The sequence below is a fragment of the Athene noctua genome, chromosome 5, assembly GCF_965140245.1.
Source record: "Athene noctua chromosome 5, bAthNoc1.hap1.1, whole genome shotgun sequence".
Classification (NCBI taxonomy): Eukaryota; Metazoa; Chordata; class Aves; order Strigiformes; family Strigidae; genus Athene; species Athene noctua.
In genome coordinates, this window is record NC_134041.1 from 48,743,890 (window position 1) to 48,815,978 (window position 72,089).

General features: G+C 39.2%; 1 protein-coding gene across 2 annotated transcripts; it reads left to right on the forward strand.

Annotated features, from left to right (window-relative positions):
- The first annotated feature begins 22,650 nt into the window (after nt 1-22,650).
- TNKS2 (tankyrase 2) lies at nt 22,651-54,402 on the forward strand. Of its 2 annotated transcripts, none has more exons than XM_074907435.1 (27): nt 22,651-22,919; nt 28,817-29,041; nt 29,997-30,092; nt 30,415-30,451; nt 30,736-30,811; nt 32,163-32,257; nt 33,457-33,523; nt 35,272-35,458; nt 36,352-36,473; nt 36,987-37,078; nt 37,157-37,235; nt 38,026-38,197; nt 38,902-38,981; nt 39,367-39,512; nt 39,922-40,087; nt 40,377-40,596; nt 41,004-41,113; nt 41,828-42,016; nt 42,778-43,034; nt 43,577-43,661; nt 44,232-44,352; nt 46,704-46,801; nt 47,410-47,484; nt 48,501-48,606; nt 50,164-50,350; nt 51,714-51,870; nt 52,162-54,402. In XM_074907435.1, exons 1-27 carry the CDS (start codon nt 22,718-22,720, stop codon nt 52,222-52,224), a joined length of 3,510 nt encoding a protein of 1,169 aa, XP_074763536.1. In that variant the 5' UTR covers nt 22,651-22,717; the 3' UTR covers nt 52,225-54,402. The 2 variants fall into 2 exon arrangements, with proteins under 2 accessions (XP_074763536.1, XP_074763535.1); XM_074907434.1 differs by having other exon boundaries at nt 42,778-43,030; nt 43,579-43,661.
- Nucleotides 54,403-72,089: the final 17,687 nt, after the last annotated feature.

Here is a 72,089-nt window from a genome sequence, read left to right on the forward strand (position 1 = left end):
CTGGTCCATCTGCTCTTTCCCAAGGGCAACAGGTGACTTACAGTCACACTATAAGATGTGATACAGAGTCTGTGAACTGTAATTTTCTGAGTTAATAGTTTTTATCAGTAGAAGAGACTATGCACTAAGAACAGCAGGAAGTCATGTGCTCTGCATGAAGCAAGGGGACTTAGTGATGAATAGATACATAATTTTTCTGGCTCACGCAAATTGTTTTTCTGTTCTTGGTTTGGGAGCAAAAAAAATGAAAAGCTCCACTGTTACGTGTGAGAGTTTATGAGGAAATAGTGTGTGATTATGTGAGCACGGTGGGTGGCAACAAGGGCACCTCTACTTTGGATTCAAACTACACTGAAACAGAGAAAAAAAACAGTCATGAAAGGGCTGAAGAGGGAAGATTTCTGCTGACTGATGCATGGCCCACGGATCAGTACACTGTCTCTGTATGTATAATGAGAGTATTCATAGGACAGTAAGACTTCAGTTTCTTAGCTCAGACCCTTGGTGACTGAAGTTCCTGCCTTTCGTGCCAGTACATGACACTAAGTGTCACACAGATGAAGCCCGAAGCACTAACTGGCAATGCAGACAAGGTTTTGGAAAGTACTGCTCTGTTCCCTGGTGCCAGTTATTCAGGATGACCTTCCCGGTCTTTCGCTTTTCAAGTCGCATCCTTGACACTCACATCCTCTTCCTCTCTTTTCCCTTCCCAGTCTTTCTTATCTCTTGGTGAGTGCTAGCTCCCTCTCAAAAGTAGATGATACTTTCTCATCGTTTGCCATGGGAAAAGTGCTAAAAAACTGTACCTGTGCTCTGTAAGCCTTGCTAGTTGCAAGGCTCCTCAGGAAGAGCTGGAAATACTTTCAGCCCCAGCAGAAGTAAGCAGGGCCTAACATCCCCCACAGGCATAAGGGAGGATTGGGCACATGGCTGTCACTTACCAAATCTCCTCTGTTTACCCATTATAAAATACGAGTGAATAACTCTGGAGGAGTTTTATGAGCCTGTGCCACTTGAACCTTTGTCCATGCAGCTTCCCCCACAGCACTGCTTAGCTAGGCTGCTGCATTATTGGGGAACACGTGCAGCAGCTGAGGCTGCTGTATTGCACTACCTATGTGGGGGCATTAAATAAGACCTGGGAAATTATTTTATTCCATGCTTGAAGCCTGCACAAAAGGAATCGCCTCAAGGCTTTGCTATGTGTATTTCGGCTACTATGTAGTAACTCATTGCAGTCTTTATTGGTATAAAACATTTTGTTCCCTTTGTGTTAAAATGTTTTGCCTTAGAAAACATGAAAGATTATTTAAGGTGATATGCTTAGAAAGAAACAGCAGTGAGATACAGAGCCTTTCGTGGGCATAGCATTGCCCAAGTCAGTAAATATGGCCTGGATACAGCAGCTTCATGCCTACTTGGTAACGTGGAGCACGTTCATGGCCACAGACTGGTGTTCCAGCTTCCGGTTGCCAATACAAGCAAAGCGTGTTGTGCAGAGCCAGGGTAACTCTTTCCTCATCCAAGGAGAGATGTCCCTACATTGAGGCAAACCAACAGGGTTATCTGAGGTATCACACCAGTTTGCACTGTCAATGACAGTTCCCTAGCTGCACTTTTTATAGAGGACTCAGGTTTCCAGTTATTTTGGTTCAGCAACTCTCCTGTCATCGGCAGCTTAAAATGTAGATCTGTCTGTCTGTCTTACCTTTAAAATAGGGCTGCTAAAATGAGAGCACTGGAGGGAAAAAAATCATTGTCTTACTGTGCATTTGGCAGCACTTTGTGGCATATCAGCTTTCCTGACATTTGTGGGTGCACATAGAAGCAATGGCAGAAATGCGTGCCTGGAAGAAGCAGGGCTCATTACAAAATCAGTCCCCATCAGAGGAGATTGTACCTCCAACTGCTTTTGCAGCAAGGAAACACAAATCGACCACCTAGACTAGTTTAGTTTTTTTGTTTGGTTGTTTGTTGGGGTTTTTTTTCTGAAAACACTGCACTTTAAATGTAAGAAGCTAATTTCAATGTTACCTCTAGTAAATACAGTTTTTGTATAGTCACTATAGTTTAGTGAACTTTAAATGTATGTTTTCAAAAATAGTTTGCAGCCTAGATGATCCAGAGACAATGTAAGGCACAGGCGCACTTTGCAAAGGAGTTCGCTGAGGTTGCTCGGTGACAAGTAGGCAATTGGGTTCACACTGTTCTGTTCAAAGACAAATATATGGTATTAGCTCCACAGTGAATGCTTTTATATGTGGACGGCCCTCGGGGTCTCACTGTTCTTCACCTGTCTGAACTAACCAACACTTCAATCAGCAGCTTTGAGAGCAGATAATGAGTGATTGTGCCTTTCTGTCAGCTATTGGGGAGCTTTGGTCATTTGTTGGCTCTGGTCATTTTATGGCAGAGTAGAATGAAAGAGCTGCTTTTTTTCAGTCTGTGTTTTAAAATTGAGTAATTAAACAAGGTTTTTGTGGGTTACTCTGACTTTATTACTTTCAGGTCGCTGTGCTTCTCTGCTGTCCTCGCCCACAGCTCCAGCAAGGAAGAAAGGAGATGTGTTGCAGTTCAGGATATAGAAAGAGTCGAATGGCCTTTGGCATTTAATTGAAGCCTCTTGAAGCAAAGATAAGCAAGCATTTCCTCAAAGTGAAGTCATGACCACATTTTTAGGGAAAAAAAAATCCAGAGAGAAAAAAATACAAATCTCCCTTTCACTTGCATAGTAATGTATCCCTTGAAAAACTCTGCATGGTGGGAGAGCAATGCTAGCTCAATGCAGTTACAGTATGCAATTTAACAGGAAAGGTTTTTATTGGCTTTTGGGCTTGACACTAAGATCAATTGCTAGGCCAAAGGCAAAACACTGGGGTTACTAGAAAGCAGAAAACATCCACCTTCTTTTGGCTGGCACATATTTGGTTCCTGCAGCATCACTTAACACCTGTGAATGAAGCAGAGCTTTAATGAAGCAGAGCTTTAATGAAAGAATATCTGTGATAATAGCCCATTAAGTCAGCGAACAGTGCTGTCACACAACAGCTTTATTTTTTTTCTTTGAATTGAGCTCTTCTGTTCAATATTTGCTCTCTGCTACTAAGACTTTGTAAACATGTATTATCTATGAAGTTGGGCAGCGGGTTTATATGAATGTGACTGTGATGCAAGTAGTAGAGGTACATAGCAGGGCTAGTGAAGTCCATACTGAGTTGAGCCTGTGAGCCTCTGAAAATTTAAAATCAGTGATTTATCCAATAAAATACAGTGAGCAGAAGTCTTATTTAGTCTTAATAAAAGGTTATTTTCTTTACTTGCTTCTCAGAGCACTTTGGTGAACTTTGAAAATTCCTGATGGTTACAAATATATACCAAGGAAACTTGTCCTGGGAAACTCCGTTGTTGTTTTAGGGATTTCTTCAGCACTGGCATAGTCCATGTGAAGAATATGTAAGTTTTCAATCTTTTTAAAATGTTTATTACTCCATTCCTCATGGTTCAACCAGACCTAACCATGCTCCAGCCTCTGGGATCCCCTCGCCAAGAGGACATCAGTAACTTGTGGCCGCTTGTTAACAGACAAATCACAGGAAGTCTGGAAAGAATTATTCCATTGCCCACAGAACTCCTCTTTATCATGATGATACTAATATGCTTTGGGGGACTTCAAGAGCATTTTCTGTTGGTGTCATTCGGGATGAAGCTGCTGCTAAACCATGTTTGTTTGGAATATGCTGATTTTGGAATAAACTTCAAATTTCGAAAGAAAGAAGGTAAAAAAATAAAACAAACCATTTCAAAAAGACAAAATGACACAAAGTTGGGGATGAGAATAGAGATTTTTCAGAAATGTTTAGCTTTTCTAGATATTACATTAGACAATGTTAGAAAACTCAGACCGACAGGACAGTAAATCTGTTTCCTACCCAGTTGCAGCTTGCTTTCAGAAATCAGGCTTTTTCACAGATCTACCTGGCAGAGTATACCCATCCCCTAGAGAAAGGGGTGAGCAGCATGCAGCCAAACTTACTGAGAAATTATGCGAAGATGGATGGGTTTTATACTCTCTTAGAGCAACTATAAGGATAATTGGTCTCACCAGGACACCATGTAGGCCTAACTCTTTAAGGACTGGCAGGAGGTCTAGGTCTGGTTCTTTTCAAGTCAATAGCAAAAGTTCTTGCCAGTAACTGGCTCTCAGAACTTTGTAAGGTTAAATTCATAAGCATTTAAATTCCTAGAAACTGAAAGCTTTGGACTGAATTAGAAGGTAGAAATTGATTTAAAATGTCTGATCTTATTAAGACTGATTAATGACAGATTACTCAATGGTAGATGAGTCATCACTTTGGAAATGCATTGTACAAGAGAAGTGCATTGTTTTCTGAAACAACTGACAGATAAAGCAAGAAAATATATCTCAGGCTGCTCAAATATTTTGTGTAATGTGATTATTATACAAAATTTCAAGCAAGATTCCCTTAAACAGCTATTATGCAAAATGCAGCCTTTTAAAAGTATAATTGTTTTGGTTGTGTATAGTAAGCAACGGATGAAATAAAGATAATGCCATGTTACATATAAACTGCTGCTACTTAGAGTAAAAAGGGAAAGAAAAACTGAAAGAAGGAAGAACATGAATGCAGGTTTTCATTCTTGGAATAATCTGAACTTCCAATGAAGGATTCACAAGAGTGCAGAAAACAAAACATACATATATTTTATACATGAGTATGAATCTGGTTAATAAATACAGACCAGTTTTTGAAAATACCAAGGCTGTCCTAGATGTCTGAAAGAAATGCAGTGTTTCAGTATTTTTTGAAACTACTTTCTTTTATCTTTATTTTTGTGGGGTTTTTTTTAACCACACACCCAAGAAGGTTGAACCTTGAGATTCTGTGGCCAAACTTTTCATAAATATAAATCATCTTGCTGTGTATAGATAATCAGATAATCAATGTTTATTCTCTCTTCTTTTTCCTAGGGTCAGGTGGAGGAGTTACCACTGCTGATCAGTAGCCTTTCCCAAAGAAAACAGTAAGTGAAATGCTTCTTTGTGCAATTGGGTTTATGTGTAATTCTGTGTGACTAAGCAAATGTTGTTTGAGTAGACACTTTTGTCAGCTACATGGGAAGTATTCTTTGCAGTCTTTCAAGCAAAAACGTGATTTCTTTATCCACATGTGAACAATTCCTTACAGCCTCGCAGGAGCCACATGATTTTTCAATATGATTACCATTCTTATAAGACTTATGTTGAATGAAAACCTTCGTCCTGAATGAGCACTGCTATATCTGACAGCAACTCAGCTAATACCTGCAATATGTTCACCCAGGGTGTTTAGAAGCCTTTGAATGGTCTGAATAATGCTCCTTTTCCTGTTCTGCCACCCAAGAGACATGATCCATTCCCGTATTTTAGATTCTCTTACAAGGTTCTTTTTGTCTTGCGCATTGCAAGGGAAGAACAGGGCTTGGAAATTAGTACAGTGAAATTCTGTGTCGAGTTTTTCTTGGATTTGCTCTGTGGGGGGAAAAAGCTCCCCTATGGCATAGGTCTAAGGGATGAATGAACCCTTTCTCTTTCAAATTTAGTCTAATTTCTAATCACTTCAGCTGTAAAATCAGAGTTTGCTAGGGTCTGACTTAGTTACCATTTTGGATGCACTACATATATATGTGTATTTCCCCAGTTTCACAGGGTCAAATTTCATGCAGAGATTACTTTCATTTTTAGATCTGCTGGAAAGAATAAAGCTCTTAAATCCAAGTTGCTGTAACAGTATCAGTCTTGTTTCATCCTGCAATGGCAGGGAAGTAGTTAGGGCCTCTGAGTGTAGAAAGATATGTGGCCTAAATAACATATTTGCAATAAATTGGTTTTCTCGGGTTATTCTTGGATGCTGCTTCCCAGAACACAGAGACTTTACTGTCAAAATGTGCTTGCTCCATATAAGCAACAATGCTTACAGTAAGTTTTGCAATCTTTAAAATTGATTTAATCAGTGAGAAAAATCTTGTATGCTTCTCTGGAGAATTACAGTCATAGAATAAGAAAGGTTGCAAGGGACCTTTTGAGGTAATCTAATCCAGTCTCCTCAAAACAGGAGTAGCTTCAAAGTTAGATCTGACTCCTCAGGTTGCTTGTTCAGCTGAGCTTTTAATACCTCCAAGGACAGAGAGTCCACAGCTGCTCTAGGCAACCTGTGCAACTCTTGCAGTAGAGTCCTGAATAGGATCCTGCTAATAGACTGTTGCAATCTTTCTTCCAGGCCTTCAGGACTTTTGATTTAACATCTGCCTCCATTTCTAAATGACACCTGTTCACACGTATCTATAAAACTGAAAAAAAGTTTTCCCAAAGATGCTGATACACAAACAATTTGCTTTGCTTGCTTTAATGGAGAGGTCAACTTCAAACCTCTGTGGAGGCTTTTGCTCTGACACTACATCTTACGATCTTCCACATCTCTATTTCCACATAGGTTGCTGCTCCCATCTTCCTATCTCTTCCAATTGATTTTGGTTGCGTGACTTCTCATGCCATTGATTTATATTTCACCTTCTCATCCCTTCTGGCTTCAAATCTACTGAACTGTTTCGCCACACTTCCACTTTATTTCCCTTAATCTATTACCCAAGGTTTATTGCCCTGTTAGCTTTGCAAAAGCCACTAAGATTTTCATTACTACTTTACCTCATCTCACTTAAACATTCAGAATGGCAACCTTTCAGTTTTTATTTCTGAGGCCCCTTAAAAAGGTATCTAATGCAAAAAATCACAGCTGCTCTTTCATTATGCTGTTCCTACACCACACTGAAAAAAATTTGCTTCAAACCACTTAAGGTTGCTCAAATGTGAATCTAACCCACACACATCCTTCCTGGCTAGTTCTTTTTAGCCACTTTGTCTTAACCAGGCAACTGGATGGACTTTGTTCATTAAGCAAAACACAGCTCATGCACTAACTTCATCTAACTTGCACTCTACTGCAAAAGCATAGGTCTCCCATCGGTAACACTGACATACATTTACTAGTCATAATGTACTATTTAAGGGTATGAGTAGTAGGTAGGTAGGTAGAAAGTAGAAAAGTAGGACTTTTTTCTGAAGGAAAAAGCACTAAGTGTGTTGGAGAGGAAAAGGAATTATTTTTTTATTCCCAGACTAGTAAAAAGGAAGAAGCTTCATTTAACTAGGGTAGTAAGAAATTTTTCTTTGTTACAAAATTGGAATGTTTAGAGGAATAATCAGAGTGCTTCTTGGAAACATTTAAAAAAAAAAAATGAATACCACATTTCTATTTGCCTTTAGCAAGGAGTTCTACCAGGGACATTCTCCTTCCCAGAGAATGAGATGGGACACAAAATAACACATGGCATGGGTGGCATGGCATTGATGTCCTTCTCCTGGGTTAGGGAAAAACCATCCTAAAGTTTCTGAACTTTTTTCAGATTCCTGTGTATTTCTCTGCAGTATATTTATGTATGCAAATCTGCGTATCTCTAACAGGAGAGGCTGAGAGAAATGGATTCCAGTAGAGGCAGTTTGCAGCCTACTGATCGGGCAAGAGCAGGCTATCTGCTGAGCCAGCGAGTGCATCGCCATATCCACTGGCTGTTATGGGAGAGGAAGTTGTGATTCTGTCCTTTGGGAGCAATGAACGAAATGGAGGGAAGTTAAATATTTACAAAATAAAGCTTAATGAATCTGTTGCCATCCAACCCAGAATTCTGACTTTTTTAAACTCTCTGTCTCCCAAAGGAAAGGAAAGTTGCTCCATTTGTAGCTTTCTTCTCAGGGTAGTCATAAAGACAGTGAGCATGAGAGAAAACAAATTCTAGCTCTGTATAAAAATGGTAGCATAGAAATGATGTATCCATTTTATTACTGCCATCATGCATTACACATTTGGTTTCTACAGATAATAGCCATATTCAGAATTAATAGAGTCTGTACTTGAATACCGCATGAAGAAGGTATTTAAGGAGAAACCTCTGCTAGTCATAACGCAGCAATGTTGAAAGCAGGATGGGGTGTTGGTCAATGGAATGTCTGTTTTAGAAATGACACCTTATTTATTATCAGGGCTGCTAGCTCCAAAATCAGGTTATGAATGCCCTGAAGGTATAATACCAGAAAATAAAATAGTGTACCTGGCCCTTTTACGTAACATGATGTAAGTACAGATAGAGGAAGAGAAGTGATGATTCATTATCTGTTCATCCAAAACCCAAGATTGCTGATTCATATGCTACATCCTAAAGCTTCACAAGTCTAAACGTATTCCTGACTACTGTCAAATCTCTATAAAAAGATGCTGTGCACAGGAGCGTGCCCATGCTTTCTGTCGTTGATCTTGTTGTAAATCAAAAGGTCTAGTTCAGCCTTAGACTCATTGGTATGTAAAGTCTCTTCTAGAATCCCTTGTTATAAGCTTTACAGGTAATATAGCATTAGTTTTGTCCTCTGTGTTTTTTAAATGGCATATAGAACTTTAAAAATAAATATCATTTATAGCACACTACAGCCTTTATAAATTGCATTCCAGGCTCATGCTTGTGCCCTGTTTTTTTATGATAACCATATAAAAAAATGAAGGCAAATCAATCCCTCTTTCAGGTAAAGGTCATTCTGTCCAAGGCAGGGAACTTTTTTCTATAATTTTTATCAAAATAAGGCATTAATCTCTATTTTATTTAAACTGTCAAACCTACTAGAGTTGGATGCAATGTTGATTAGAAACTACTGTGCCTAATGAAACTGAAGATTTTCTGAAAAACATGAGACTTACTCCAGTGTAAACACATCAGACTAGTGTGAAATGGTGAATAACTTGTTACCATATAAATATAGAAAGTCCTTGTGATAATTCTCCAGCTGACATTTCTAATGATAGGTTCTCAATTAATTCAACAGAGATATTCCTCTTGCTTTTGTGGGTCTTTGAGGTCCTCTGTTCTTAGGATCATTCCCTTTCTTTAATCATATAAATTTGAAAGAGTAATTATACTCCTGAAGTTCTTTCCCTGAACAATGTTACCACACTCAGTGTAACCCTTACAATGCAAGTAATAACAAGGGTGGAAACTCCCACTTGAAACTCCTACTACCAGTCTTTTCTTGATGGGGAAAGGAGATGCTTAGAAAGCCATTCTGTGGGATGTTCTCCAAGTTTTGAGACAATTCTACTTTCACTGTGCATCTTCCCCTCAGCCACAATAGTTTCCACAAATTTAACAGAGCCCAAGGTTCCTTTGGATACATGGGTTTCTGTACTTCAGTGCCAGTGTAATTCAGTCAGCTTGAAGAGCAATAACCAACACAATCTGTTGCAATGCTGAAAAGATACACTGTAAAAAAACTATGATAATTTCAAGAAGTATTGCCTAATATTTATTTCGTCTGTCTGTGGTTTTTATGGAAGAAGAAGTGGTTCAGCAGACCAGCTGAGCAAATCTGCTACTTTCCCTGAAGATTAATATTGGTATAAGTTACACACGAATTATGATGTTTTCATGTCTTACCAAAAGAGCTATATGGTCAAAGATCTGAAACAAGGAACTAGAGCATGACTTTCTAGCAGGAGGGAAAGGAGACTTACACATATATCGTACTATGTACTCTCTAACAACCTATAGCCAAGCTACCATAGAATTCTTTGAGCTACCATTATGTTGCACGATATTTTAACTGTTGAGTCAGCATACTTTTAGCAGGGTAAGACTACTGAAACTTATTATGACTCTATTGCTGATACATAGCATCATATCTAAAACCACTTTTCTTCCTTTTAAGTCTTATGAGTAAATGAGTTCAATTACTCACTGAGACTTCATTCTTGCAGATAATTGACTACTCACCCACCTTAAATTTGGTTTTGGTAGACTGGCTCAGAAGGCAGGTAATGGGATGGCTGATGAAAAAAAAAAAAAAGTGTATGCATGGATTTAGAAGGGGTAAGAGAGATATGAGCATACATTCTGAGAAAATGCTTAGTTTGCCTTTTTTATCTGAAAAATGGGGCACTGGTTTTCTGCCAGGGACACTTTTGAATAGGATCAACATCTGGAATTATCTATTAAACTGAGTCTAAGTTGGAGTAGGAGGCAGAGAGCAGGAGAAACTGGTGATGGAAAAAATGGATGCCAGGCTAGGAAATAAGTTGAGTTAGAGGCTCCATATCTTGAAGGCTTTGTTCTGTCTCTGAGCAGTGTCCCACAATGGGTACTGACACAGCACTTTGCTATGATGTCCTCAAAGGGGAACCAGAAGAGAGCACTGCCAGTTCATGTTAGTCATTTCCTCCCATCACATATGTCATAATTTAAATGTAACATGTGACAAGAAAGAACTAAGCAAAAATATTTTTATTTAGATACATTGTCTAAATATGAAGGGAAATTTTAAGTCTTCATAAATTCTGTATTTTCACTGCAGTTAAGTGTTTTGTAGGCACATTTAATTTTATCTAAACATCAGTACTCTAGCAGAAATTCCCTCTTGGGTTTTATTTTTTAAAAAGACTTTCAGTGTCCTTGAGCAGTGCTAAGCACAAGGGACCTAAGTCAGAGGTGATGCTGGCCATTGCCCTTCCTTCTGTTCTCTTTACCTGTGCCTCAAGTGTTGCAACACAAATGTTAGGAAAAGGTGAGAGCTAAAACAGTGCGTGACATTTTAAGAGGCGCATTTTCCTGCCATCCCATTCCTCCTCCCACTGCTCTTTTTTTGTCCCTGCAGTTACAGGAGCTGTGCCAGTCCCAAGCGTGTCTAGCTGCTGTGTGTGCCAGCCTCGGGGCTGGGCTCACACATCTGCACAACAAGCATTCCCCAGTGGAAAACTCATCACTGAATTGAGGCAAGGCAGGTTGCTGGAGGGAACATAACAGAGGACTCAACCTGCTGTTCTTGCCCTGAGGAGATAAGGGGAAGGGATCAGACCCATCCGTGCCTCCTCTCACCTGTAGCTAACAGAAGACAGCTAAAAAATGATTCAGTGAGTCTTTCCAATTCATTTTGGGTCATGTCAAAGAGGTTTGCTGAAGCCACAGCAGGACTTCAGATTAACGTCTTTGCCCCGAAGAACAACTAACAGCAGTCATGTTCTCAGTTAGCACTGAGAGGCAGCTTAAAAAGTTAGCAGCCTGTCAGCTCCAAAGTGGTGCCTCACTGTAACTGTGCTATTAGACTTACCATATGCTAAGATGTCAGATGCAAAAACAAGGTTTGCATGTCAGTGGGTCTACTGCAAACAAGTACAAATTCAGCAGCTCAAATGCACAACCATGAACATATCTTTAAAGGGAAAGGGTCTAGATCAAATTCAGAAGCAATTTAAAAATAGGAGGGTGTCAGTTTCATATAGATAAATGTGGGAGAGTGATACAAGGTGGTAAAAGGCACATAGCAAAGGAAAAGATCATACAAATAATTCTCGGCAGGTCACTGTGGCCTTGCTTTGAATTCCTTCTGAATTTAGCCTGGAATGTCAATGCCTGTGTCAAGTCATTGTCTGAGCACACCGCAACACAACCTGCCCAAGCTAAACGGCAAACACAAAAACCAGTTCCCCTATCTCTATCATATTTTTCCTTGTTAATCCCTTGATGATTTCAAGCCTTTCGATAGCTGATGGAAAAATTACTACTTAGTAAGCTGTTTAGAGATCTCTATCCTTGAATTGAAAGGCAGAATGTGAAATGAACACCTGTCAACATACCAAGAAACTATGGAAGGCCTTTCTCTTCTCTGTGATCAGTCCCTGGAAAAGATGTACTGTTTGTCTTTTTACATTCATACTTTTTTGTATAAGCAAAGCAATGTAATGTTTCCTATTAAGCCACCACAAAGTGCAGATAATTGTCACACACTGGTGAAAATATTCACCACCACCCCAAAATTCTGAGACATTTTTTAATATTTTCACTGGTTTTAGTTGTTTGGAAGTTTTAAAAAATTTATGCTAATGTTTCCATCCATTAATTTTAAGTGCTCCAGTGTTTTGCAAAAGATTAAAGTACAGAATAGCCTGTGTACAGAATTACAAAGTAATTTCTTAACCATATTTTAAAAGCAGCTGTTACCAAAATGAAAGCAGCGTTTTGGCCTGAAAAATCAAGGTCTTTCACCGAGTGTAAATTTCTGGCTTGAAATATTTTGATACATAATGCACATCATGTTTGTGTTGGTTTCTCTTCACTCAACTTTTTCCCTGAATGGTGGGCAGAAGGCAGGGTTTCCAAATGGCACTGACTGTGTTCCAAGATATATCAGAGTACTTGGCATCAGAAGTTTAAAAGGCAGCAGAATTTGCCAGTACTCACAGTAACCACATATCTAGCTGCTTTACACAACTCCTCCCAATATAGATACAGAGGTGCTATATCAAGCTTTTACACAATATAATTTTGGAAGCTCTGTCTGGGTAGTATGAAGTCAGCTAAGCCTTCACATTTGTGTTGGGATCAACTGGAGCAAAAGCAGGGGTTTAAAAGAGGACACTGGCAGTTTGGCCAAGAAAAAATAACTGCCAATAAATCCTCTGTCTAAAGTATTTGGACAAAGTGTAACTTAGAAATTAAAAAAATCAGCAACTGGGAAATTTCAAAGTGCAAGCATAAACAATCTTGGATTTCTTGTTTCTTTGTAAAGAAAAAAATATATTTCTGAGTAGTTCAGTAACTAAAGGTCACATCTGGTTCCTTAGGCTTCTCTTTCCTAAAGGATGAGTTTCAGTGTCGTCCCCAGATGACTTCTGTCCACACACACAGACCTCTAGTTTGAGTAACAGTATGAGCTTGGCCTGTGTGGGAGCATAGCTTGGAGTTCATGCATTTCTGATGCTCAGAGCAGTAATAATAGCAAAGTTATGACTACTCCATTCTGCCAATGTAACTATTTAGGTGGTTCTAATATCACTTCGTAGCACTTCTGCTTTTACTTAACTCCTCTTTCATTCTTGAGTTAGTTCTTTTACCATATCTACAGTGACCTCTTCTACCATCTCTACAGGTGAATTACCTCCATAAAAAAGACAAACCAGCTCTACATATGCTGTTTTGAAAGAGTCCACGCAGCAGTGCTGTACTCTGTTCAACTTCCATCCATCCTGCTGCCTCAAAAGTTGCTTGCAGCCTGCAGCCTTGATGGCCTCAGGTGCTGGAGTTTCAGCACTGTGAGAGACCAGCTCCCACCATCTCCTAGCCTGCACTTCTAAGTCAGCATCTGACTGACAAGATTGTTGCTTCAGAGAGTGGTCTCAGGGCAGCCGTTAATGCATACTTTATGTTTAACCAATATGGTTTCCCATAGTTTTTTTCAGCAATGTAAGTAGCATGAATACTTGTTTAATTACTTATTATACTGAAGCATAATGTCTCTGATCTCATATAAGAACTGGTTCTTCTCTTCTGGGCTTTATTAAATATTCCTTTTCAGAATGTTATGATCTCAGCATCAAAGCATTATAAATCTGTCCATAGATAAATAAAACAGTACTGAGGAATGGTAGCTAAGAGACTCTATAGTAAGATTTATTTATTTCTCTATCCCTTCTGCCCGTGCAGAACTTCAGGCCTCCCCCAGCAGGAATGCGTGGCCCAGAAGGAAAGCTTTCCATTTCCTTTTCTATACTAAAGGGACTGGTAGTTGACCAGCTTATTTAGCAAAGCATTTAGGTATGTTATGGAACTTCGCATAGGCAGGTGTCTCTATGTAGGTCAACATGACTACTCAAAACATTATAATACTTTGCTAGCCAGAGCTAGGCTACCTGGGGAAAAAAACCCCAACTGATTCAGCTCTTAGGCAAGATGGGCTACATCTACAGGACTCCATGAGATCTGAACTAAAAGCAAGGCAATTCTCCCCCAGAAGCTGGTCTTGCTGTGCTGTTAGATGCAAGGGACAGTTTCTGCTTTGTAGTCTCTGTGAGGTGAATCCAAATTTCCAGAGCTGTCCTCTCGGTGTTACCTGAGCAGATGCCAAATAAGAATAGCTCAGAAAAAGTATGATTTTATTTGGTTCCAAGTTCATTTTGCTAAAAGCTATTTTGGCTAAATTGGAAGATTCCTAAGACCTCGTGATGTTTCCTTACTGTGATTGCTCTGTCTTGGATAAAATGCTAGTAGCACGAGGGCAGGCATGTATCATTTGTTCTAATAAGAAAAGTCTGCACTTTGGTCACCAAGATATTTGCTACAGTGAATGTGCTTCTTTTGGAACACTCGATCTAGATACAGAATGGGAAACTGATATTCCTAATAAAATTATTAGATGATGTTAAAGTGCCTGAATAGAGAAGTCCCTGAGACATTTGCATGCCTGCCTGCATATGCTGTCATAAGATCTACAGTGCTCTGCACCACTCTGAATACATACTAGGGACTTTGCTGGTTGCATCAAACTAACTCAAATGATAAAAATAATTTGTTTGCTTACAATTAAAGGTCCCTAGTAACTAGCATGCATTCCATATGTTTTTTTCAAGGAATATAATTTATTTTGGAGCAAATACAAATGAGGCCAACTTCTGTCCAGTGCTTATCTGTTTCATAGGATTTCTGTTTACAAGCTAAGAGGGTCACAAAGTCAGCTGGGTGCTATGTCCTCATCTACACTGCAGGGGTTATTCTGGTCCACACTGAAGAGTTCCCATTGTCCTGGTTTCAGCTGGGATAGAGTTAATGTTCTTCCTAGTAGCTGGTACAGTGCTGTGTTTTGGATTTAGTATGAGAATAATGTTAATAGCAACAACTAAAACATCAGTGTGTTAAGTAGTGTGTATCCTAAGTCAAGGATTTTTTTCACTTTCCCATGCTCTGCCAGCAAGCAGGTGCATAAGATGCTAGGAGGGATCATAGCCAGGACAGCAGACCCAAACTAGCTGACGGGATATTCCATTCTGTAGGATGTCATGCTCAGTATATAAATTGGGGGGAGTTGGCTGGGAGGGGCTGATTGCAGCTCGGGGACTGGCTGGGCATCGATCAGCAGGTGGTAAGCAATTGCAGTGTGCATCACTTGTCTTTCTTGAGTTTTATTTCTCTCTCTTTTTGTTATCTTCCTTTTCGTTACTTTTATTTTTTTTGTCTCAATTCTTAAACTGTTCTTATTTCAACCTGCAAGTTTTACCTTTTTTTATTTTCCTCCCAGTCCCCTCAGGGCAGAGAGGAGTGAGCAACCAACTGCGTGGTGCTTAGTTGCCGGCTGGGGTTAAACCACGACACTGTACATGGACAGTATCAAGAAAGGCCATAGTCTGCTGCATGAGTGGTCCAGACAACAAAGAAAGGATCGTCAGTGAAATTATTTCTGAAGGAGAACGGTTACTGACCTATTGGGAAAAAGCTATTTCACTGTTACATACCCATGGGGCATTTATTTTGTGTGTATATATATTGTGTGCAGTGATAACATTTCAGATGTCTTTAGAGTTTTAAGATCTCAGCAATGCCCTCTACCTCCCCACCAATCTAACCTTTGATTCAGCTCTTCTGTTACCAGTTTGGAAATTGTTCAGGTTAGGAGGTAGGTCTTCAAAGTGAGATAGGCTCCCACTGGGCATGTACTGTTGAAGAGAGCTAGGAAAGTCCTTCAGCTAAGTACTTTGAGATCCCAGCTTGAAGACCAAAGGGCCTGACCAGATGAGGCAAAGAGGTGGAGAGGGAGAATGATGACTACTCACTCTCCTGGAGGGACTCCAGAGTGATAGAACTTGAGATATATTTAGTTTTAACCCCAAGTAACCTTGCTGTTTAAATGACATCCTGTGTAACTTCATCTTAACAGTAATTGTTAGCAGTTTTATAACTCTGTAAAGTAAAAATGGCCTATTTTTTAATTTTATAGAAATGTATTCAGTCACCTCTAAAATACAAAAAGGATAACTTTTACGTATATTTCCCAGATAGATAAAAGAAACCCCATTACCCTATGCACTCAGAAAAGTTGCCATCTAAAAAGGAATTTATCAGGTGTTAGGCACTGGCTGTACTGGCCAAGAACAGAGCGGGTACATGCTATGCAAAATAATCACAGTCACAGGTGAAATACAAGCACTCCTATTCGCTATTTTTACGCAGCTGGATTATATCCCTGTGTAACCATGATCTGCAGAGTGACCATAAGGCAGCATTTCAACAATCAACGTATGTTCAATACAAGAAGGAAAACAGTAATTTCCTGGAATGAATGAGAAAATTATTTTCCATGGATCCATAAAGACATAACTTACTGTTATACGGCTTTCCATACCATATGCAGAAGAAACATCTCAATTGCTTATAAAAAATTACAAAAAGAAGTGGATCACAGAAATAATCCTAAACTGCTTGGATAAAGCACTTAAAATTTTCCTTCTCTCACTAGAAAATGCAAAATCTAGAAAATGGTTTTGTATATACATAAATGAATGGTATATTTGTTTACATCACTCAACTGTGACAGGAAGCAGTACTCAATTTGCTAATATTTTCCCATCCTTTAAATAGTATTAAATAGTATTGGCAACAAACAAAGCCTACCAATATACTAACTCTTCTTTCAATTAAGAAATCAATTCAAAAATTGCTTTACACATGATTTTTGTGTGTGTGGCACTGATGGCCAAGACATTTTACTTTAAAAATTGTCTTTAATGGATCACAAAGCTTTTTTTCTCCAAGAATATCCCTCGTAAAATGTGCTCTACTCTTCTTGAGACATTATTACTCGTTACAGTGAATTACAAGTTGTTTGAGAAATCATCCCAAAGAAGTTTTTAGTTGTCATGTGCTAGTTTAGCTCCATGGTAACTTATGCTTAGCAGGATGTATACATAACTGTGTTCACTTCTCAAAATCCTCATTTTTTAAAAAAAAATACTACTTATTTTCATTGTTTTTTTACCAACAATCTGTGACCATTAGAGTGTGATTCCAATAACCTTGTTTCTTACTTTCTGTCACTCAGTTAAAAATCTGCATAAGTACATTCTTCATGGTAAGTCTCAGGATTTTAAAGGTTTCATATCTGATTTTAATACCACTGTAATGACATTCCTTCTTTTCATCACAATTCCTCTTCTGAATCAGTGCCATGGACTCCTTTTCAGCAGGAGCCTTCCATTAGAAATATTGAAAGTAATTGGATTTGATCATTATTACTTCATGGTGAAACTGTAATTACTTCTTGAACCAAGTAACTGTGTTGCTTATGGTTAAGTCAAGAATAGCCTCTCCTCCTTTTTTTTTTTTTTTTTTCCTCCCAGACTGTGGAACTGCCAGTTCCAAGAAGCCATCACTGGAATTGTTGAGAAATTGCCTCTCAAAGATCTGTCCTGAAATAACATCTTGCCAATCTATGTGTAAGTAGTTGGAGTAGTACACTACCACTTGTTAAAAAACCATTACATTTAGTTGCTTCTTTGCCTTCCATCACACTGCATACTCCGTATGGTACTTACATTACATACTATAGGCAACCAATGTAGGTATCCAAATTAAAAGTATAGGCTTTTTATTCCATCAACGGAAAGAGGTAAAGTTCTTCAGAGAGCAATTAAGATTGTATCAATGAGAAACCTGCCTGCTTTGTTAATTACTTGGTGGACCTGGCTGTTTCTATTAAATATGCCCAGGATAGATTGTGAAGATGCCTGAACCTCCCCAAAGCCTTTTTTTTTTTTAATTGGGACAGGAAACTAGTATTGAAATTTATTAAAATAATGTCACTTGAACTACAATTGAAATGCATTGAGAGTCTCTCACTAGTTCGTGCTCCTCTGAAATTTTCTCCAAGAGAATTACTATTTCCTATCTCAGTCAGTTCTAGACAGATTATAACCTAAGTAGGCCACTATTTTTTTCTTTCAGTCAGCTTCAGAAAAGTTGAATATGTCATGGTTGGACAGGCATTCTAGCTTGCCATTATTTGCTTTTAGCTTTTTCATATTATTGTACCTATTTGAGATACAAATGAATCTGTTCTGCTGGTATCCGTAGTCAATGCCAATCTTTGGCCCTACTGTTCCTGTGCTGCTCGTGGCTTTCCTCCTGATAAGAAATAACAATTTCCCAGGTCTCTGCCATGTTCCCATGCTGGCAGCCCATGTAATTCTGCTTTGCATGTGTGGAGTCTATGCTTTTAAAAAAGCTCCCTGTCCTCCCGACATGTTCCAGGCACTACAGAAAAACAAACAAAAGCTTCTTTTAAGCTCTCTAGACTTGCTTCTGTCTAGCAGTCACTGACAGCAGAACTGGAACAATTTTAAAGAGATCACAAGAGTCCTGGACTGAAGGCTTTTTTTCTGTGTAATCTAGTTTCCATGAACTCTCATATACTTATCTGTGCTTCTGGTGTCAGGATCACAAGCTTGTACCTACCACTAAAAAGAATCTTCTCTGAATGTGTCATGTGAATTGCCATCTCCACAGCTGGTCACCAAGCTGCTGAACAGTTATCTTGGTTGCTGCATACAAGGATGCGGTATTTTGATAAATAAATTGTCTACCATTACAGCTTGTCAACAACTCACAGTGTATCCCCATCTTCTAGAGGGACCACTTGGCTTTGTGTTTGCTCCTCTCTGCAATACTCAGTCTCTCAGTGTTTCACTATCTCCAAGTCTCTTTTTTTTTTTTTTTTTTAAATCCCTTTATTATTCCAGAAAAACATTTTATATTTACTCCACTTTACCTCCATCTGCTGGTAAAACAAAGCTGGCACATATGCCACTAACTACAGATTAGTGACTGGCAGGGAAAAGGAACTAGTTCCTGCTTGTTTAAGATAAGTAGCCAAAGTACTTGATAGATGGCATGAGAAGGGGAAGGGGAGAGAGTAAGTTCCTTTAAAGATCCAGTTGTACACATATTCACTGTTGTACAACCTGTACTGCTTTGATTTTGCAGTGAGCTCTTATTTCTTAAATTGATCAATCTCTCTTTTCATTTAGAAAAAGTAGCTTGCATTGAGAAAGTTTCTATTTATGGTTTTAAAAATTTAGTAACTAAACAATAGACCATTTCTGTTTGTCTCCAACATTAACTCTTTTCTTTATAGGCATGTTTTATTATTTCCTGATGTACAGCATTAATTATTGCTGGTTGGGGTTTTTTTTCCAAGTCTTATCTGGAAATACTTCAAATAGAATAAATTTTAAATCATTCTCCTTCTGGAAGAAGCTACATTTCTGAACACTTGAAATGTCCTATTAATTCTAGCATTTTACTTTGCTTCCAAGAGCAAGACCAACCACTGCAGGGACCAACTAGAAAGAGCTCAGAAACCTTCACAAAATGAACAGCTAACAGCTGAAAATCCTAAATCTGATAGACTGCCTTGTAGATTGGCATGGACGATGTCTCTACCCACAAGCAAACTTTAATCTCCATAACAGAAAGGAAAAGCATTTATTTTTAAGGCTGTCTTAGTCTGTCCATACCCAACAGTACTACTTTTTACCTTTTTTTTCTTTTTTTCTGCCCTCTAGCGACCAACCAAGTATGTTTCTAAATAAACTGTTTAAACGCACTTCAAATATACTTTCGTGTATCTATCTCATGCCACTGACATAAATGTGCTGCAAAGGTAGAGGGCTATATCACAAATTACACTAAAAAAAAATAGCAGTCAAATGTTTCCGAGCTGTTTATGACTGAGCCTCTTGGGTGGTGCTAGTAACAGGCGGGTTATAACCCCCCCTGCTAACTCTAGAAAAATCCCTACCGCATATTGGGTGGGATTTGGCATGTATTTCAGCTGTGGTTTTCTAACCATACTATTGTACAGAAGACTGAAGGAAAACACTGAATTTTACCGATTATTTTCTCATGAGAGAAATAAATGTATAAATAAAATTAAAAGTAGATATATTTTATGTGATGTGAATCTCAGAAGTCAGTGTCAAGGCTGTTTATACACCAATCCCAATCCCAAAATATGCTGAGAGTCTTTGACTCACTGAATTCAAGGCTAGTTGAATCCTGCTCTTATAGTACAGTATTTTTAAAAATTGTGTTCCGTTCACAAAGACCTTCCATAATTTTAGACTCAAGCTACAAGGAAGCCATACTGGAAAAGGAAGTCAGGCTATAGGTAATTTAGAATAGTCTTATGGTTTTGGTGTAATGAGGTGGAAAGAATGGGGAGGTTTTTTATATTAGATCATCTTTATAATCCTGCTCTTTTTCTAACTCAACATTAATTTTTGTTCCCATTAGCATCTGATAATTGCTTTTTCCAAGGAAAGAAACATAGAGTTTACAGTGAATTAGTGAAAAATTGTTCTAAACTTCTTTAGAATACCAGGGGAGCAGGATGTGTTTGTACTTACACAGGTATTTATTTGACAGACTTTTAGATACACAGTCCCTTCTTCAGTTTTGACAGCTAACTTAATGCATTTGCTACTTCTGCAGGTAGGCCTGAAGAAGGGTTTATGAACTCAAAAGCTTGTGTACTTTTTCCAGCTATGCTAATGGGACTAATAAAAGATGCAAATGGCAGCATTGCAGGTTTTGTTTTCAGTCTGTAGAACCAGCACGTAGAAAGGGCAGTTTTCATCATGCATGCTTTGAAGAAGCTGGAAGGTCTGAGATGGCTGCAGGCCTATGGGATACATTTGATGACAGTTTATCCTGGAACATTATGACCACCTGCAAAGAAGGGGATGAATTACATATCTGTGACAAAGCTGAAGGAGGGACTCCAGTCATAGCCTGACTTTTCCCTGCCTGCCGAGCACAGCTTTTATTTTAAGCCGTGATGGGCAGAAAAGCTAGTGGGAGTGTAGTGATAGGATGAGGGGCAATGGTTTGAAACTGAAAGAGGGAAGATTTAGATTAAATGTAAGGAAGAAATTCTTTACTGTGAGGCTGGTGAGACACTGGCACAGGTTGCTCAGAGCGGCTGTGACTGTCCCCTCCCTGGCAGTGTTCAAGGCCAGGTTGGATGGGGCTTTGAGCAACCTGGTCTAGTGGAAGGTGTCCCTGCCCATGGCAGGGGGGTTGGGACTGGATGATATTTAAGATCCCTTCCAACCCAAACCATTCTCTGATTCTATGATTACAGAAAATATACCACCAAGGCATCACCTGTTTGTCAAAGCACATAGCTTCTGTCCCTGTGCTGGCTGCATTCTTCTGTCACACTAGCCACTACTGTGGCTATGTGTAAATTAGTAAACTAAACCATGTGAGGACATAGACACAGGCACTGGATCTTGACGTGTTACTGTAGCATAGTTTTGGCGTGGTACAGCTAGTAGTCTTCCCCCAAAAAACTCCTGGGCACAGTTTAAGTATTAGCATGGACCAAGGGCAAGGAACTTGGATGTAACTGTTTCAGAGACAAGGATGTTTAACAGAATGGGAGTTACTAAACTGCACAAATTAGCAGCCAGATCTCTTTCCTGGTTCTCAGGCCATTTAATTTACTAGTATAACAATAGTCTGCAAGTTCAATTGAGCTTGGAGGCCCCTTTCTAGCCTATGGAACAGGAAGCTACTGACCCTATCCAACTACCTTTTCCAAAGTGTTTTATTATGGCATGACTGGAAAAATAAATTTCAAAATTACCTCATGAATCCTCTTCTAGTTAGGTCCTCTAGGCTCAAGCTTCCCCATCAAGCTTGTTAGGCTTAGAAGAGAGAAGGAGATGCTCTTTATTCTCTTCCAAATCCTTGAACTGGCAAAGTCAACTAACAGTATCATCTAATACCTGTTTGCTAAGATTAAAAATGTTTAACTTAAATATTAAGTTCTGTTTCATAGTTATTACACAACCGCTTCCTTTGAGGAACATATCTTATGTAACTGTGTAAGGATAATAAAGTTATTAGCACCAAAATGCAGTCTTACAAATTTTACAGGGGAAAAAAATCCCTCAATGGTTGTCACTTCCTCATCCTACATTTAATTCTGTGATTCTATAATTACTGTAAGCAGCAAATTAACACTTCAGTTGTTCTGGGATTAACTGCTAGTGTTGTATATTAGATTTTGTGCTACAAATCTTCCCTTAGACTATGTGATAGATATCTTCTATCTTGCTTCTCCTCCAACTTTGAAAAAAAAAAAGTGTACTTAAAACTGTTCCACGTTCCCTGGAATGCAGTTTCGGCTCTTTTCTGCAGCATTAAGGGCCTCGAGGGGATGGGGGGGGGGGGGGGGCACTTTAAGACAAGAGTTTCGCTAAGTAAAAACGTCCGCTAGACCGGGAGCCCCCTCAGTTCAAGCACCCCCACCCCACCCCTGTCGCGACCCATTCCCGCTTCGAGGCCCCAGCGATGAGCGTCCGCCCCGGCAGCGCCTCCCAGAGCGCAAGGGCAACACCGGCTGCTGAGGTAAGTGCGGGGCAGCGGCGGGCGGCCCTCAGCCCCCGACTGCGCTCGGGGCCGCCCGAGGCCGCGGCGGAGCCACGGGGTCCCGGCACGCCGGCGGCCGAGGCCCCGCCCAGCACCCCCGAGGCAGCGCGCGCCGCCCCGCCGCGCATGCTCGCTGGCACCTCCCACGCGTGCGCGCCTCGCGCGTGCCCAACCTGGCGGCCTGCGCCTGCGCAGTGCGGCCGTAGCCTCGCCGCTGCCGCGGCCGCTCCGCCCGGATCCCTCCGCCGCGATGCGCCGGGCCCAGCGCCCCGCCCAGCGGCGCGTGTCGAGCGCTGCCACCGCGGAGGGCTGCGGCCTGTGAGCGGGGCGGCGGGGCTGCTCGGCCGCCTCCGGCGGGCCCGGCATGGCGGGGCGGCGGTGCGCGGGCGGGGCGGCCGCCTTGGCTGAGGCCCCGGGCTGCGGCGCGGCGGCGGAGCCGGCTCGGGAGCTCTTCGAGGCCTGCAGGAACGGGGACGTGGAGCGGGTCAAGCGGCTGGTGCGGCCCGAGAACGTGAACAGCCGGGACACGGCGGGCAGGAAGTCCAGCCCGCTGCACTTCGCCGCAGGTACCGGCCTGAGGCCGCCGCTACCGCCCCTGTGGGGAAGGGGGAGCCCGGGGGGTCAGCCCCGCCGGGCGCCAGGCCCGCTGCCGGCCCGTGCACCTCCGCCGGGCGCGGGACCTGGGCAGGGCCGGGCTCGGCCGGACCGCGGGGGTCGCTCGGTGCGCTGCTTCCCCGTGGGCCTGGGCGCAGCGCGGGGGTCGGAGCGCTTCGCCGCCCCCTCCCTCCCCCCCGTGCATCCGGCGCCCGGCCCGTGGCTGTGGCCGTCTGTAGGTGCAACGCCCGCTCTCCCGTGGCTGATTAGCCGCGCGGTGGTGGTTGCCGAGTGGTACATGTGGCGTCTTGTTTCTTCTCTTTTATTTTTATAAAAGAGTCAGCTGGTGTTGAGGACATCTGGACTGTGGTTTAGGCTGTTCGTGTTGTGGCACGTGAGCTCTGGCAGGTGACATGTCCCCACTACTGTTTCCATTGATTTCAGCAGGCCTGCTCATTTTTAGAGCTTCACCCATGAAGGGTGTCTGTCAGATAACACCCTTTCTAAGCTTTTTGCATTCTTATGTTTAACAGATAGACTTTGTTAATTCGGGGTTTAGAGACACAAACAACTGACATCACAGAACAACTGCTATCGCTGGCAACAGGCCAGAAGATTATATCCCACCTTTTCAGACAAAGACCTGACTGTGACTGTTGTTTTCATTTTGCTTGTTTTGATTACAGTGTTAGATGTAGGACCCCAAGGCTGGCAGGCTGCAGAAGACAGCAGCTTCTTTTCAGCTAAACAATATGGATGGTAATAAAGATGCTTGTTTCTTCACTGAATTGTTTTGGAAGAGGTTTCTACTTAAGGTGTCCTTTCCTCACATTCAGTAGATCTAACAGGTCTAAGAATTTCTTGAAAGCCTCTTTAGGATGGCTGCATTTCATGGATTTAAAAAACTTGATCAGCGAGAGCTTGGGAGACAAAATACGCTGTCAGAGGAAAACAATTTTACAGCTATCTTTTTACATGCAGCAGTCCTGCCTGATCACTAATAAACGGCGCTTCTAAACAAATTAGTATGTTTTACGGCGTTTGGGAGAGGTGAGGTGTTTTCTCTTTTTTGTTGTTTTTTTAGTGCCTAAGGAGTTCATCATCCAATACAGCGATGTCGTTTATCTCTCTGGACAGAAGTGATCTGTCTTGACTTTAAAAATCAGAATTCCTGATCTATAGAAAGCCTTTTCTTTTAAAAAATGCATAGCACTAAGTTTATGTGTTTGTTGGACTTCTGATGATAAACAGGTGAATGTGTAAATGGGAGAGGCCATTGCCATGCTTACCTCTGCTTCAGACTTGATACAGAGAAATTAATTGCTCCTCTCACAAGACTGTAGGAGATGCCAAGTATCTCTGGTTAACATGTGACATAAAATTCTTCTGTAATTGCTTGATTTAGCACTCTACCACTGCATCAGGTAGAACTCTGCTTGTGTCAGCCTATCTGCAATAGACTCAGTGTGAAAGATGGACATAAGTAACTCCTGCATTTTGGGATTATTGGGTTTTTTTGGTTTGCTTTTTCCCCATTAGTCACAGTTGGAGTAATACTAGCTTCATTTGTCTTCTCTCTAAAGGAATTACATTCCAGGAAGTAGAAGAAAAAGTCTGTTGTATTCTTGCTTTGTTTAGCCTAAGTGGCTCGGTGGAAAATACTTTGCAAAACTTCTCTGACTAGTTGCATTCTGTTTCAAGGTTTGTTTTGTGGAAGAAGTGGAGCTGAAATATGAAGATAGGTTTTGTATTTACCTTTTTTTTTTTTTTAAGTGGTATTCTGGGGTCTGAACTTGGGTTCCATTTTTTAATTTCCCAGATCTTACCTGGCAATTTAAAGAAATAAATTCCTTTTTTTCCATGTGTCGTTCATCGATCCAGAGGTGGATTTTAAAATATATTTTAAAAAATATTGGAAGCTCTCCTTGGGCATGTGTCATTATTAGAAGTAGTACATGCTGGGACCTTGCTGAAGGTTGCACTTAGGATTTTGTAGTACACAGCTGTGTGTGTAGTAGATAAGTTTTACTGAAGTTTAAGTCAAGAGCCCACCTTCACAGCATGCAATAGGTTCAGCCTTCCTTTGCCATAAGCTGCATATAGTTTCTCAAGTCAATCCTTTTCAGTGAAACATGAAAGTGTCAGAAAGATTTAGACCTGTGACAGGAACCAATATGCCCTTCCTGCAAACTAAAATTCATCTAAAAAATTAACACCTGGGGCAGAGAAGAAGAATTGGAGCTCCCTTGTTTTTTCCAGTCAAAATTAGGTGAATGTCAATTACGGCACAGCAGTGACTGTAAGTAATTTATTTTTTTTTTAATTACATACAGCTACAAGTTTCTATTGTGATTAATGTTCAGGATTTGTCAGCTGAAAGTTTCTAATTTGGGGGGAACGAGTGCAGTGAGTTACTCGGCTATCATAGATGGTAGAAGAGTGTCAGCTGAAAGCCCTGAGCAGCCCTTCTGCTTTGCAATAGGAAATAAAGACGATGAGGCAGTTATCTTGCACAGTTGCAAACTGTGATACCTTTTAGTTGGTCTTTTGATAGAAGCTCAAGAGCCAAAAAACCCCACCATCCCCTAAAAATGACTTTTTTTTTTTTTTTAAAGTCTTGAAATTGTCTTTGGAGCTGAGTACTAATGGCAAAGAGGAACTGTTACAGTAGGTAGTGGCTCCCTTCCCTGTGTCAGCAAAGGCTGGTCCCCTCTTTGCACTCGGTGAAAACAAGAGAGAGGTGGGAGGGACCATCCTACAGAGTTTGACCACCTTCTCTGTACACATACATTCTTCTGAAAATGAGAAAATACTTCTCTTTCCATCTTGGTGCCCTCTTACACAGATGCTTCCACAGGGAAGTAAGGAATCCCTGCTGTGCACTCAGTGCTGAAGAGAAGTTATAAAAATCTCAGCATTGAAATAACTACAGGTAGTTTAGGGGTATTGCTATACTTAGAGTATTTTCCGAATGGATGCAGGCTTTGCACAGAGAGAAGCTATGGCATGCTCATGAACTGTACCCGATTGAACCTATGTACTAAATAGAGGGCATCCATGTGAATTTTCTATGCCTAGAATGAGGTTTACTACAGCTGATTTTCAATTACAGTATTGATTCCTGCTAAGGTTGGCATTTTACATTCAAAACCACAGCTACACATCAAAGCTTTGTGCAACAGGAATGTATTTTTTTACAAGAATGAGTGGTTTAACTACCAGATGTGTAACTTCTGGATAGACAATTTGATCAGTAGCTTTTCTAACATAACTAAAGCAGTTGTGGAAAACATTTTTTGATACTGAAATATTATACCAAGCAGGCTGTCATCAAATAACAACTTTGATATGTTTGCAGGAGACTGGCACTTGTGAAAAGTCTCATCTGAGTAGATCTTTGAAGAATTTAGCAAATTTTGAGTATACATTCAACCTAGAAACAGATTTTTTTTTTTTAGATTTTGAAGACATAAATCAGGAGAACACATTTAAGAAGAGTAATATTTGTAATATCTAGTTATGAAAGCGAAATGTATTTAAGAATGAGAAATATGCTGAATATTATGAGAATAATTTACTATGTAGACAATATGGCTGCATGGTTATCTGTTGTATAGGTACTGAATCTTTTTTTGGCAGCAGAATTATGCATGCATGTGCAGTGAATGTGGTTTACTGTGCCTGTGCAGATAAATCAGTTTTGCATGGACCGTATGTCTGATCTAGTTCTCATCTCAAGTGTGCTGAGCTCCCGTTCCCAGGCAAGGTGCCTTCTGTTAGTTATAAAATGGGTAACTGTAATGATGAGACTCAAAAGTGAATTTGCTGTACAGTGAGTGATTCTATTGAAGTCAAGGTGCTAGCAAGCTACGATTTGTATTATTAGTAATGTATTTTGAAGAATTGGAGCACATCACCAATACAGTCGTGTGACTTGCATGAAAATACCTTGGAGTTCATTCCGGGATTCAAATGTTTCACATAAAATTATTTTTATAACAGTCATAAATCTGTGAGGAATGTGGTTCCTTACCAGACTTTTGAGGGAAGAGAAGGAAAGATAGAATTTAACAAAGGCTTTTCTAAATACCTTTTCTGGCCTTTTCATCTTTGGCATATACAGCTTGCATACAAGATCTCCTCTTAACAAGTAAGATCCAGAAATGGCTTAGTAATAGCAATGTTTGTTTTTTGAGCTCTGAATAGCGAAGGAGAAAGTGCTTCTTGCTCCAGGATTTCAGTTGCTGTCAGTTTGGGAGAAGGATTTACTGAATAGTCAGATTTAGTGAAGAATATGCTATGAAAAACTTCACTTGCAACTAAACTAAAATATTGAGTTCTAACTAAAATCTGACACTTCTCATACATTTCTGTGACTTTGTCACTGAAATACTCTGTAGTTACCAGGAATAAACATCATTTCTGGGTTATGGTTGCAAGGACTTAAAGCTACCTACTGACTTTCCAGGAATAATTTGTAACAAAGTTTAAATTTGCCACAATCTGTGTATCACTGCCATTGGCAGCTGTATGGTGCTTCAGTCTGAGGCAAAAACTCAAGCATTCATTCCCACCCAGGAAAATGGTTTGCAACTCAGTTATTTAAACTAAGGAAGGGCAAGTCCTGCACACATGAGTTGTTCCCAGAAATTAATTGGCAGGTCTGATATATACCAAAATATGGCTCTTACCTGCCCTGATAATCCCTGAGACCCAAAGAGACTTTTGTGAAATCTTTGAGGGATTTCTGTAGGCAGTGGCCTTTGAAACATAACCATATGGGCATAATGGCTACAAGCCAGAAGTCTTAAGTCATTCTGGCCTCTTGGGAAGATATTAGAAAATAGAGATACAGTTTGATGTCCTGGTTTATTTGCTTTTATATAAATGTGCATAACAGTTGAAATTAAACAATAGTAGCTATAGAATGGGCTTATAAGAGCAATTACCTTAATTATGATACATTTCTGGCCCTAAATGTACAAGTGGGCATACTTTTTTGCTGTCTATAAACTTGAATAACAGGTTTGTAAAGAAGTGCCTCGGAATGTATAAGATCATTTTTGTGCTTCATTCATGATCAAATATTTATAATTGGTTTAGACATCACTGAAAATAGGCATTATTAATATCTTTAAATTAGGCTTGTGCATACTCTCACAATAAATTTCTTCAATAGAGAATGATCTCGGATAAACTTGTTACATCTCTAACGGTTTTCTTAAGTGATTATTTCAAAGATGGAAACTGTATGCACATCATGTTAATTATTCCTTAGAAAGCAAATAGCCATGCTTCTAGTTTCAACCCGAGAGCAGTGCTGCTTGCTTTCTTTTTTTAAAAAACAAGCAATGTGTTTCTGTAAAATACTTTTCATGTTATATGAATCTTTTTTTTTTTTTTTTTAAAGCTTAGAATGTGAATTGTACATGCTTTGGCTTGTAGCCAGTGTCATCCTTACTGCTCCCAGGGCTCATCTATTGGTCCATCCACAAACTGGCTGTGGGTTGGCAGAGTATCATACAAAATATTGTTCAACCATATAAAATGACTAAAAAAGAGGTTTTGTTGTCAGTGTTTTGTTCTTTTTGTTATGTTTTCAAGAAGCTGTTGACTCATGGGAGCCCTATCAAGATATTAATTGTTACAGTAATCTTGAATATTATTTTCCACTGATTTTAATCTGTTTTTTAGGGGTTTCAAAAATAGCCTTAGTGTGTAAATGTTCCTTTAGTAAAGAATGCCACTTGTGATTGTTATTTAGAGTGGCTATTGTTATTTAAATTTGTTGTTTTAATCTGTGTATGCAGGACAGGGAATTAATTCTCTTACCCCACCCTGACACCTTGCCTCCGTTTATCTCTTCCAGGTTTTGGTCGGAAGGATGTAGTTGAATATTTACTTCAAAGTGGTGCCAATGTCCACGCGCGGGATGATGGAGGCCTTATTCCTCTTCACAATGCTTGCTCCTTTGGTCATGCTGAAGTCGTCAATCTTCTCTTGCGGCATGGTGCAGATCCTAATGCTCGGGATAATTGGAATTACACTCCCCTTCATGAAGCTGCCATTAAGGGCAAAACAGATGTCTGCATCGGTAATTTTATCCCACTCTTCCTGTGACTGACTAATTTCTTTTCACTGTGAAAAATCAAGAACCTTTAAAGACAATTTTTACTCTGTGAAGCTATGGCTGGTGTAAGGATTAAAACTAAAAATCTTTGATAAACTGAAATTCATATGCCAGTTTTATAAGAAATAAGTTTTTAGATATATTTTTGACAATTGTCCAAGTGTGAAGGTTCACATTGACATCATGGGGGAAGAGCTTTAGAGTGACATGATGAAGCTAGATTCTCTTCTACTTCAGCCTAGGCTCTTACACTGCCTTCTGCTGCTACTCGCAGTACAGTGAAAAGAACAAAACTGGTTTTAATAATGGATTCATTATGTCTCTGTATATGAGCCATGTTAACTTAGTTAAGGATAGGAGCTAAACTTCAGTTATATTGACCACTTGTTTTGTCTACAGAGTTTTTCAGAGTTAGGAAGATGTAGGACATGGTCAAGAAATGAATTTTTTGATTGTGTCGTTTGTTCTCATTTATTTTATTAAGGAGCACGTCTGGATAGCTGTGTACATAGCATTGCCTGTTTGGCCCCAGTATGAGTGCAAAGTGCATGGCCTGATGCTGCTATGGGGCATAGCCACTTGTGGATCTGAAGCAGCATGCTCTGGATCTGATGGGAGGTAGCTACTGGTTTTGGTGGTGCGTCAGTCACACAGTCTTTCAGCTGAGACTGCCTCCTGCCAGGCTGTGATTGTTCCATTTCTGCTCTGCTTTTTTCTCATAAAACATGTCTAGACATGTTTCAGTAGTTAAACTGTTCACAGATGACATGAAGGAATTCTGACATTAAAAATTTGAGAGGGGAAGTTAGGATCAGTAACTGGATGCTTATTTTGTTGCTTGCGGCTTACAGTAATGATACATCTCGTAAGCCTTGTCTTACAGAATTGTTTACTCATGGAAAACTTTGGCATTTTGTAGTATTGCTGCAGCATGGTGCTGAACCAACCATCCGGAACACAGATGGAAGAACAGCTTTGGATTTAGCAGACCCGTCTGCAAAAGCAGTGCTGACTGGTAAGTGATAATCTTTAGATTACATTATGACTAATAACAGTCAAATTAATGTAATACAGTATTATGGTGTTTGTCTTTCTGATATTACTTTTAACTTCTCTCTATTTTATCATTCTAAATAGAAATTCCCATATGGCCTTCATCATCTCGGTCGTGGGATGTGTTCTGGATAAATAGTTTATTGTGCTAGTTCAGTAATGGACTGTCAAATTTTTAGCACTTATGTTCTCCAAAATTATGAAAGAGCAGGGTAAGCAGTGGACTTCACATATATATATATATATTTATTTAACAACTTAAGAAACTCCCTTTTGTCTTCCAGGTGAATACAAGAAAGATGAACTCTTAGAAAGTGCCAGGTATGCATGTTTGGAAGATATCTGGAATTTAGTTATATTTTCAGAATTGTATGTAGTGAATATGTGTATATTGGTTTTGAGCTGACATTCCACCTAGATGCTAAGCTTTGGCTGTAGCCTGTGAATAAATCTACAAAAATAGTTATATAAATGCATTTTTCTTTTCTCTTTAATGCTGACAATACAGAAGTGAATATATAGCAAGGAAAAATAAAAAAACGCATAGTAAGCTGCTGAAAACTGTCATAAAACTATTTCTGCCCATTTCACATCTTGTTTTTCAGGAGTGGTAATGAAGAAAAGATGATGTCTCTTCTTACACCGTTAAATGTTAACTGTCATGCAAGTGACGGCAGGAAGGTATTTTTGTTTAAAACAGGATTAAAATTAGTTTTCTCTTACATGTTTCACAGTTATTGTTGGACCAGTTTTTAAGAATTCTGAACATATAGAATCTATCTATTTTCTTTAATATATATGGAAAAATAAGATTGTACCTCTTTAGCAGCGAGCTGATTTTTTGTTTGTCTTTTAACCCTAAAAGGACTATATAGGTATTTCCATCTAGGAGCAATAAACAAACACCTTTTCATTTGGAACGTCTGCTTGATCTTCATAGCTGCAGTGATAAAGAAGGGATGCCTTTTCATAGATTCTTGTTGCTATCACAGACAAACACAAAGGCCCCTTATTTGCCCTACACCCTAGACAGGTTACCACTGCTGTTTTGGGAACAAGCTATTTATCGCTCTAAGTGTACTGGTAAGGAACTATGAGAAAAATGTTCAAAATCTCCTTTCTCAAAAGTCCTGATAGTCTCCTGGGTTCGGCCTCTACTCTACTGAAGGTTCAGATTATTGAGTATCAATTTTTGGCATCCTCGTTGTTCTCATTAAGTGTGTGTACTCATTCACTTAAGTTTTGTTCGGGTGAGTTTCCCTGTTTAAGGCTTTGTAGTAAGATACTGAGATATCCAAAGCACCTGTGTATCTCTATTTTCTCATTTTCTAATTATGAAACACATCGTCTAGGAACTGTACAAACCCAGATCAGTTGTTGGGTTTATAAATGATACAGGATAAGATTTCTCTTCACTAATTTGTGCTCTTGGTGCTGCTGATGGGTATGCCTGAGTGCATTTTCTAGAAGAGATCATAGAGCAGTTATCCAACTGCACTGTGGAGGGCGAGAATTTAGAAGAGAGCATTGTTTCTCTCATACTCCACTGACAGCACTCACAGATGTGGATAACAATCTCTGTTTGTTAATTTTTAAATACAATCTGTTGATTGGCAGGGAGGTCTCTTTATAAATTAGCAGTCGTTCTTTCTAATGACATCTTACTTCCCCTTCCACAAGGGACGTAGTTTGTCCCAGCAAAGTATTTATGGTTATGGTAGGCTAAAAGAAAAATGGACTGCAGGACTCAAAAATCCTTTAGGAAGGCCTTCATTGCAAGAATGTGTTAGTGATGGAGTAAATTCAGGATTTATGTTTATGATGACCATCATAAATACTGACTAATGACAGTAGTCAGTAAAGAATTAACATAGTTATCAAATGTCTGATTCAGTCACCCTGCTTTTTTTAAAATGTTGCAAGTACTTCATGGGCTTCAGTAATTAGTACTGTTAACAGGTTTTTAAAAAAAAAATATATAAAATCAACCCTTGATTTTGTTACTGATTACTTCTACATTCTCTCATTTCAGTCTACTCCTTTACATTTAGCAGCTGGGTATAACCGTGTAAAAATAGTACAGCTCTTACTGCAACATGGTGCTGACGTGCATGCTAAGGATAAAGGGTATGTTCATTTTTCCTTTGTTCAGAATAAACAGAATTTGTTAAAAATTTAGATGAAGTCAAGAATAATAATACTTTTTTAACCGTGAAGGATTTCTAACTTGAGACCATTATGCCATCTTTAACTTTTCTGTTATGACAAAAATGCAATGTGTACAGGCTTAAGCCTTGTGAATCAGTAGATTCCATATTGAGGTGACCATAGAACATGCTGCCTTTTGGGTATCACGAGTCAAATTATTATCTGTTGTTTAATAAAATACGTTCATACACCACTGTGAAGTCAGCAAGTATTTCGATGATTGAATCAATCTTAATTTTATTTCTACTTTTAAGTTTCTGTTGTTTCTTTTTGCAAAGAATGTGATAAAAATTGAAGATCTGTTTCCCAGAGGTTTTATTTGGACTACGTTTTTAAGCATTTGGTTGTTATGTCAGGAAATGTAGTGATATATAGACATGCTAAGTTTATTTAGTTACATAAAATATAATGAAAACCCCGTTTTTAAAATGTATATTTAAGTACAGTAAAGATTATGAAAGCAAACTCTTCCTTCTTTTTCCTAGGATCACTTCACAGCTACATAAATAGCTACCTGATCAGACAGTCCCCTTGGGGTTGGCATTCACTTTTGTCGTTTCTCCCTTACCTAGCCCACAGTGAAAGAATGCACTTTGAGCAATTTCTCACTTGCTCCTGAGATCACTAGGATGAGAGAGTTTGAAGCTGGCTTTCAAACCTCTGTAGCTCTACTGTTACTGTAGATTATTGTACAGTTACTTAATATTGTACAGTTACTTAAACATTAGCCAAAGGCTTCTTTAGTTCCAAAGGCGAAGGTAATCTTATGGCAACATTCTTGTGAAAAAGGAAGTAATTACTGTCAGTCCTGAAAATCCCCTGCAGATAGTTCTTCCTGCTTAGAGTTGAGTCTGAGCAGAACCATTTCATTTGCAGTAAGGCAGTGCAATTAATTTCTCATCTTCCGGTTATTTTAAATGTTTATTTTTCTGAAAAATGCTGATAGGATTTTCTGGCTTCTTCAATTTATTTCCCCTCAACTTCATCTGAAGATCTCTGATACTATTTTTGTAAAATGTGCAAGGTGCAACATAGTACCATTTGCAATGTTACAGATGCATTTGGAATGGAAATATGCATACTAAGATAATCATCCTCCCCCTTTCTCTCCTGTATAGAGATTTGGTGCCACTTCACAATGCCTGTTCCTATGGTCATTATGAAGTAACAGAGCTTCTAGTAAAGGTTGGTCTTTGAAGAGATTAAGTTGCATATTCTTAAATAAGAACAATGTATAATAGACTAATGCAAGTTGCGTATTTCTTTAATTTTGTACTTAGATTTACAGAACTTAAAGAATTATAGATTGCTTTTGCTCTCCATTTTAGTGATTATTAAGCTGGAGCTACAGAATCTTCTGCTTGCAGAGAAGCTTTTTTCCTTATAAATGTGCTTTCTGTGCTCCAAAGTTTAATGTTTTTGTACCACCAAGTAAATACTTTTTTATCTCAACCTTCCCACTCTCACCCCAAAAAACCTGCAGGGGGGGAAGGAAAAAAAAAAACAACAAACAAAACAACAGAAAAAATGAGCAATATTTTGAGTTTCACATAGAAAAATATTTGAGAAGACAGTAATAAGAGGTTTTTGAGAAGAATGCTAGTAAAGATGTGTAATGAGTAATCAGTTTCTTGAGGGAATGAACTTTATGACATTAGTTCTGACCCTGAATTGTAGCCTTCACCTCAAAGAAAGAAAAATGTGTCAGTGTTCCTAACATAAGTGAACTGTCAGAACTGAGGTGTTTTATCTGGATTATGTTAACCTTGAAGATAAAGTATGGTATGTATTAAACTAGTGGCTTGAAGATGCGGCCTGCAAAAATCTGTGAATGTTGTCCACCAAGGGACCTCTGAACTGTATCCACTCTCAGCTGCTACAGCAAATGATGATCATTATAAGAGCTGGAAGTGTTCTGTTAGATAACTCTAGATGTTTGGATGCTCAGTGAATAGCTCTTGTTATTTTATCCTATGTGTCTCAGTCCCCAGTAATTCGATGTGTCTTTCTATTTAGCAAAAATTAAGTAAAAAATTACTGCAGTAAGCATATATTGTAGTAAATATAAAGAGTCAAGGTATTTTCTATACTTCTGATTCACGGAAAAAAACCTCTACAACTCAAATAGTAATCATTTCTCTGTATCACTTCAGAGGCCTGTTGTAAAGTGAATCTTTACAGTTGTACTGTACAAAAAACCCTCCTCTTGCCTAGATGCTACTACATGTCTTAACTGTTAAGCTAGAGTTGTATTCCCTGTTGGATTTCTGTTCCAGTCAATCTTGAATTATTTTTCACAAAGCCCTACAGCTTTAATGGAAGCAATGGGAAGGAGCATGTCCTATCAGACTTGCTTACAGACAGAACTCAGGGTGCACACAGAATGTTACTAGAGAAGAATTACACAGACATTAATCATCCAAAAGTATTACTTGCAGAACTATGTACTTAAATGTTTTAAGTCAACTTGGAGTACCTATCTCCTTCTAGATACCTTGGCATTCGTAATCTTGTGGGTTATTCACAGAACATGTATTTATCTTAGTGCAACTGTTCACTCTGTACTTTTTCTAGAGTAACAAGAAACAGGGGCTTGTTCAAAGGTGATTTGGAGTATATGAATTAGGCTCTTTTTGTGATTTGACATGTAGCAGAGCTATTCTCCTTTTTGAGATGCTGGAGGAAGTCTGATGAGATTAGCCTGCCTTTTGCTTCTTTGAATGTACCTCTGAGACACTATGGGATTAAAAACTGAAGTGTGCTGAAATGTTGCATTATATTGAAAATGAAAAGTTTGGAGAATGTCTTGGATACAATTTACATACAAGCACTGATTTTATTTTTAAGTCTGCTGTGTTGAAACTAATGACAGAAGTCTTTTTCTAATTATCTGGTTTTGATACCACATCTTTTTTACCCCTTTCCCTTTCAAGCATGGAGCATGTGTGAATGCAATGGATCTGTGGCAATTCACCCCTCTGCATGAAGCAGCTTCTAAGAACAGGGTGGAAGTATGTTCTCTTTTGTTAAGTTATGGTGCTGACCCAACACTGTTGAACTGTCACAACAAAAGCACCATTGATTTGGCTCCAACACCCCAATTAAAAGAACGATTAGCATGTGAGTATAAAGTGAGGTCAGTTCTAGTTATAGATTGTAATGTGTATGTAGGTTGCCTAGACAGTAACCTGCCAGAAATGAGATTTGGAAAATGCTTACACTTTCCAAGCAATTGTGCAAGGTTGGACAGTAGATTTCATTCCTTGTAATTTTGAGATTGCCAGATTTTCTGAATGTAGGTATTTAAAATAATTTTATTGTCAATTTTAGTCATGTGGTTGTGATGGGTTTTGTAGCTTTTCTTCCCTGAATACACACTTTCCCTCACGACCTTTCATTTTGCATACTTTCTCCTGTCATTGCATCAACTGCTGAAATACTCATTTTTATTCCACTGTACTTTTGTTTGAAGAAAAGACATAACTGTTTAGAATGCTGAATATGTTGAGTATGCCACAATCACTGAAAATACGAAGAAATTGATGAAGCATTGATTTTTGTCCCACAAACTTAAGGAGTTGAAAAGAATTACTTCAATTTCTGTTCTTGAGTGGTCAAACAATAACTTCCTGGGATATGTTCAGAAATTATCAGTGAATAATGTTAGCATTCAGAAATGGTTTTCTAAAGGCAGGTCAGAAGTAGAGATTTATATATGCTTGAATTGGTACATATGCAAAGCGTGAAACCTAGAATAGTGGTGAGTGAAATAAATCTTGTTCAGCCAGTTTGGATGTCTCTGGTTTTGGTTTAGAAACAAAGCACATTCCTGTAGTGTTTTGACTTAGGTAACAAGTTCTGTCAAGTGATGTAATAAGCCCGAGTTGGAAATGTCTGCACCATGGTTTACTGAATAAAATGAATATTTTTATCTAACTGAAAGAAGCAGTCCTCTTGATCCTTCTCAGTTTAAGGAGTGTAACCTTCTGGTATGTATTTATTTCTTTTTAAAGATGAATTCAAAGGTCACTCGTTGCTACAGGCTGCAAGAGAATCAGATGTAGCTCGTATAAAGAAACATCTTTCTTTGGAGACAGTGAACTTCAAGCATCCTCAAACACATGAGACAGCATTGGTAATATCTCAGAATTTATTAATTATTTTGCATATATTGTGGCTGACCTAAACATACTAGGTGATAGTTTAAAACTAAAAATTTCAGTGTCAAACAATATAATTCAGACTGACCTGGAACACCCAGTGTCTAATTAAACAAATAACATTGGTTAATATTTTGTCCTTAAGGTTAATGTTAAGACTAATCTAAATTGCCTGTTTAATTTAGATTGTTTAAATGACTGTTTTTCTGTAGAATAAGTCCATTTTTAAGAAGCAACAAGCTACATATATTAACTTTGTGTGTAAAGCTTGAAGGTTTTCAGCAGTTACTGGAGAGGACCTCTGAAAAATACCAGAGTACATCCAAAAGCCCATGTAGAATCTTCTGAATTAATAAGCTTTTACATGTTTTAGGTTTTTTTCTGTTGACTTTGTGCACAACCAGCTCTTAACTGCCAGGTGATCAGCAAGCAGTAAAACCTGTATATTGCTAGCTAGTTGTTAATGCCACAATTTTTAATGTTCTCAGCACTGTGCTGCTGCATCTCCGTATCCTAAGAGAAAACAAGTATGTGAATTGCTGCTGAGGAAAGGAGCCAACATCAATGAAAAAACAAAAGAGTGAGTGATTACAAATGAATACTCTTAAGTGTTTATTTACAAGATGTTGCAAAAAAGTCTTTTTTTTTTTTTTTTAAGCTTCTTGACTCCTCTGCATGTGGCATCAGAAAAGGCTCATAATGATGTTGTTGAAGTAGTTGTGAAACATGAAGCTAAGGTATGAATTACTATTTATGCTTCTTTATGTTGAGGTTTGCCTGCTATGTAGGTTTTCATACTATGAGAATGGACAGCTGAGTAGACAGACTTTTCTAAAATAATTCGTTTTGGAAGGTTGTAGATTTATATGCTTAAGACATAAGCCATCAGTCAATCAGTACAATGTTATTATGTGGTGTTCTGTGCAGTAAAAATTACAGTGAAGGCAAAATGTTAATTCATAACATAGCGTTTAGTTCAAATTCCCACAAAAAGTGGAGTAAAACTAGGAGTTGAGTCTCTCATGGAAATTTGATTACAGCCTGACTGCTGTGACGTTTCCAAAGCAATGAACAAAAGCAGAGAAACAGTAGGGAATACAAGGAACCTTTGGGTGCAGAGTTTTATTTTAAGTACATCTTGGCTGAAACACATAGAGAGTCTTCAATCTGAAAACCACAGTAAGCCAATGCAGGTAAAAGCTGTTCTGCATGTTGGCACTGAGGATTTATGCTGCCATGAGCAAAATACTGGCCTACTTCTGTGTGTGGTAAAATTGCTGTAACTATTTCACACAGGATTATTCACATGCCTCTAAAAGGGGACTATTCTTTCTCAGTAAATGTAGTTATAACTTTATGAACTGCTTTTATTTAGATTTTTGTCTTTTGATATGTCCTGACCTTTGGAAATATGCTGTTCTTTTAATTAAAGTAAGAATGATGCTTGTGAAACTCTCACAGTCAACAATGAAAGCAGCTTTAATATTAGGTTTTGATGGTGATATTTCTTGTCTGTGTTATTTTTAGGTTAATGCGTTAGATAATCTTGGCCAGACCTCTCTTCATAGAGCAGCACATTGTGGTCATCTTCAGACGTGCAGGTTGCTGTTGAGTTCTGGGTGTGATCCTTCCATTGTGTCTCTGCAGGGCTTTACAGCCTTACAAATGGGGACTGAAAGTGTGCAACAGCTACTACAAGGTACAACTGATTAGTTCAAGATCCAAATGTGGTGCATCATTTTACTTGTCATTTTAAGTGCTGTTGAGAAATAATAGTGAACAAAAGTAAAAAAAAACAAAAACAAAAAACAAAAAAAAACCAACAACAACAAAAAAACAAAAACAAAACCCAACTTTCTACAAAAGACAGGACTGAGTTGTGTAGTTCTTATTCTATAACCACATCCACAGAGAGTGCCTGCTCTAGGTGTAGTTAACAATATCATTTACACTCTAGTATTCAGCTACACAGATTGTTGGAGAAGCTCAGAATGTTTCATGGTCTAACCACCTGGAATAATTTTGGAAAAATCATTATGTAGGGAGAGGGGCTGCTTTGTATGTCTGAGCAGAGGCAGCAGGGTATGTGGATTTTCAAGAGTAAGGTTTGAACATTATGCACATAGGTAAGCTGTTTGATATAGTCTAATTCTGAAACTAATAAGAATATTTGGTTCCACAGTATTTCAAGATGGATAGGAAGCGTGTTGCTGAAGGCAACTTTGCAAGCACTGTTAGGGCTAATAGCTACAGTTGTAGATAGTAAGAAAAGACAAAACTTGTCTGTAATTGGTTAACTTTTTTTTAAGGGAAAATACTTGAAATACTCAAATGTTTTCCTGTCTTAACAAATTCCTTCAACTACATACACTTACCTGTCATGCAACCTCATTTATTTTGCAGAAGGTATCCCGTTAGGTAATTCCGATGCAGATCGACAGTTGCTGGAGGCTGCAAAGGCTGGAGATGTGGATACTGTAAAAGTAAGCTTAAACCTGTCCAAAAAATAAGAGGGAATTATATTCCAAACTTTAATTTCTCTAAACAGGCAATCAAACAGCCCTTCACTTGACTGCTTTAGAGTTGTGATCCCTGTTGTAGAACCTCTCTATTGCACAAATATTACAGATGACAAAATGTAATCCAGAAGTTTTGACTTATATCAAAGCGTGAGAAGACACAGGTGTGGATTTGGGAGGAGGGATTATTTAATTATTTTGTTCTTGGGTCACAATATGTGAAAAGTAAAGGTTTTATGTAAAAATAAACAAAGAAATAAACTTTCTTTTTAATTAAAACATTTTTTCAAATTAAAACTGTGCCAACACTATATATAGTGATGTATGTTTTGTTTTGGGGATTCCACAGAAACTATGTACAGTTCAAAGTGTGAACTGCAGAGATATTGAAGGACGTCAGTCTACACCTCTTCATTTTGCAGCTGGATATAATAGGGTATCCGTTGTTGAGTATCTTCTTCAGCATGGAGCTGATGTGCATGCAAAAGATAAGGGGTAAATATTCAAATGTATATTTTCTTGGCAATTGTAATTGCTGGTATCTGTCAGCTCTTGAATATCGCTAGTTGATATGCGTGCCATCTGTATTCAGGCATTCCATTTTTTTGTTTTCGTGGAAAGTTCTGTTAGAATGAAGATGTTCAGAATATCCACAAAAGTGTTTTGCAGTACTTGAGACTAGACCATCAAGAATTTCTCTGGCCCTGTTTTTTTACTTCAGTGTCACTGCTGATTGCATTTTTACCACTTTGGCAGTAGGTATTTGTACTGTATTAGACTACTGTGGGAAATTATTTTTTAATTTTTTTGTTATGGTTTGATTGTTGAAGGTGCATTGTGTTTTAAGTTTATATCACTTTGAAAAAAGACCCAATTTTTAAAGGTGATTTTTCTCTGTTTCCAGAGGACTTGTCCCTTTACATAATGCTTGCTCATATGGTCACTATGAAGTTGCAGAACTGCTGGTTAAACATGGTGCAGTTGTCAATGTAGCTGACTTGTGGAAATTTACTCCTTTGCATGAGGCTGCAGCAAAAGGAAAATACGAGATTTGCAAACTCCTGTTACAGGTATTACATATGATGGTGAGGGGGTTACATTCTTTTCTTTCTTGTCAAATCACATTTCAGACTGAACTTCTTTAAGAAATTGGTTTGTGGTTTCTGAATGACTGTAGTTTGTTTTCAGTAAATAGTTACTATTAGCAACTATGTTGTACTTTCTCACAGTGTAAATGGAAGGCTCTCTCTAAAGGATTCAAGTATGTGTCAGCATACTTGCTCAGTAAGGCATAAGATGCCTAAGATGCAATGTGTTTATTCCACTTATGTACTTACCACCTGGTTTTGATGTGCACAGCATGGAGCTGACCCTACAAAGAAAAACAGAGATGGAAATACTCCTCTGGACCTTGTTAAAGATGGTGATACTGATATACAAGACCTTCTTAGAGGAGACGCAGCTCTGTTAGATGCTGCAAAGAAAGGTTGTTTGGCCCGAGTAAAAAAGCTGTGCTCACCTGACAATGTCAACTGCCGGGACACGCAAGGACGGCATTCAACACCGCTACATTTAGCAGGTCAGTGTTTTATTTAACTGGTTTGATCAGAGTTACTGGTTACTGTGGCTGAACTTTCCTATGTCTAAGCAAGTGTAAAGTGTAGCCTCAAGCTAGAGGATTCTATATTTTCTCTTTAAAAAAAATACTAGTATTTTATGTATATTAATCCTGTGTTCCTCTTCTAAACTGTTTAATGACTTTAATTTCCTATTCTCTCTAGCCAAAGAGGATCTTTCATTTTTTACTGACAGAGTTTTAAAAACCAAATAGGGTGAAGCTGTCCTCACTAATAGGTAATACACTGTCTTCACTGGGATTAACATCTTAACTTTCAAATATTTAAGTGAATTACTGCTTCTCTACAACCTGTTGAGGATTTTTCTTTGAATATGTTCTATTTATTGTGTGCTTTTGCAACCTTCCAGCTGGTTACAACAATTTGGAGGTTGCAGAGTACCTGCTACAGCATGGAGCAGATGTGAATGCACAGGATAAAGGAGGTTTGATTCCTCTGCACAATGCAGCATCTTATGGGGTAAACATCTCAAACTTTCTGAGTCTTTATTTTTTAAAATATAAATAAAAGTGATACGTTTCATTGACAGCATTGTGAGCTAGTACTCTCTAGAAAGCTTTTGCCATTGAGTTGTAATGTAATCTTATTTGTAAAACGCAAAAAAAAAAAAATTATCATAGTCAGCTCATTGTATAGGTGGAGACTTGATTTTGTAAAATCATAGTTGGAATTTACAGAGTTGAGTTGTCTGAGCATGACTGCTTAGAAAACCAGCAGCCTGAAAGGTGTTCCATTAAATGTATTTCCTTACCTGTGTCAGCTGAATTTTATCAGCAAGATCTCATTTTCACTTACTTGGTTGGTGTTGGGACGCTAATTGTTATTCTGGACTTCCTGGATCTTTGTGCTTGGATCAAGTCTTTAATCAAAACATTTGGAGTACTTACCAAACTGGAAGTTCAAATTCATGCTTTTTTCCTTCAAATTCCCCTGGATTTGGGATTCTATTGTAGTCTGTTCTGTTTCCCAAGAGAATAAATCTTAACTCTTTAATGGTATGTTATAGGTAAGGAAGAAAACACTTTAATACTCTTCTTTTTTTTAATCACAATTAAAAAGTAAATGTGTTCTAAGAAAATTCAAAATGAGGATTTCAGAGAAGTATCAGTAATAGTTCTGAGTTAATTTAATACACTCTAGTACCTTGGATTAACAGGTGTTTTTATTTTCCAGCATGTTGATGTAGCAGCTTTACTTATAAAGTATAATGCATGTGTGAATGCTACAGACAAATGGGCTTTCACACCTCTGCATGAAGCAGCCCAGAAAGGAAGGACGCAGCTTTGTGCCCTGTTACTGGCACATGGGGCTGATCCTACTCTGAAAAACCAAGAAGGACAAACACCACTGGATCTGGTCACTGTAAGTGATGGGGCTCTTCTTAGGAAATCTGTACTTACCTGCCATTTGTGGCAGCTCATCTAAAAACTATCTTTTAAAGAAACAAAAAGTAATAAAGCAACTTCTGCAGAATTTAAAATACTGTGGTTTCTCTGCTGTTTATATGAACCTGGTAAGGAAAGTCAGTAGAGCCTTTATAAACCTTCTTTAAATATTTTGTTGCTCAAGACTTCTTATTTCAAGATGGACAGGGGGTGGGGGGAAGAAAAACCAACAAAGGGAATTCAGGCTTATAATTTCATGCTTTTAATTTGGTACTAATACAAAAATTGTGTCAATAAAATGTAAGCAAACTTTGTAGCAACATAAATTTGGGAAACTGTCTGGCTGTTAAGTTTCTACATGTTTTTTTCCTAAGTATTATAATACAATTCAAAGCTATACTCAGAGTAACTGTTCTGATTCATAAATTCTAGTTGCCAGTAGAAGCTTTTGTTCACTTTTCCTAGAAAATTAATTCTGTTAACCATCCCTAAAGTTTTTTACAAATAGCCTTTACTTTATCTTATTACAGCTTTTATTTATGAACATTTTACAGTTTCATGTATGCTGTTGCCAGAAAAGGCCTTCTGTAAATGGCACGATAAAATGCATATTTTTCCAATATAGATTTATTTATTTTGTGGTATACTTAAAAGTCTGGAGTAATTGTAATGCATTCTAGGAAAAAAAGGTGTCTAAAAGTGTTCCTCGGTTTTGATAAATTGTTTTCTGCTATTTAGGCAGATGATGTCAGCGCATTATTGACAGCAGCAATGCCTCCTTCTGCCTTACCAACTTGCTACAAACCTCAGGTCATAAGTGTGTCTCAGACTACAGGTTCTACAGCTGATTCCCTGTCTTCTGTTCCATCCAGTCCATCAAGTCTGTCTGCTGCAAGTAGTCTTGACAATTTGTCTGGTAGTTTTTCTGAACTTCCTTCTGTTGTTGGTACAAACAGCACAGAGGGAGCTACCGTTCTGGAGAAAAAAGAAGGTGAGGCTTTTGCAGTTAGGAACGAGTAACATTTTCTACCATATGGTAAAAAGAATACACACAATTTCAGTACTTTCCCCTTACAGAATCTTTAAAATGTTGGGGTTTTGCTGCACAGAACCAAAATGGGGAATTGTGTTTTAAAAGATAAGTCAAATGAAATTTGGCTCCATACCAAACAGTATTTTACTACAAACTTTATCTCATTTCTAAGAGGCTATTCTTAGATCAGATATCTTGAAAAGGTTACTTCTGTACCATTTTAGTTCTTAAAATATTTTCAGTTTTAACATGCATTTCTGGTAGCTAGTTAGTTGCGTATCTCGTGGAAGCACAAAAACTGCTCTTGGGAGGGCTAGATAGAAATCTTAGAGTACTAGGGTAGATTAAGTAATAGTTGCCACTGCCTGGTGATACAGATATTTATTCCCTATTTTCAAAAACCAGGAATTTTTGTCTTGTTATTTCCATAGACAGTGTGAGATGTGTATACTTCATTCTGAGATATATGTATGAATGTTCATTGTGAGTTGTTCTTCTTTACCCAGTTTCAGGTGTAGATTTTAGCATAAATCAGTTTGTGCGGAACCTTGGCCTTGAACATCTAATTGACATATTTGAGAGAGAACAGGTAAGTAGCTATATTTATTTCTAGATACTCAGCTAGAAAGCAAGGGAGAATAAATACTGACTTTAGAATAATGTAAGGCATCAAAATGAGTGGAATAAAGGAAGGAGGTTTAACTGCCTTTTAAAATTTATATATAGTACAAATATCAAAGTATATGTGTACATATAAAAAACTGGGGGGAATAATGTCTATATCAGTTGGAGAGTGGAGGCATGTTTCCTTTCAGTGGTATAAATGGTGGAGTAAATAAGTAGTCAGTGTTGATTAGTAATTTCGGGTTTTGTTTCTGTTGGCTTGAATACATCTAGAAAACTGTTTCTCAAATCGGAAGCATGATCCTTGTAAGCAATAAGAGTTAAACGTTTGTAGTTTGTAGCATTAAAGACAAAAGTTTAGCAAGAATAGTTGAGTAAAAGTACGAGAGTAATACACTAAAGTCTCCAGTGTTTGTGTTCTTTTCGCATTTGCTTTTTATTTCAACTCTTGTGAGGTATATTTTCACTGTCATTGGCAGCTGTTGGTCTGTTTATGCTGTTGTACAAAAAAAATGGTGTTGCTTTCATTTTATAGATAACACTGGATGTGTTAGTTGAAATGGGACACAAAGAATTGAAGGAAATCGGAATTAATGCTTATGGCCATAGGCATAAAATCATTAAAGGAGTTGAAAGACTCATTTCTGGACAGCAAGGTATATACTTGTTTGAAATTACTATGTGACACTCCCTTTATAGAATCAGTTTTTATAAATGCTTTAGATTATTCCAAATTGTATCTCATTAAAAAGAATTGATAATAGCACTTGTCCTAGAAAATGGAACTTCAAATTATAAGAATGTCTTCTGAGTTGAAACATAAGCACTTTTATTTGTGCTGAGAATTATTGTGAATCTTGCCTTTCAGTTCCCCAATTTTTTTTTTGATTACTGTTTTGTGTTAAGTGAAGTGTAGCTCTAGTGCAAAATGGTATGTGCTGTTCCATTGGGTTCTGCAAAAGAATACTGTGTTTGCTCTCTTTAGAAAGCCAGCTGAATTCTTATATGTACTTTAAAAATAGAGTTGGTGTTCTTCCAGTGAATGAAAATTAACATAATTGCTTTGTTTAGCAGCTTCAGCTTCTATTGAAGTTTATGCTAAAGCCTCTTTTATTTGTGCAGCACTGTTGATACCAGCACAGTCCTGGGAACAGTATGCTTCGTTTAACTATGGCTGCATAAGAGACAAAAAACGAAACCTTTTTTTCCTCCGTGTCTTACTGAAACATCACTTACTCTTGTTTTGCTGTGTTCCATAGAAATTGAATAAATTAGTTAGAATTGGTAGGATTTTTTTTCCCCTCTTGAGACAAAATCTGTGAATTCTCATTCTAAAATTTGCACTCCATAGTAATGAGAGAGTCACTCTCCAAAGCTCTAAATTATTTTTTGCTCCTTAGAACAGTATCAACCAACCCTTAAGATAATCTTTTTCCTAGTGATGAAGTATATAATTTTCATAATTTGCTCTTAATTGTCCCATGTTTTTTGACAGACTCACTGAGTATTTTGGATAGAAGTTACTTCTAAGGTGTAATTTCAGCCTCATGTCCTGTTTGAGTTCTAAGTTTACACAACCAGTGATACTGATTTTGCCTTTCAAGTAGGACTGATGTATTTTTGAACATGTGTCTATTTTACATATTTTAATATGTCTGTATATAGACAGAATGTCAAACATCTAAATCCTTCACCACTCCCACCCTCATTCTTTCTAGACTCTTGCTGTCTTGCCATAAAAGATCTGACATTTTTATTTCTAACTTTAACTACAGACCTAAGTACTTAAACTGAGTATTTCAGCAGCTCTTGATTTTTTTGTTGTTGTTGTTCTGGAGTGTGGTTTTGGGGCAGGGAGGATTGTTGTTCAGTTTTGTCAGTTTTCTCTATCTTGCCATTGTGCTCTTGCACTTGAGTATGTTTGCATTGGTATTTTGGCATCTCTTCCGAGCATGGTATAGCCACTATTTTGATGTCAGTAGGGCTTTTGTGGAAGAGCTTTATTTTGGTGCTTTCTTGCCAGTGTTTCTTGCTCCTGAACACTATTCCAGTTGTACACTCCTAACATGAGGCTCCTGACTGTGGATGAATCTGTAATTTCCCTTTCCTCACATTATTCCTTTTAGAGAGATTGTGACAGACCCAGTGTCTAACTCTGGTCACCTGCTAGTTGTCTGGGAAGGCCATGGATAAAAATACACCTAATAGACACTGTCTTTGTATTCTTATGTTCAGTAATTCCCATTACTTGCCAGTTCTGATCGACGTCTGTATGTAAATTGACAATGGATTCTGCATAAAATTCCTTTTTTTTTTTTGTATATTTGGAATGATAGAGAAGTTTCCTTTAAGCATTCAGTATCCTTCAAGTATTCAATATCAGGCTCAGGCCTTTTAGATTTTCTTTTGTCAACTCTTTATACGCTTTTATGTTAACTCTTGTTCATGATGCCACCGCCGTCAGTAGTCATGGACTCTGTACAGGGACAGGTTGCTCACTGTTTCACTGTCTAGAGTTGAAATGAACTCTTAAGTAAGCAACTGCTTACATATTGTTTCCCTGTCATGTACATTAACAAACAGACAAATGGCTTAGTGTGTCTGAAATGTGTATTCTTGGTGAGAGAATGATTGATCAGTATCCACAGATCAATTAAAATGATTGCCATTGACCTGCATCCAGACCCAGCTGCTGTGTTACTCATGGCATTTACAGGGTATGCATGGTAATGTATGGGTAGAGGTTTTAAACAGAAATGCTGAAAAAGTTTATTTGAAACTAAGGAAATTATTGGGGGGATCACACTTTAACATCTGCAAAAATGTATGTGGCTGATGGAAGGCAATTAAAGTCACTGGTAATCTCTGCCTTCCTTAGCAGGTAACCTTTTCATCTTGTAAACTGAGTTTTAAGAAAACAGTCCTTTTAAAAATTGAAGTCTTTTACCGGTTATCATTCCAAATTAGCAATTTCTGAAACTGTTCTTGTGTTTTGTTACGTTCACAGGACTTAACCCATACCTGACTCTAAATACTTCTGGTAGTGGAACTATTCTCATAGATCTTTCTACTGAAGATAAGGAATTTCAATCAGTAGAAGAAGAGGTATGCCTTTCTTTGTAGTCTCTCACTGTTTTTGATATTTCTACAAAAAAATTAGATAACGAAGTATTACTAGACAATTTAACAGTGCAATAAACATCTCTAAGCTTAAGAAAAACTTGCGTAAGGATACTTCATATTCCAAACTTTGACTGCACCACTTATCTGTGCTCATTGCATCCATCATTTTTTTTCTTGCTTATGTTATGTAGTATTTTTAAAGTATCTCCTATGTTAAAAAGCTCTTTGATATAACATATAAATTCTATGCTACCAATTGCCTGTCTGTTATATTAATACAAGAGTTTTAAGTCACTTCTTTCCAAAGTGTCATAATCACACAGGACAAAATTCCGAAGAAACAATATTCTAAATAGGTTAGTGACAATCTTTTTCGATTTGAAAACTATTCAGGATGTGGGTTTTTTAAAAAACATATCTTCATGTGCATCCACAGAATCTGTCATTACTTAACATACAGTCATTCCTTAAAATTTCTTGTATGATTTTTTAAGACAGAATTTGTTCTTTTGATCAGTTGGCTGTTTGAAGGATATGTTTTGAATGTGTACCAAAACAAAGTGATTCTCTTTAAAATTCTCAATCTTCAGATGCAGAGTACTGTCCGAGAGCACAGAGATGGAGGACATGCTGGCGGAGTCTTCAACAGATACAACATCTTAAAGGTAGCTGTGGCATTTTTATTGTCAGTGGCTAGAGTTTGACTGAAAATAAAATGTCCATCAGAGGTTCTGCATTTGTTTGATAAGCTTCATAATGTGGTGAGATGTGCTATTCTGAGACATGCACAGGAAAAAGATAGTCTTCCAGGGGAATTCAAAGTATAAGATTATATGGAAAAACTGCTTATGGGTTAACAGTCATTAAAAAATTTTATGAGAAATTGACATAGAAAGACCTCACAGAAAACTGCAGTGTTTGAAGAAAAAGACAGAAGGTGTTACAGAAAAACAAAGGAAGAGTTAAAACCAGCAAGAAGTGAAAGCAAAGTTCTTGAAGCCTGGAAGTAAGAGTACCTATTTTGGATTGATTTAATGCCAAAGAAGCTTAAAACACCAGGTAGTAGGCATCTCTGCTTTAAATAATTTAGTGGAATTTTGGTTTGCATTCTTTTTTTTTCACCTGAAGAAATGGTCATTTTCATTAAAATACAGAGATTTTGATTTGCAAGTAAGTGCTACTAAGTTTTATTGTGAACTGATGTTACAGTTTCCCCAGCAGAACTGGTATGCTGTATCTGAACACCTAAGGCTTTGACAATGCCCAGCATACCTCTGCAGGGAGTACATAATACACTCGCTTTTAAAATGTTCTAGAAGTCTTCATGTAAGACACTTCTTAATTTACTAGATGATCTTTTTACTAGTGGTTTGGCATCACACTATGTTTGGAATGATAAGTAGGATTGTGACTAAGCCTGCTAAATTAAGAAGTATTGCTCAACAGATGTTTGAAATTGATTCTTAATTAAGCATATAATTATGATTTACTTAAGTTATGCTACAACAATGAACTTCAGCATAAGCTGAGAATTTGTGTTTCATTGAGTTCTAAAGAAAGTATTCTTGTTTAAGTGGCAGTGTAAGTGTACTGTGGTATAGCTGCTGTAATTTAAACACCTGTGATGTAAAGCAGCCAAGTTTTCAGTTTCAGGGCATAACTTACATTTTGACTGTTTCAGATTCAGAAAGTGTGCAACAAAAAACTGTGGGAAAGATATACTCACAGGAGGAAAGAGGTCTCTGAAGAGAATCATAACCATGCTAATGAAAGGATGCTGTTTCATGGTGAGATACTGAAATGTACCTTATTAATTTGTTTCGCTATCAACACTCTTTATTGGAGGGTTTCTACTGACTCAAAGTAAATTTTCCTAGTGAAAATAGGTTCTAGGTTTTTCATGAATTTTATGTGAACAAGTGTTTATATATTTCACAGTGAGAACATAAAACACATTGCATCTTTCTTCTGAAATTTGCATCTCCTTATCTCTCCCAAAAGGAGACTTCAAATTTCTAAGCGAAAACATTTAAGCAATTATGAATGGAGATTAAGGGGTGTGTCTCCTCCTTGGTTAAGTTACTAATTCAGTTTTATTGGCTGTATGATGAAAATGATTAAGGGTCAAAATTTATTCTGCAATGGGTTGTTTTGGGGTAGGATTCTCTTGTTTTTATAATTTGAGAAGTTCGTTCTTGTTCATCATTCCAGAAAAGATAGCTTATAATTACCAAATTAAAGCCAATTGAAAGCTCACTTGTGCACAAATATATAGTTTGTCCTGATGAACAAATTAAGCAAGCTCACCGTACATCCTTTCAATGAAAGCTGCATAGTTCCCAACACAATACATTACTATTGGAAACAGCAATGACACAGTAATTAACTGCTTGCCCAAAACTCATAGGTATCTAAATCCTGTCTTTTGACTGCGGTCTGTACCCCTGGAAGAGGAAATTGCCCCTTAATGGAATTACCTGTTTTTAAAGGAGAGTCTTTTAAATTAGATAATAACAAAATTATCCCTGGAACAAAGTAATTAATGCCTTATGAGTGTTCTTTGTTTTTAAGACTTTTTAAAGCGTTAACATACATTTTTAACGATGTATGCTACTTGCAGAAGATGACCAACAATTGTCAGTTTTTTCTCATTCTCATCTGGAACGTTCTTCTACTTCATAGACAGTTTAACCATATTTAGGCTGGAGGATAAGGCTTTGGATTATTTTCACTATAATTCCCAACATAATTCTGAAATGCCATGTTCTCATAGCTTTTCTCTAAAGGTGCTTTCATATTTCTGTATACTGTCATAAAAATCCTTACAAAAAAAAAAAATTCACTTTTTGTGAAAATTAATGGGTATCGGGTGTCTTGAGATGCAGAATCCAACCATTTTGAACAGATTATTCTTTAAGGCTAAATTTTATGACCACTGCAAGTAAATAAATACGGGTTTACATTTACTGCTTTTTAAATGCCATCTGCTTAGTTTTAGGAAGAAGATGGATTTGTGTAGCAATGCTTTCAGTGAATCTTGGTTGGAATGGAGCTCTGCCAGAGGGAGTGCAGCAGATTCATAGAGCCTTCTCTTGCAGCAAGAGTTGTCTCAGATACTATCCTTTGTAAATCTTTGTTAAAAATACACACTTAACAGCTACTGTCATTTGTATAATACCTCTAGCAATGTGACTGTGTAAATCTGAAGTCAGAATTTCTGGAGACTGATTTCCTTGTATATGTAGAAAAAATGCACAAAAAATGTTGGGAATGGATGATTGAATTGTGACACATACAAAAATGTGTATACTGTATTTTCAATATTTTACTTTCTTTCTCCTTAGGCTCCCCATTTGTGAATGCAATTATTCACAAAGGCTTTGATGAGAGACATGCCTATATAGGTGGCATGTTTGGAGCTGGGATTTATTTTGCTGAAAATTCTTCCAAAAGCAATCAATATGTGTATGGAATTGGAGGTGGCACTGGATGTCCAATACACAAAGATAGATCTTGTTATGTTTGCCACAGGTAAGTCATTCAAAAGAATCTGATTTTGCCTTTGTATATTGTGTCTATAGACTATCAAGTCAGCAGAATGTTTCTCTGAAGAAAGATTTGCTTGGTAACCAAACCTTCTCAGCACTCTCTATGTGCTGGACCTAATAGAAACTTTCAGAAAACTTTGATATTTAAGTCTTTGCCTTTAACCAAACCTTTGCCCTTAACTTACTGTAAAAATCAAACTTAGGTAGCCAGAGAGTGAAGAGTATCTGCTAGATGCTTGTGTGAAAGATGCAGCAATGTGAGGGTTTAGTCCATGGCCTGTTACAGAGAAAGGAGAAATTCACTGGTATTCAGATGCTGTATTTCTTGAGGAGGATGTACTTTGTAACAGCCCCCACATCACTGCTGCTTCACATACTAAAATACAGATGTAGATTTGTGGATGCTCTACCACTAATTGAGTTCTTAAATCCACTTGTCTGCAGAACGCCTGTTATGTCTTATTGACACCATCAGTTCAGAATAAAGTTTTTGTTACTTCATGGACTTAATTGTGATAGTGGCTATGTTTTCAGCCAGGAGAACATTTTGTGTGTTTGTGTGCATACTGTTTTACATTGGTATCACAGGAATAAGGTCGGTCTTCCAGTTTCCTTCCTCAAGTCTCTGCCCCTTTTTATATTGCTTACTCTTTTCTGGCACTCTGAAATAGAATAATCTTCTGGGGATTATAGAGGATATCAGTTTCTTAATGCTTTCCAAAGTTTCAAATAAGATTTTTAATTTGTCTTGGGTGAAGAGTTAGAAAAGCAAAGGTTTTGGCTGAAATGGTACATAATATCGGTCTACAAAAATGCTGAGATTTCATTGCCATTGCAGTAGTACATATGTAAAGAAGTAAGTACCCTTGTTCGGTCTTTTTATAGTGAAAATAATGAGGTATTTTGTGTTGACCTAGACTTTGCATTGTCCTTGATGTCGACTTGGCTGTTAGGCACAAATCTGATGTTAGAACACAAGTGAATTATGTTATTAATATGAGTGATGGGGGGCACCCTCAAAACTTTTAAAAACAAACAATTTTTAAAAAGACATGAAAAGGTAGTGACAATCTCCAAGTACATTGTTAAGCATGCTCTTTCCAGTATTTAAGATAAACATTTTTTGATGTTATTGCCACACCTGTCCTCAGACTAAAGAGCTTTTCCAAAGGGAATGTAACTATTGTCTTTCAAAACAGAACTTCAGAATTTTGTGAATTACAGAGTGACTAAAGTAGCTTTAAAATTCCATTGTTCTCCTCAAGCAAAAGTTTCAGTACAAAGATAGTCTTTCTGGCGCTTCATAAGCGTTTTGTATTCATGGTCCTTTTTCCCTTTTAACCCAGGCAATTGCTGTTTTGTCGTGTAACGCTGGGGAAGTCTTTCCTGCAGTTCAGTGCTATGAAAATGGCTCATTCTCCCCCGGGACACCACTCAGTTACTGGGCGACCCAGTGTAAATGGATTGGCATTGGCAGAATATGTCATTTACCGAGGGGAGCAGGTAAAGAGCTTTTTTGTTTGCTTCTTCAGACTTTCTTTTTAAAGAGATGTACTGTTTCGGGGTGTACTTCTTACTTTGGAGGTGCTAGGATTTGCTTTTGTCTTAACACAAACTTCAGGTGTGGTTGCAAGATGAAAGGATTCCTGTTTCCTTAATGCTCCGGGCTAATTTACTTTTGACATTTTGCCTTTGTTTCTTTGCCATAAATACTTTTTTCCCATTTATAGCAAACATTCTGAATTTATCCACAAAATTAAATCATAGTAAAGAATGTGTGTGTCATTCTTTCAGGCTTATCCAGAATACTTGATTACTTACCAGATTATGAAACCTGAAGCCACCACTGAAGCTTAAGACAAATTACTTGTGGGAAAACATAAGACTTTGGATGCAAAAATACCAGTGGCTGCCATCCTGTTAATTACAAGTTGTTGAAAAACTTTCATCTGCAGGTGGTGTGGTAGCAAATGTGAACAAAATATACCATTTTTGACTTGATAAAGCTTTAATAATGTACAGTATGTTTTTCTAAAATTTCAGAAATGTCCTCTTTTTCAGCACTTTAACAGATACCATTCCAGGCATAAACTGGGGTTTGGCTGTACTAAATTATAAACAACAATTAACTTGAAACAATGGTTTTATACAATACTGCATTGAAATTTAACAGAAATTATAATGCTCTATACAGGAACTCATTTTACTAATATTGTGTTCTTTAAAACACTGCATTTACACTGAAAATGTTTTCATTTGTAAAACTGTAAATAAGAGCTTTTGTACTAGCCTGGTATTTATTTACATTGCTTTGTAATATAAGTGTTTTAGAACTGCAATCTTGTACAAAATGTTTTTTCCAGATGTTGGTTTCTTCATCTGTGTTTTCTCATGCACGGTAGATTTGAAAAGCCAATTTTTTTTCAGGGTTTATCACTTACTTGTGAGGGAGACAGCAAATTTTATCTGAAGAGATAGAGTTTAGAAATATCCAGCTTTATACTGAATACGCAAATCTTTGTTCTGTGTTTTTATTTATGCAATATACATTCCTGAAAATGACGGGCTATGAAAATAGAATGTTCCAGCTGAATACTAAAGTGTTTTTCCACCTACTTCCTAGAGTTGCATATTTTATTTCTGTAAAATGTCTGCTGAAGTTTTTATTTAACTATAGGTATAGTTAACCTGTATCCTCACTTCAGGGCTAGTAGACCTTGCAAGTTACAGTTTTAGTAAATTATTTTCTTTGAATGTAGTTGGAAAATTAACCTCAAGGAGGTCTTTCTTGAGTTCCTCTTGCTTACATTTAAGCCGGGAAGTTAAATAGTTTATTCCTAATATGAGGGCAAACAACTTGGCCTTTTTTGTATGCTTATTTTGGTAAATTATCTACCTGTTGATGCCCTTGGGATATGAGTATTACAAGGTGGAAATGTTAAAAACCATCCTGTCATCTCCTATGTTTCTTCCATGTTAACATTCAAGCTGTAGTGGAAGCAGATGTGTAGAAGCGTGTTCATCTGCAGTGTTTTTGGCTGAGTGGATCTGGTCAGGGTGCAAGGTTCCTCTCCCTGTGCTCGGCTGGCTGGGCAAGGAGTGTGTAAGCAGGATGAGCAGCCCTTCCACAGCAGCAGCTGCCTTCGGTAGCCCAGTTAAAACCGTTTGGGTGGAAGAAGAGTACACAAAAAGTACAACCCGTTGTTCAAGTCTCGTTTGGGGTTGCTGAATGCACCAATCAGTTCAGTCAGCCCTATGGTAGCTCTCTTGTGTATTCTGTTTATCTTCCATCTGCAGTTTTTACCTGCATATTTCAAAAATATGTAAATACAAATCATAGTTCATTTGGGGTTAAAGTGGTTACAAGTATATTTTAGTTGTTTTATATTTCTAGATACAGGACACTGTCCCAGAAGACAATTTGTTTGCAGGGCATGTTATCATACCATGGTTTTAAATGTAGTAACTGCTCAAGATAATGAATGTCTTGCTGATGTGGTGGTTATGTGATTATGCTCTATGTAAAAATGTATTGAACCTTACCCAGTTATTTGGGGAATCTGAATAAAAAGATTGCATAACTGTTGCAGAAAGAAATATTGGCAATGAATAAAAAAGGCTTTGATTTTTAGGTACTTTCTCCCAGCATGTTGCCTGTTCCTTAGGTATAGTAATGCTGGAATTGGTGTTCATGCAAAATCTGTTAAGTATGTTTAAAACTTTGTTATTGCTGAAATGCTTCATTCTCTATGAATGATCACTTAATGTATTGTAAAATATTGTGGTATGATAGCATTTTAAGTGGTACCACAATGTTGGTTTTGTCTGCTTGGGGATTTTTTGAGCTGTTTTTTTGCATGACATACCTTGCACTCTGAAGATGGAAGCTGTAATGATTTGATAATACTGACTATTGAGGTGAACCTTTAATCTCTTGTGCAATTAGTTCTGCTTTACTCATCTTGAAGTGTCTTTACATGTACTGTATAACATTCCATATCCATTTAACACTAAATAAATTTAATTCACTGGTTTTCTGGTAGCATGGGAGTAATTACAAATGTAGTGTGTCAACCAATTGTTTTAAATGTAAGCATGCACAATAACAAACTACATCATTGGAGGGGAAATTAATTGCATCAAATAGAAAAGATTTTAATGTGGATAAAAACTGTAAATACTGTGGAAGCTTGTACTTTGGTATATAACTAACAGCTTTAGCTACCAGTGAAAATGTTTTAATAATAAATCTAAAGTAAGCTTCAATTTATGCATTTAAAACTGCATTTTATGGTCCAAAACTGAAAAAGCAAACTGCCTTACATGTTTTGTAAAATGAAAAGTAACCTGAAAATTCTTACCTTTCAGGTAACTGCATATAGGTATCAGTATGATACATACATGGCCAGCAACACAAGTACTGCTTAGATTACTTGTAGTATCGCAGTAAGTAAATAATCCTATTTCAGTAGGACCACTTACATGGTAGGAGGTTTCAAAAACCAGACTTGTATAGAAGATTTAAATAGATACAAGCACTAGAGGGCAGGAAAGCAAATGTTTAGTAAGATAGAGGGTGATGAAACTTTAAAGTATCTTAGTACAGCTTAGAAAATTGTTTCTGAAAATTCTACCAATCTAAATTGTAAAAAATCAGAATTTAACTTTCCATTCCACATTAGTGTTTTTAAAAAGTATAAAACCAGCTGCAACTAAGCAAATTGAAAATGCTAGGGTGTTTTCTTAAAAACTTTACTTATTACTTAGACCTTAGTCCTTAGAAATTAAAAAGTAATTTGGCCAGACTCTTCTGTCATAACTGAAAAACTTAAGCTTATCTGTACAATGCATGTTCAAGAGATATCTTGGCACTAGTTTTGAATGGAAGTAACTATGTATAAAAGGAGTTGTCCCTGTCTTTTCTACCCTGAACTTGCTCATTCAACAGCATTCTGTGTGTGTATATATGAGTGCACCCACTTGCTCACTCTCACTCACTTTATTCATGCAAGAAGCTGAGAAAAAAGTTTAAAAAGTGACTTTTCTATTGTCGGTGAGAGTGCTGCAGCCTAGGAGCCATTTCACTTTTTTCTGCCCATCTCCTGAACTGAAAGTAATAAACAGTTTTTCTGTTTTGCTGGAAACAACAACAGAATCCCATGGGTGGCTTGCCTTCTGCCTTCCAGTAAAAAAATGTAAAGTCTTGATTTGTACTCATCTAATGCAACAGTGCAGCAAAGACTCCTTTCTCACCTTCAGTAAACTGGAAAATCAGACTGACTGAGGTCTGCCCCTCTGTGGTTCTTGGAGCTGTGCTTTTCCTGCACCCGCTGAAGTTGCAGTAGGAGGTGGAGATAGTGTCAGCAAGGGAGGTGCTATAGTCGAGGGTGTGGAGGGAGGTGTGTGCCTCTTCTTGCCCCTCTCCAGCAAGCATAAGCAGTGGTACTTCTGAGAGTATCGGGGTTTCTTTCCTCTGCCTGTGGCTCACTAGATCAGAAAAAGCTTCAGGCAGCCAGAATAGAATGCAAGATAAAAAGAAAAAGCATGTAGATGACTGGTTTGAAGTTAACATGTTCTGCCCTAAAAAGGGGCAAGGTTGGTAACTGAGAGAAGACAGACAGGAGGGAAGAGATACTAATAACAACCTGTCAAGAAGGGCAGACAAGTTCTACAGGCACTGAAAAGTTACAGTAGGAATAACTAATATAATTAATTAGGAATGGCCAAGTTTGAGTTAAAACAGCAAACAAGCATTGGCGTGTAGACATTACAGGGATTTCAAAATAACTTCTTGAGAAGAACACACATGTTTAGGAGAAAGTTGCAGCCAATTCAAAACGTTAACCTTAGGCCTGGGAAATATGTGTAAGAAAAAGAAATAGGATTTTTAAATTGAAAGTAAATGTTCTATCCAATAATTTTTAAAAACATTGGCTTTGAAGAATTGAGTAGCAGAGACAAGCTGAAAAAACACAATAGATGGCATACCAGTAAATTTAAGTATGTCATATTAAACTATTTATATGTGGGATCTGTCTAGCGATGGGATGTATATGGGGAGGTGGGGGTCTGGATTTTAATGCAGCCAGAAAATTCAGAGGAGGAAGTGGAGCTCACATCCATCTGTAATCTTAATAAAACTGCTAGACTTATTCAGCCACAATGTGAGTATGTTTCATCTGGGATCTTAATGGGTGGCAGCGAGGGGATTGCGGTGGTTTCTTACATGGTACAATTGCAGTGTACGTGAGGCTGTTACACAACGCATGTGCAGTGACACAGCTGGGGGAACACTTACTTGCAGTTTTTAAGTTAGGACCATTAAGAGTTTTCAAAAGATCTTAGCAGTATTTGCAAATCTTAATATTTAAAATAGATGTGAATTGTTTTAAGAAGCAGAAGAAAATGCCCTAGTGCCTAAGACTGTATGGTTGAGACTTTTTTGAGCAAGTAAATAAAGATTGACATGTAAGTAGAACTGAATTACAAGAACAAAGGAAAAAACAGATTTTGTTGCAGAAATGAGTAGCAGTAAATCAATTAGTGTACATAATATTTCTAACCCAACTGAGGAGAATATTGTATCCAATAGTTTTAATTATTGAAGTAGTCAAAATGAAAGCTAACAGCACTTACATTAAGTATTGTTTTAATTAATGATAGAAAGAACTACCAAGCAGTCCAAAAGTGTAATCTTTAAACAAATAAGTCTGCATGTGATGACCAATGCCAGATATATAGTTGTTCCCTATTTGGGAGTCTGTTTTTCTGAAACATTGCAAACATGTAGTAGAATAAATTGGATTTGAGTTGGTATTAAACAACTTCATTTTTAATAATAAATATTCATTAGAGCACCTGTTTTCATAAAACAAAGTCTAGTTCAGGATTTAGGGAAAGAACTAGGAGAACTTAGCAGTAGGCTACTAAAACCCAAAGATTTATAAATAATCAAACTATATAAATAAAGGCAGTTTCACAGATAGCGTAGTCCCAGTAATAACATGAGGCCCCTGAAGCATGTAGTGTAGAAGGTGTTATTTAGTGCAAGAATTCTAAAACCAGGAATCAGACAAAGAAATAAATCTGACTTTTAAACAAAGGAACCAATGGTAAAGCTTATTTCAAAATATGAGGAATGTGAAAATGCACTAGGAGCTGCAAAACACGGTTTTTAAGAGAAGAGAAAGTTCTCCTATAGGAACTAGAGTCTGAGTGGAGAACAGGTTAGCGCATTGCTAGTAAGATGGATTTGTAAAGGTGCAGAACGGACAGACCTTGAAGCAAAATGGGATTAAAAAGAAAGGTGGCAGGGATGAGGAATGTTGACTGAGCATCTGAGAGTGGTGGCAGATGTTAATAGAGAAAATCTGGTCAGTGGTGTACCAGAAGATCTCAAATGGCCTCCTCAAAATTAGAATGAAAGGCACTTAAGTGTCTTGATAAGGAGACAAAGTGCTGCTTTTAACTGCGGTGAAGAGTAAATCAGATTACTGAATTTCTGAAAGAAAAAACTTTAAAGTGAACCTTCTATCCAATGTCTTGTTTAGATATGCCGTGTAAGCGTTTTAAATAGGCTTAAAAGACTGAGCATTTGTATTTTCAGACTCAAAATGAGATGGAGTGGCAGAATTATGAGTTGGTGCTAGCACATTTCAAGCAGTCTTCAGCAATAGCATGAAGCAGACTAGTCCCTGGGGGGAATTCTAGTAGAAATAACCTATTATGGATAGGATTGGACAAAAAATATGGGAACATGTTCGCTTTATGTGATTGTGTATTAGACTATATTCCAAGGCACTACTTCTGAAATATTACCTACTATTAAAAGTGCACTTAATTATAATTTAGGAAACACCTAATAAAAAGAACAGTTGCTTGTAAAATACAAGAAAGAAATAGTGATTTCAGACCTGGAGCAATTAGTATTTCACACTTATTGTAAATGGAAAGATTTATTCAGGGACATGCTTTAAAACCAGTTTTGGATTGGTTTATATAGATAAGTATTGTGTGTCTGCTGTAGGAAAGTAGTCCAGCAGAACTACTGAAATCATGACAACTATTTGCAAGAAATAATACAACCTTCTACATGTGGCAACTTTTAATAGCCAAGGACTTGTACAAAATAGTCCATAAGCAAATGGTTACAGATTTAGGTATGCCTGCTTTCTGTCTTCTGAGACTCCCTTCCCCATTCCTAGAAAATGCCAGCTTTTCAGTAAAGGAATTTAATAAAATGTATGAGTTAAGTATTTCATATATCAAGTTTTGGTTGTGTTTATTTTTTTGAAAAGAGGAAAGAGTAACGATGCGATGTTGTACAATTAATAGCTTAAATATTGTGTAATAGGGTGCATTGTTATGTATTACAGATGTTTTATTGCAATATCAATAAATAACGTATTTTCCTTTAAAAAAAGAAAAATCTTAAAAATAATGCTTAATATGTCTCCTTCACTGGACTGATTTTACAGTACAGATTTTGGGGAGTTTGTGGTTCAGCATCTTTAACCTACTTGAAATACTGTTAAAATAGTGAGTTTAGGCTCACTGACCTACTAGTTTTAGCATAATGAATTTTCTCATACCTGTAAACACTATGAAATTGCATGTATTTGCCTCAGAATTCTGTTATTTTCAGACAAAATAATCATAACTGTATACATACCCTGACGTAGCAGTACAGGTATTTTAAAGTTATTAATGGGAACAACTGGATTCTCAAACTCAGACACAATTCATTCTCCCCTATTGTATCTAATTCTGGAGGTAAAACATACCCAGAATTTCCCAAGCAAATTAATGAAGTATGTATGTCTATTAGTTTTAAAACTTTCTTTATTCTGGTTTCTTCTTTTTCATAGCATTTTGTCTCTTTTGACCCAGTGAAATTACTTTATTTAACTGTGGCTACCTCAAAAAATCCTTGCTTCATTATCACTAGTTCTCCCTTATACTGAGATCAGAATAGGGTTGGACATGTAATACTGTAGGGAAAAGGCTGTACACACATTCTGTCTCTAAAGCTTGCTTCCTGAACTAAGCTTTTGCTTGTTCGTATCAGGAGCAGCTTGCGGGTAGTTCAGTCGACCTGCCTCTCTTCCCTGAGTGATACTGAGGGGTCCCTATTGCATTCGCTGTCATCACTGCTATAGGTGGCTCTAGAGTCAGAGCCAGTGTCAGAGATGTCTAAATAGCCTTGAAGCCTGCATTCACCTGACAGACTCAGGGTTCCCATCGGTGGCCTTTTGCATTTTCTTCCTTGTTACAGACCGCAGGGACTCGCTGGCATTAAGAACCTCAGCTTCCTGGTTCAGAGTCTGCCCTGTTATAGACTCTGTACCTGATCTGAGGAAGCACTAGAAGTCTGTTCTCTGTAGCTGGAGCTTCATGATCTAAAATGTTTGAGTGATGTGGATGGCATGTGGCAGGAATACACACATCCTAAGAGAGCAACAGTTTCCATGGGGATCTCTGTATCTGTAGATTGCAGATTGTAGATCTGTAGATAGGCACCTCTCTATCAATTTTTATTGCTGGAAATTCCTGTTTCTCTCTATATGTTTCTTTTCAGCATTCTCTATAATTTTGCCTCGTGTCTTTCTTCAGCCCAACTCTGTAATAAGGTGATTTAACCCAGAGTTCTGTGATAGTCACAATATCCACTGAGAAGCTGAAAGGCACTTCAGTTTAGATAAAGGTGAGGTTTATCCAGCTTGCTCCCAGGTAACTTCACACAAAAATACCTGCTGTGGCACTTTAACATAAACCCTGTAAAAGCAGATTATCATAGAATGGTTTGGGTTGAAAGGGACCTTTAAAGGCCATCCAGTCCAACTCCCCTGCAGTTTAGGATTCCAGAAACTAAGTTTAGGAAACCTGTACCAATAATTACGAACAAGATAGATTAATCTGCATGCTAATGATGTAAAATGCATGTGAACTCTATAGCTCCGTATGAGCACCAGTTCTGCCAATCAGTCATTCGCATTTCCCACTGTTTTCCTCTATTGTAGCAAAATGTGAGAAGCTGCTCTCAGGCCACACTAACAATGCCCTTTATTGGTCTTTACTGAGGCATGATCAGGCGTCTGTGCTGAGACTGCCAGGCTCAAAGAAGTGCTGCTGGATGACATCTGGCAGCCTGGCTTTGCTACAGATAGATTTATGAGCTGTGAAAGATGGTCAGATTAACATCTTCTGCATTCTTGATAGGATTAAGGTTTCTGGGACATTTGCATATTGCCCTGACTTACCACATTAGTATTGTGTTCGTTGCTCATTTTAATAGATGGGGGGGAGGCTTTCTCTCTTTACATTCTACCCTTTTCAGTCACTGTTGGCAGTGACACAGCTGTGTTAGTTTAACAGACCTAGCAGAAGTCATACTTCTTGCTCTGACTTCATCCAGTTGCAATCTTAATGTAAATCAGAAGCAGCAGCAGTTGTAATGAGCTCTTTCACTCAGGGAAAGATGCTCTTCACTAGGGATGAACTCTCACACACACACACATGAAATTGAATGACTAATGCTTCTGTAAGTGTCCACAAAAGTTGTCCCTCAGAGAGATCTGACCCCAGCTACCTTTCTACAGCCTCAAGCAATTACTGAAGTTCTTGAAAAGGTTAATTTCATCAATGAAACTTAACTAAAACCCCTGTTACATAAAATGCCTGTTCCTTTCCCTATACCTTTCCTCCCAAATACACACAATACTCAGAGCACATTGGTGGGTTTTTTTCAATGCTGGTCATCCAGTGTCGCTAAAATACAGCCTGTGCTTGTCACTGACGGAGATGGCTTCAGCTTGCTGTGTGTACACTGAGTGACAATGGCCACGCATCCCTCAGCAGCTCCCCAGTGGCATGCCTGGGTGGTGCGGGACAAAGCCTCTTCCTGGGGGACAGGGAAGGGTCTGGGCTGAAGACATTGAGCCCTGGTCAGCACAGGGCAAGGCTGACAACAGGCGTGGGAGAGGAGGCTTGTGGGGCTGCCGTGGGACAGCAAAACGTGAGGGCTGGTGGGCAAGAGCGGCCAGTGCTGGAAGATGCTGTATGAGAGCACAGGCCATCGTCCTTTCAAGCCCCTAGTGTGGCTCAGCCTTCAGTGATAGTGGTGGATGTAAAATGCAGCCAGATGCACTGTTACAGTCCCATTAAATGCAGGGCCAAGGACTGTGTTTAATTCAGCTTTTGATCAAGATACTAGCAGGGAAACTATTTGCTTGTGACAGTGAGGCCATGATTTTTGTCATCACAGAAAAAAAAATCCCATTCTTTTCAATAGTCTTAACTTGTACCATTTCTCTGAGTGACCAACCCCTTTAAATAGCTATTTTTTTTCTGCCTACCAGCTTTGTTTTCCAGATAGAAATCAGTGGTGTAAGTGAGACACACTGTGGCAGGGTGCTGGAAGGGTGGGGCTTGGAAACAACAGCAAGCTGCCAGCCCAAGCCAGGAAATACAGCTCAGAGCATTTAGAGACAGAAGGCAAACAGAACACCAGTTAATACTGTAACCACACAGATTTCAAGGTTTTGGTGATTTTTAGAGACAGAGTTCCATGGCCTTTCCATGCTGCTGCTGGAACAGCCTTCAGATGCTCTGGAAAATGTGCATGGAGAGTTTGGTAGGTATGCTGGGTCATCTGAACTCTTCTGTGCAATTCGCTGTACATGGTATCAAGTGAAACTTAACACTGCTGGTAGCTAGTTTGAAATCACCCTTTCACCAGACCACATATAGGAAAGCATAAATAAATGAATCTTTGTGGACCCCTAATTGCATTCGGTTGCAAGAAACCGTTTATGCTGTATTTCAAATGAGTTTTCAGCAGTCTTGTCACCGAAAGCCAGGCTCACCTGCCTTTTGACACTCACTTCAGCTCCTGTGTCACCCTTTCCCTTGATGCTCATATGACCATCTAGGGGTTCTGACCCAGCCGAAACCTCTCCTGCCCCAGAATGCTTCAACCCAGACTGGTTCCCTGATCTTGTTTGCAATATGGCTGCATAAACACTTGCACTGACATAAAAACGTGGGCAGTAGCAAAAAAGGAGAAGGACAAGGCTGCCTATTCCAGCTTCAAGGCCAGTTTCTGCTGACTGAAGTTGATGGCGTAAGCAATGTTCCCCAGCCTTGGGGTGCCGGTGCGAGGTAATGGGGTTAACTGCACAAGTATGCAGTGAATGAAAGTATGGTGTTTTCCAAGGTGCATAGAAGGAGACAGTACCCAGCAAATCACTATTTTAAATTTACAAATAGCACTTATAGGTACTTAGTCCTTACCTAGACCATGTAATAATAAAAAATGAGCTACACTTCGGGAAATCAATGATGACTTTTCCAGCCTTATCTTCTGATTTCCCTACTGCAATTTTTTACACTCACTTCCACTCTGATTTAAAGTTAGCTGGTGCCTTCTCTCTAGAGACAATTGCTTTTCCTGCAAGTGATGCATGATGGAAATATTTTCATTAACCTCATTTAGGAGTTAGCTCCAAATTTCCAACAAGAAGTCTGCTCTGGCATTTTGGTTTAAATAACTTGAAAGGATTTGGCATCCCTGAGAGTCTCACCATGCTCTCAAGTTGTGGGCAGAGGAACTACAGAGGCAAAAACATACATGATCCTCTGAGTCTAATTTCCTTGGGCAGGAAAGAGCATGAAGAAGGCCATGAAACATCTGCACAATAAAAGGCAGAGCAAACTGTGACAGATTATATTCTGGTGGCATTGAGTGCTTACTCCTAATTTTGTGATGTTATTCTGTTCCTAAACTACTTTTGCCATGTGAGCACATTAAAAGGAAGAAGGCAGCCAGCACCAGGCTCTCCCCACCATCCTGGCACTGGCAGAAAAGGTCACCCAGAGCCTCTTGGTGGCCCAGTGATGTGTTGTCCCCACAGGTGCCCCCTCCACATGGCTGGCCCTGGCCCCAGGGCTGCCTCATCTCCCAGAATAAGAGCCTTTATCTCCCTTAGATCTATAATAACTTACTTAAATAATTTTTTGTTTCCTGGTACTGTTTTCCTGCATGACTACGGCACTGTAAAGTTCCTGGCTCAGAGACGTCCATTGAAACAAACCACGTTACTGGTGCTGTTTACCATGGACTAATAAAGCTTTAAAAAGCCCCCAAAAGCTATTAAGATGCCATTGATTGTACATGTGTGGAGGAGCCGGGTGCCCGAGGACATTCATTGGCCCCACACTGGGTGGGATGACATCAGGCCCTGCTTTCCATAGGGCCTCGAGCTTGCCCCAGCGTCTGCTGAGGGCTGCAAAAGAATAGAGCTGGGGGGAGAAAACCTTCACGCTACACCCTCCCAGCTCCAATGAGAACACAGGCAGCTTCAGCCAGGGATAAAAGAACTTTAAAGAAAAAAAAAAAAAAGCAAAAACAAAAAGAGGGAGACTGTAGTCTTGGAGCTGCTATTAATGAGAGATGAATCGCAAGAGACCATTTCATGCCGAGGGACTTTAGAGAGCAGCATCCCCAAATGCCATTAGCTCTCAGTGAGAGTCATGCTGAAGCCCTTTGCTGTCAGGACAGAAGCATGCATATAAATTTTATACCATTTGTCTTTGAGTAGAGACAAAAGATCAGCACTAAATCCTCAACATCTTGCCCTAACACGAAATAATACACTCTTGTGTGGCTGTCTTGTTACTCTTTTCCCATCACGAGAATACTAGTGATAAATTTATTCATAATTTTGAAAAGTTTTGCTCTTAAAAAAGAAGCAGCAAACACATGGGGTTGAGGCTATGTTTATTCCCATTAGTGCAAATCGTGCTGCTGCTAAGGATGGTGACGTGGGGAAGCACACAGTACTTCATTTAACTGAAAAGAAGCACAGCTTGAAAAAGTCAGCTACTAGGTTTTCTGCTGCTTTTCCCTAAACTAACTCTGAGGATGAAATATCTCATGTATTTTCTAGGTACAAGTGCAGTCTGAAAAAAAAAAAAAAAGTTACTGTTGGATTTTTTGCTCTTTTTCAACCAAGAATTCAAACCCTATAGACATTTTGGGACCCAAGACCTTCACTTACCCATGCAAGAAAATCTGCTGAATCCAGCAGTCAGACTAAATAGGCTGTCTGGATATAATCTGCAGAATAAAATGCTTTAAGATCTTTTAAATTAAATTAACAATGTGTGGCAAAGTAGATAATACATACAATTTCACATTTTAGGATTTGGGTTTTTATTGGACCAGATTTTATTCTAAGTATTTCCTTTGCTAAACAGATATTTTAACTTCAGTAGTTTGTGAACATGTAATAAGAAAGTATTTAATTGTGTTCACCAAGACACTTTCATCAAACATTTTCTCATTTTATGACAGTTTAAATAGAAAATAATATCATGTTAGAGTCTGAAATTAATTATAACGTAATCCTAAAAAGATTTATTTTACAAGGAGCAATTATTCCTAGATTTCCTCTGAGACATGAACATAAAACTTCTCCAGCTGATTCAACAGCTACCCTACAGTGGGTGTAAAATGAGTGGCTGAATTGCACGACGCAGGTGCTAGCATGAAGATGGTGCTGTGTGTCTCAGGCACTACCCAAGCAGGCAGCATAGCTCTCTGCCCAGCGTGTGTGTTGACAGCAAGCCACTATGAAATACAAGTACCCATCCAGGGTGAAAGGGCCAGCAGCAAGGACAGCTCTGAAATATGTATCTATAAAATATAATGTATATCTATAAATATACATTTTTTTAATTTGCTGTCAGTGAGGCATCTGTGTGTTTCCCTGATGCGCTGAGACCCCACAGGCCAACCCTCAGCATTGGTGCCTCTGGCCAGGGCTCCGTGGGAGCCTGGGGAGGCCGGTGCCGCTTGGTGTGCAAAGGGGGTCTCTCCCGTGGGAAGGCTGAGGCCGACAGTAAAATCAGAGCCCGGTGGTCAGGCCATGCCGCCTGCTATTCAGCCAGTGAGAATGTGGGCTGAGCTCAGGCTTGCCTTGCCGACCCTCTCACGCCCTCTCCCCCCTCCGAGAAACATGCATCATTAACCTTCTGAGTGCTTGAAATAAATCGGACACAATATTTGACTTTGGAGAGGCCAGTGCAGACTGTACACACTTAACAAAGCACAGCACATACCGAACAAGGTTAAGCCCTAAAACGCTGTATTATTTCTAAAGCTATAGATATTTCATACGTGCTTGTACTTAACAGATCCCTTCTGCTGTAAGGAAGCCGTGTGAGGGCTGGGAGAGTTAATCTAAAGTCTGTAGTACTGTATGGTTAAAAGCCTCTTTCATGTAACTGCATTCATGATCTGAGCTTGGAATTCTTAAAAATCAAAATTATGGCAAAGGAAGGAGTTTGGTGTTTGGCAAAATGACAAAGCCTGCCATTCGTTTGCCTCTTGTGTTCCTTGGCTTTACAGTGAGTCTCAGACAGGGCTCATAGCACAAGGGAGAGCCTAAAATATGTCAGAGTCATTTATAGAGAAATTCCCAAAGATTTCAGGTTTCATTATCCAACCAGCTCCCACTGAAATAGTTGCTTGTTTTTGTTTTTGTTTTTTTTTTTTTTCTTTTTGTGTGTCTCTGCCTTATTCTTATCTGTCAATAGCCTGATGTCTTTTCAGTTGCACCACGAATCTCCAAAAACATAGCATCCCTTTGCAGGCTCCCTCAGAACAGGTTTTCTACTCAGGTAGAAAACAGCAATGTCAAATCAGATGTGGAAACATTAAATGTCCAAACACAGGCATGTAGAGCTGATAGTTGAACTGAGACTGCCTGACCAGATTTCACTTGTTGAAACTGTGAATTGTTCAGAGGAACTGTGAAGGCATGGATGAGATGGAATTTCAGCTCTCCTCTTGCTACAACACTGCAGGAAAGCAGGTTAAACCCCAGTTTGTGTCAAACACCTGAGAGTTGAGCTCAGTTTGTGCCAGACTCTCTTCAGCTCTCATTATTTCATGGGAAATTGAACTTTCTTATTCAGCCTGTGTGACATTCAAGCCTCAAGGAGGGTGGGGACACAGGCTAAGCATAAATTCTTGTAGCCCAAAACACTAGCCACATCCTCTTTTCCAAAAAACAATTTCTCACATATATCTGTAATAATTAAAGGACTTCTCCAGCCTAGCTGAGGCCACAGTTTAATCAGCTTTTGGAATAAGCAAGATTTAGACAAGTGTCCTTGCTAGTAGCGCAGGGCCTCAAGTGCCTGTGCTCGGAGGCAGCACTAAGGGCTCCCATGGAGAGATGGGGGGGACATGAAGGTGCCAAACCCTAGGCCTGGGAACCCCACAGCACCTACCTCTTGACCAGGGCATTAGGGTGCTGGGGGCAGTCTGCAGGCTGGCTGGGACGAGATATGTCACAATATATAGTACTAAGTACATTTTTGCACTGCTGCACGTGTAAATAATGACATCTTGCTCAAGTATATCTCTCCCTATTCCATCCTCCTGCTTTTTTCCTAGTATCAGGCCTTTTCCACATGGAATTCCCTAACACAGAACCCAAAAAAGGGTAATTCCTATTGTGCACTGGGACAAAAGACCAAACTGTTCAAAGTTTGGGGCCTGCAACCCCAGAGCCATCCTGGGAGCAGCCACCTCAGGGCTGGCATCTGTGCTGGGAATGTGTGTGCCACCGGTCCCCACACCATGTCTCCTGACAGCCCCCTCCAGCAGTCCCCCACTTTGTTCTAAATTTCATGGTCACTGACGTTTCTGGGTGAAGCTCTCTGCAGCTTAGACATTTCAAGGGTGGGTTTTTTTTAAAATTGACCTCCATAGGCTGCTTCCTGCAGTACCGTGGTGTTTGTGCTGGCAGTGACCCAGCGCTCCTTGTGGGAGCATCGTCCTTAACTTGTCGGCACTGAGATAACACAACATGCTGCCTTTCGAAACTCTGAATCTAACTTTGCATGTCCTGAAATGGGTTTGGAAGAGGTGAGTGGGAACAGGAGCAAAGCTCAGTGCTGTTTCTGCAGGTTCTGAGTAGATAACAAAACAGAGAAAGTAATTTTCAGAGTCAATATTAGCGATGTAGATGTGTGCAGGAGTATTTGTGTGCTATGCTGCAGTGATTAATCCACTGAGGATGTACAACAGCTAGAGTCAGTAACACTGTGGCACTTTAAATTGCAAGAGGTATACTATATGTGATAGTATATTATCATGCATTGGCTTATTTTAGTTTCAGTTTCCCTTTAAAAACCAAGAATAAATGGATGGATGGTCCTTCAGAGGACGATATCTAGTCCTGTTGTCCAGACAGGACTAAGCACAGCAGCCTTTTGTGGATACTGGACTTTTCTCCCACCTCAGTCCAACATAACTCACAGACATTAAGCTGATTTACAGAAATGGAAATGCTTTCAAGTGAGACACAGCCACATCTATCTAAAGCTGCTGTCACCGCATCACCCCTATGCTGAACCTTTGGAGACTCCTGGTTTTAGTTCAGCTCTGCTCAGATAGTGAAGAAAGATTTATTTCATGTATTAGTTTTGTGATGTCACTTTCTAGGAAGGGATTGTTGCAAACAGTGAGACAGCTTACTGCCTACTTTGACCTTGCAAATTAGAGTAACATCTTGTAATTGTCCCTTCAAAATCAGTAGTGAAAGAGAGATTATTAGGTTGCTATTTAATAAGATCAAGGATTTTCTATACATAAAAAGAGTAATTAAAGCCAGCTGCAATAAAAACATACCCAGATTCAGCATCATTGATTTCTCTCCAAAGGAAAATCTAGAAATGGTACTGCCAGCACTTGAGATTCTGTCAGAACCTCCAGACACTGAGATACATGTTTGTGTGGTCTCATGAATTCATAATGAACTGTGAATTCAAACTGGCTACCATCTCTACTAAGCAGCCAAAGGAAAGAAAACAATGCCATGTGTGCAATATGGCACAAAGCTGATTTGGTTGTTTGTTTGGGGTTTTTTTTACCCCTGAAAACTTCCAAAGAGTTAGAGCTCCCAGAATTCAAAATCCAGAAGCTAAAATGCTAATTGAGTCTCTTGTTTTCTTAAGGTAGTTCATGCTTTTCCTTGAAAGACACACCTGGTATCCTGATGCATTTAGCTAGCAACACCCTTGTGATAATAACTCAACCTGCAGCTGCACGTGGGGAAGGTGCCCTCTCATTATGTATGCCCAGGACCACCTGTCTCTGGGATGGGGCAGCTGATCGGGCCTGTGGGACAGGAAGCTTGGGGGTGCTCCTGTCAAGTTGGCTATGTTGGCTCTTCCTCAGGATATTGTGTGGCCAGGAGGCACTAAGGAGGGAAGGATGAGACGACAGGAGCCAGCCAAGCCAGGGGTCAGGAAAGTGGTGAAGGACCACCACAGTTACAGTAGGAGAGCAGAGGTATGGCTGGCTGTAGGGCGGGTGTGTGGACAGATTTGGGTGGCTGAGCTGGAGGGGGGGGGGGGGGGGTGACAAGTATGTGTTGTGGCAGAGCTGTCATAGGGCTGGAAGGGAACAGATCCTGTTGGAGGTGAAGATACCCCCTGAGCAGGAAGGCGGAGCTGCTGCGAAGGAGGGCAGCGGTGACTCGGAGTGGGCGGAGACTGGAGTGACAACGTCGCACGCCCTCACGTAAAAGAGCAGCCCCCAGGGAGCGCGAGGCGCGTCAGTTGGCGCAGACAGAGCGAGCAGGCAGGGTGCGGACGCTCTCCGGGTTCCTGAACTTATCCACGCTAGCCCCTTTACGGTCCTCCACGAGTAGACCGAACCATGGTCTCCACTCGCATCAAAACCACCGCCAGAAAGAACGTGGTGACCCAGACGGAGCTGCCACGCAAACACGCAGAGGTTCAGGTCTCGGGCTGCAGGGAGTGCCTGAGCCTGTCGGTCCTGCCGGAGGGCAGGAGGGACAGCACCTGTGTGCGCTGCGATCGGCTGGGTGACCTGCTCAGCCTGGTGGCAGAACTGAAAGAAGAGGTTGAGAGATTAAGAAGTATTAGGGAGTGTGAACGGGAAATTGACTGGTGGAGTAACACCCTAGCACCCCTGAAGCAACAGGAACTAATGGAAGCTCCAGACGAGGCAGGTAATCCCTCACCCTCTTGCTATCAGGCAGAAGGAGGGGCACTAAGAGACGAGGGAGGCTGGAAACAGGTCCCTGCTTGGGGAGGCAGGAAAATCCTCTCCCCACCTCCCTCACCCTCCATGGTGCCCTTTCACAATAGATTTGGGGCCCTGGAACTTTTGAACAAAGAGAAGGAAGAAGAAAATGAGACAAATGAAGAAGACCAAGGTCACCAAGGCCAGGTCACTTTGGATCAGGTATTAAAACCAGCTCTGAAAAGAACCCCAGAAGAGTCACTGTAGTGGGTGACTCCACTCTAAGGGGTGTCAAAGGCCCCATGTGCAGACCAGACCCACTTCATAGGGAAGTCTGCTGCCTCCCTGGGGTCTGTATCGAGGACCTCACAGCAACACTCTCTACCCTAGTGAGACCAAAGGATTACTACCCTCTCCTGGTTTTCCAGGTAGGTAGTAATGACATCACCAGGAGAAGGCCTAAAGCAGTGAAGAGAGATTTTAGGTCCTTGGGAAAACTGCTTAAGGGGTTGGGGGCACAAACTGTGTTCTCCTCCATCCCTATGGGTGGGGGGACAGATGAGGAAGATTACAGGAGAATTCAGCAGATGAATGGGTGGCTCCAAGACTGGTGTTAACATCAGGGCTTTGGATTCTTTAATCATGGGTTGGTATACAGGGCACCTGATCTTTTGACATTAGACAGGATGCACCTGTCCTGGAGAGGGAAGGGGATTTTGGGGCAGGAGTTAACTGGGGTCATTGACAGAGCTTTACACTAGATTTGAAGGGGGAAAGGGACAAAACATCAGCCCATCTGAAGTGCATCTATACCAATGCACACAGCATGGGTAACAAACAGGAGGAGCTTGTAGCTGTGATGAAACAGGAAAATTACGATGTTGTTGCTATTACAGAAACATGGTGGGATGTCCCTCATGACTGGAGTGTGCCAATTGATGGCTACAAGCTCTTTAGGAGGGACAGACAGGGAAGGAGAGGTGGTGGGGTGGTGCTGTATGTTAGGGACTGTTATGATTGCTTCGAGCACAGGTGTAGTGAAGACAGGGTGGAGTGTCTTTGCATTAGAATCAGGGGGAAGGCCAACAGGGCAGATGTTGTAGTAGGAGTCTACTATAGGCCACCCACCCAGGACAGAGAGATGGACGAGATATTTTATAGGCACTTAGGTGAAATCTCATGATTGCTTGCCCTTGTTCTTGTGGACGACTTTAACTTCCCAGACATCTGCTGGATATACAACATGGCAGAACGAGACCAGTCCCGGAGATTCCTAGAATGTGTGGGAGATAACTTCCTGATGCAGCTGGTGAGTAAACTGACCAGAGAAGGTGCCCTGCTGGATCTCCCCTTTGTGAACAGAGAAGGGCTGGTGGATGACGTGGAGGTTGGAGGTCGACTAGGGCACAGCGATCATGAAATAATAGAGTTCCCTATTCTTAGAGAGGTCAGGAGAGAGCTAAGCAGGACTGACTTTCTCTTGTTTAGGCACCTGCTTGAAAGGATCCCCTGGGAGACAATCCTGAAGGGTATAGGCCCAGGAAGGCTGGGTGCTCTTTAAGAAGGAAGTGTTAATGGCTCAGGAGCAGGCGGTCCCCAGGTGCTCTAAGAGAAGCCGACACCAGAGTAGATCACCCTGGCTGAACAGGGAGCTTTGGCTGCAACTCAGGGAGAAAAGGAGAGTTTACAGCCTTTGGAAGAAGGGGCTAGCCACTCACAGTGATTACAGAGAGGCTGTGAGGCTATGCAGGGTAGAAATCAGAAGGGCTAAAGCCCAACTGGAAATTAATTTGGCCTCTGCAATCAAGGATAACAAGAAATGTTTCTGTAAGTATGTCAGTAGCAAAAGAAAGACCAGGGAGAGTCTCCATCCCCTGCTAGACACAGGAGGAAACATGGTAACAAGTGATGAGCAGAAGGCTGAAGTGCTTAATGCCTTCTTTGCCTCAGTCTTTAATAACAGGACTAGTTGTATTGATGAAATCCAGCCTCCACTGCCAGAAGACAGAGACTGGGAGAACGACCCCCCTGCAATCAAGGAGACAGTCAGTGACCTACTGCATCACACAGACACACACAAGTGTATGGGACCAGATGGGATACACCCGAGGGTGCTGAAGGAGCTGGCTGGGGCGCTCCCCAGGCCACTTTCTATCCTTTACCAGCAGTCCTGGCTGACCGGGGAGATCCTGACTGATTGGAAATTGGCCAATGTGATGCCCACCTATAAGAAGGGTCAGAAGGATGATCCAGGAAATTACAGGCCTGTCAGCTTGACTTCGGTGCCCGGGAAGCTGATGGAGCAGCTCATCCTAAACACCACCATGCAACACATGAGGGACAACCAGATGCTCAGGCCCAGTCAGCATGGGTTTATGAAAGGCAGGTCCTGCTTGACAAACGTGATCTCCTTCTATGACAGGGCGACCTGCTTACTGGATGAGGGAAAGGCTGTGGATGTAATTTACCTTGACTTTAGCAAGGCTTTTGACACTGTTTCCTACAGCATTCTCCTGGCAAAAAAGGCTGCTCGAGGTTTGGACAATCACACGCTTTGCTGGGTAAAAAACTGGCTGGATGACCAGGTCCAGAGAGTTGTGGTGAACAGTTAAATCCAGCTGGCGGCTGGTCATGAGTGGTGTCCCTCAGGGCTCGGTTT

Coding starts and splice junctions, on each gene's coding strand:
- TNKS2 (XM_074907435.1), top strand. CDS start 22,718: ATGGCGGGGCGGCGGTGCGCGGGCGGGGCGGCCGCCTTGGCTGAGGCC. Junction 37,079..37,156: donor ATCAATGAAAAAACAAAAGA/GTGAGTGATTAC, acceptor TTTTTTTTTAAG/CTTCTTGACTCCTCTGCATG. Junction 46,802..47,409: donor TTCAATCAGTAGAAGAAGAG/GTATGCCTTTCT, acceptor CTCAATCTTCAG/ATGCAGAGTACTGTCCGAGA.